This window comes from Heterodontus francisci, chromosome 19, assembly GCF_036365525.1.
Source record: "Heterodontus francisci isolate sHetFra1 chromosome 19, sHetFra1.hap1, whole genome shotgun sequence".
Classification (NCBI taxonomy): domain Eukaryota; kingdom Metazoa; phylum Chordata; class Chondrichthyes; order Heterodontiformes; family Heterodontidae; genus Heterodontus; species Heterodontus francisci.
Genome location: NC_090389.1, coordinates 82,937,954 through 83,010,042, shown reverse-complemented (window position 1 = coordinate 83,010,042; position 72,089 = coordinate 82,937,954). Strand labels below are relative to the sequence as shown.

The window sequence follows — 72,089 nt, the reverse complement described above, 5'->3', positions numbered from 1 at the left end:
CATTTCCATAATAGACATTGTCGTTGGGCATGGGATCTCAACATTCCTATTTGCATGGTGTATGCATGTGAACTTTAACCTTTCTGCATGTCTGTTGGTAAAATGATGAGACTAAAAGCCGAGTGTTTTTTGATCGTCGTGAACACTTTACTTCTTCAATGGTGGTGGATGCTTGTAAAGTAAATATAAGGGGGTGAAGTAGGTTCACCTGGATTGTGTGAGAGTGTGTGCAATGTTTTCTACGTAAACTGGTCCATGAGGCTAATGTGGTGCCATCATAAGCATACTTGTGACTAGTCAGCAATTGCTATTGGACAACACTGGCCCTAGAGGTACTGCCAATGGCTGCAATGTCCCAGTTGAGGGAGCGGAAACATTCACCAGGTGTCCGCCTCCTAATCACTGGCAAGTGTGAGTGTTCAGAGACCGGGTGAGGGCAGGATTTGGCTCAATGCAATGCCACCCACAGGTCAAATATTCTGCTGACAATCATTATCTTCTATAACAAGAGTATCCAGACTACAGGTCATGGACTACACAGGGCTCCCAAACCCTGACATTCCAACCACGCTTAGGAATTATCTGCAATTATTTCTTAGTCAGTGGTTAGTCCTGTTTGGATTTTATGGGCCGTCAGCTTTGAAAAGGGCTGTTTTTAGTACCATTGCCTTGTTGGTTGCTAAATCCTAAATCAGAATGTTGAGATCTGTTACAATGGGCAGCTTGAGATGCATGCCAAATAATCAGAATTTGGATTCAAACGCCATATATAGCATTTAAAATATTTTTTTTCAAAGTGCACCATTATGTAAATACAAGACGCTGGAGTGCTGTGTCCAGTTTTGGTTCCCCCAAATGCTGGGTGATATAGTGGCCTTGGGAAAGGTCCAAAGAAGAGCTACAAGAACGATTCCTAGCTTAGAGAACTGCAGCTACTCAGATAGGCTCAAGGTCCTGGGTATATTTACTTCAGAGCAGCATAGACTTGAAGGCGACCAGATTTGACCTGTCAAATTGTTAAAGGGTGGATGAGTCTCTGTTGATAGCTTATTCCACTCTGACAGATTGGGAAGGACCAGGGGACATGAATTTGAACTATGTAAGAGTAGGAATAGATTGGACGTTGGGCGGTTCTTTTCTTTTCCCAGGGAGTAGTGAGTCTCTGGAATATGCTACCAGCTGGTGTGGCGGCTGCTGACTCTCTCCAAGCCTTCAAGAGGGAGCTGAACCGGTTCCTGACTGAGGCAGAGATTGCATCATGTAGAAGGCAAGTGTATTTATAGATAACACTTAGTCCCTGTGATCTCTTGGACTGTGATCGCCTGAGGGGCCCTAGGTTTTTCTGTTTTTTGCCTCTTCAAGGAGATTATACATCTAAAGGGAGGAGTTGTGGTGTGGGATTTGAGGATTGAAAGGAGAGGTGGGTAGGGTTGGTCTAGTCATGGTGCTCTAGCCATCATGGTGTGTCATAGAGTCATAGAGTTATACAGCACAGAAACAGGCCCTTCGGCCCATTGTGTCTGTGCCAGCCATCAAGCACCTACCTATTCTAATCCCATATTCCTGCACTTGGCCCGTAGCCTTGTATGCTATGGCGTTTCAAGTACTCATCTAAATACTTCTTAAATGTTGTGAGGGTTCCTGCCTCTACGATCTCTTCAGGCAGTGCGTTCCAAATTCCAACCACCCTCTGGGTGAAAAATTGTTTCCTCAAATCCCCTCTAAACCTCCTGCACCTTACCTGGTTATTGAACCCTCCGCTAAGGGAAATAGTTTCTTCCTATCTATTCTATCAATGCCCCTCATAATTTTGTATACCTCAATCATGTCCCCTCTCAGCCTTCTCTGCTCCAAGGAAAACAATCCCAGCCTTTTCAGTCTCTCTTCATAGCTGAAATGCTCCAGCCCAGGCAACATCCTGGTGAATCTCCTCTGCACCCTCTCCAGTGCAATCACATCCTTCCTATAGTGTGGTGCCCACAACCGTACACAGTACTCCAGCTGTGGCCTAACTAGCGTTTTATACAGCTCCATCATATCCTCCCTGCTCTTATATTCTGTGCCTCGGCTGTTAAAGGCAAGTATCCCATATGCCTTCCTAACCACCTTACCTACCTGTGCTGCTGCCTTCAATGATTTATGGACAATACACCAAGGCTCCTCTGACACTCTGTACTTCCTAGGATCCTACCCTCCATTGTATATTCCCTTGCCTTGTTAGTCCTCCCAAAATGCATCACCTCACACTTCTCAGGATTAAATTCCATTTGCCACTGCTCCACCCATCTTACCAGCCCATCTATATCGTCCTGTAATCTAAGGCTTTCCTCCTCACTATTTACGACACCACCAATTTTTGTGTCATCTGCGAACTTACTGATCATACCTCCTATCCTCACGTCTAAATCATTAATGTACACTTCAAACAACAAGGGTCCCAGCACCGATCCCTGCGATACACCACTGGTCACAGGCTTCCACTCGCAAAAACAACCCTTGACCATCACCCTCTGCCTCCTACCACTAAGCCAATTTTGGATCCAATTTGCCAAATTGCCCTGGATCGCATGGGCTCTTACCTTCTTAACCAATCTCCCATGTGGGACCTTATCAAAAGCTTTACCGAGTCCATATAGACTACATCAACTGCTTTACCCTCATCTACACATTTTGTCACTGCCTCAAAAAATTCAATCAAGTTAGTCAGACACGATCTCTCCCTGACAAAGCCATGCTGACTATCCCTGATTAATTCCTGCCTCTCCAAGTGGAGATTAATCCTGTCCCTCAGAATTTTTTCCAATGTTTTCCCTACCACTAATGTTGGACTCACCGGCCTGTAGTTATCGGGTTTATCCCTGCTACCCATCTTAAATAATGGTACCACATTCGCTGTCCTCCAGTCCTCTGGTACCTCTCCTGTGGCCAGAGAGGATTTGAAAATTTGCGTCAGAGCCCCTGCTAATACCTCCCTTGCCTCACATAACAGCCTGGGATCCATCTCATCTGGGCCTGGGATTTATCCACTTTTAAGCCTGCTAAAACAACTAATACTGCCTCCCTTTCAATGCTAATATGTTCAAGTATATCACAATCCCCCTCCCTGATCTCTACACCTACATCGTCCTTCTCCATAGTGAACACAGATGAAAATCATCTAAAACCTCACCTCTGTCCTCCAGCTCCACACACAGATTGCCACTTCGGTCCCTAATGGGCCTTACTCTTTCCCTGGTTATCCTCTTGCCCTTAATACACTTATAAAATACCTTAGGATTTTCCTTTATCTTGCCCGCCAGTGTTTTTTCATGTTCCCTCGTCGCTCTCCTAATTACTTTTTTAAGTACCCCCCTACACTTTCTATACTCCTCTAGTGCCTCCACTGTTTTCAGCGCTCTGAATCTGCCATAAGACTCCTTTTTTTTCCTGATCCAATCCTCTATATCCCTTGACATCCAGGGTTCCCTGGACTTGTTGGTCCTACCCTTCACCTTAACGGGTACATGTTGGCTCTGAGCTCTCACAATTTCCTCTTTGACTGACTCCCAATGATCTGATGTCGACATTCCTACCAGTAGTTGCTCCCAGTCCACTTTGGCCAGATCCTGTTTTATCATCTTAAAATCGGCCTTCCCCCAATTCAGTACCTTTATTTTCGGTCCATCTTTGTCCTTTTTCATAACTACCTTAAATCTTACAGAGTTATGGTCACTATCCCCGAAATGTTCCCCCACTGACACTTCTACCACTTGTCCGCCTTCATTCCCTAGGATTAGGTCCAGTGCTGCCCCTTCTCTTGTTGGACTTTCTACATACTGGCTCAAAAGGCTCTCCTGTATGCATTTTAAGAATTCCGCCCCCTTTAAGCCTTTTGCACTAAGACTATCCCAGTTGATATTGGGGAAGTTGAAATCCCCTACTATTATTACCCTATTATTTTTACACCTCTCTGAGATTTACCTACATATCTGCTCCTCTATCTCTCCCTGACTGTTTGGCAGCCTGCAGTACACACCCAACCAAGTGATTGCCCCCTTTTTGTTTTTAGGTTCTACCCATATGGCCTCATTTGAGGAATCTTCTAAGATATCATCCCTCCTTACTGCAGTAATTGACTCCTTGATCAACAGTGCAATGCCACTTCCTCTTTTAACCCCTCCCCTGCCACGCCTGAAGATTCTATACCCTGGAATATTGAGCTGCCAGTCCTGCCCCTCCCTCAACCATGTCTCTGTGATAGCAATAATCTCATATTCCCATGTGCTAATCAATGGCCTCAATTCATCTGCCTTACTAGTAAGACTGCTTGCATTAAAATAGATGCAATCCAGCCTTGCATTTTCACTTATGCCTTAACAGGTCTATATTTGCTCTGCCTTCCAGATTGACTCATTTTCTCTTCTATATTTGACGGTGCATCACCCCCTACTGTAACTCCACTCTGTATCCCATCCCCCTGCCAAATTAGTTTAACCCCCCTCCCCCCAACAGCACTAGCAAACCTCCCAGCAAGGATGTTGGTCCCGTTCCAGTTCAGGTGCAACCCGTCAAACTTGGACAAGTGTCACCTTTGCCAGAAACAGACCCAGTGATCCAGGAAACTAAAGCCTTCCCTCCTGCACCACCTCCTCAGCCACGCATTCATCTGCTCTATCCTCCTATTTCTATACTCACTAGCACGTGGCACTGGGAGTAACCCAGGGATTACAAAATTTGAGGTTCTGCTTTATAATCTGCTACCTAGCTCCCTAAATTCTTGTTGCGGGACCTCATCCCTCTTTCTACCTACGTCGTTGGTACCAATGTGTACCACGACCTCTGACTGTTCACCTTCTCCCTTCAGAATGTCCTGCAGCCACTCCGAGAATCCTTGACCCAAGCACCAGGGAGGCAACATACCATCCTGGAATCTCATTTGAGGCCATAGAAACGCTTGTCTGTTCCCCTTACAATTGAATCCCTTATCAGTATGACCACCTCACTAAATGTGCTATCCATGGCGTCCTCAGCATCGCAGATGCTCCACAGTGAGTCCATCCGCAGCTCCAGCTGTGCAATCCGGTCAGCCAGTAGCTGCATCTGGACACACTTCCTGCACACATGGTCGCCAGGGACACTGGAAGTGTCCCTGATTTCCCACATAGCGCAGGAGGAGCATGTCATGGGTGCGAGCTCTCCCTCCATGACTTAGCCTTAGACTAAGCTCCTTAGTTACTCCCTTTAATTTAGAATACTAATTACGATAGGGACCTTATTCTACTCCAAACACTATCTACCTAAATTCCCTACCTTTACTTTTACTTCGGCTATTGAAAGTAGTAAAAAAGGGTAGAAATACTGACCTGTTCCCACTCACCAATCAGCTGCCTCCCCTTGCAACACATCACTGTCTGAACTGTGACGTCAGTCCTGAAACTCTCTCGCTGTCCCTTTAAGAGTCTGTGAGAGTATGCCTTGCTGGAACTCCCGCTCGCCGGTGCCTGTCTCCTCGCAGGTCCACTCGGTCTCGCCTGTGTGGGGCAGGCTTGATGGACCAGCTGGTCTTTTCCTGCCCTTCAATCTCGTATGCTCATGCATTCCCCTCCATTCTCCTCTCTTGCCTTCTGTAGGTGCTGGCACTCACTGGGATACAGCTCCACCATTGCTGGGGCCCTCTGAATCCCCACCAAAGGAATGAATCTAAACTATGGGTGACACAGCTGAGACCAGCCCTGCCCTGACTCAGTGTCCACAAACACACACATAGATTTTGTAACAGGGGCCACTGGATAGCAATTAAGAGAGAAGTCTGGTTGATGTTTTTCCTTTGCCCTGGGACAGATAAACCAAATGTGTCACTTTTGGATACAGTATATGAGTAATTTGAGACGTGGCATGTGGTGAATGTCGCTTGCTTCGGAGGAACAGGTGAGTTTGACGCATGGTTCCCCAAGCTCTCCACCACTGGGGGTTTTCCTCACCTTATGCCTGGGTCTGTTGTAGATAGCGATCAATTGCTGTGATTAGTCAACAACTCCATTATCATTGCATCATGCGACTATCAGGATGCTAGAATGGGAACTAGATGGAGCCTGGTTTTTATTTGCCTGGTAATTCCTATGTCCCTATGGAAGAAATGCAATGGTATTCCCACTAAGTGTTTCACGGTTCCTGATCATGATGGACGGGTTTGCAATTCCTATGCGTGTGTCAGCCCACACCACCCTGCCTCCAATCAGCTAACTCAGCTCAGACTCGGGGATAAAATAATGACCTTAAGTTGCTAACACACTCTGAGCTTTGTCACCGGGGAATTTGGTCGATTTACACCTTAAAGTTTAATTAACTGTTCAGTTTGTTCCATGCACTTACTTCAGAAACTACACTTAGCATTAGATTCGAGATCAACAACATTTCCAATTTCAGTGTCTCGTAAATAGTTGCTCTGAACCTGTGACATCTACAGTAAGGAATGAGGTCTGGAAACAATCACAGATGCAGTATCTCACAGGAAACATTCAATTTGATTTTGGCATAAACACGGTATTTTCTTTTGTTTACACAGAGCAGCTTTACCTCAGTTGGAACATTCAGTCAATTCTAGCTATTCTCAGAAATCTCAATTCCTGTTTACTGCATATTTCCAGCTCTCCCCCCAACTCCCCCACAAATTCCTATTCTCTTTTTGATCCAGATGAAGTGCTTTTGTTCTGGTTGCAATTTTGATGGGCACACGCTCCACGCTGGTTATTTTTAGACCCATGCAGATAATAATAGGCCTGTTAAAAATAGTGGATACTGTTGCATTGTTGGGTTTGTATTAGTAGCATTGTAGGGCCTGCTACAGAAAATCTTAGACTCTGGTAAAGGTTAACTAACAACTCTTTATTATTTATAGTTACTACATACACTCTCCGCAAGCCACCTAATCTAGCATCCTTCGTGCTGCTATACCTTCTTCTTCTCAAGTCTCTCATGTGACTGTTACATCATCAGTAGGATGGGTCTCTCTCAGTGTCTTCAGTATTAACCCTTTACATCATTATGCTACATCTACAATAGTGACATGAAGGCAGGTTCATGTTTGAAATCACTCACATTGACTGCAATGTTGACTTGAATCTAGACTGACAATTCAGCGCAATACTGAAGGAGAGCTGCACTATCTGAGGTGTCATCTTTCCAATGACATTAAACTGAGGTTACACCCCGTTTGATCTCTAAGGTGGACATAAAAGATCCCACGCCTCTATTTTGAAGAGCAGGGGGTTTCTCATCGGAGTCCTGGCCTATGCTTATACCTCAATTAATATCACTAAAAATATTATCTGGCTATTATTTCAAAGCTGCAGTGGCACCGTAAATTAGCTCCCATATTCCCCTGCACATCAGAAAAGTGCATCAATGGATTTGGGACATCCTGAGGGTGTGAAAGGCACTATAGAAATGCAAGTTCTTCCTTTATGTATCTTCTGAGATGTATAGCAACAGGGTCTATATTGAGAGCCTGATTTCTGTCTGTCTCTCAAGACTCCGTGGACTTTTGGTTGGTTTCCAATTCTGAGACAATGAAGTTGATTTCAGTGATCCTTGTACAAGTATTTTCAATTGTTTTGAGTTAACTCCTCCTCCTCCTCATCATCACTCAATCTGATCTAAACTCCACTGCTTCTGTTGGATGTTTCATTCGCTAGCACTGTAGCAGTACGTTGACCATTGAGAAAAGGATAGTGACCTCTATAGTTGGACAGATAGTGAGATGGGCTCTTCTTTTCCTTATAATAGAAAAAGAAAATTCTGGAAAACACTCAGGCAACATCTACGGAGAGAGAAACACAGCGAACGCTTCATATCCATGACCTTTAATCAAAACTCCTGTAAGTTGGAATTCATATGGAAAAAGTCGGAGCCAGAGACAGCTGCCGAGAAAAGAGATGTGGCTGTGTATTAATGGTCCATTATCCAGATGGTGGATATCTGATCAAACACAAGAAGGGAAACAGAAAGTAATGAAGGTGAACAAGGTAAAAGAGACAAATAGAACTTCTTCACAGTGGGCATTCCTGGAAGAGAAGTGGCAGTGAATTAAACACTAATTCAAAAGCAAAATACTGTGGATGCTGGAAATCAGAAATACAAACAGAGAATGCTGGAAATACTCAGCAGGTCTGGCAGCATCTGTGGCGAGAGAAACAGAGTTAACATTTCAGGCCGATGACCTTTCATCAGAACTTCGTTTTTTAATGCTTAATACCGAGATCACTTGAACTCAGGTGTATAGGAGCCCTTTGGGCTCAGTAAGGAATGGCACTTTACCTACGGTGTGCCTTTAGAAACATACAAAGGTTATCTGGTTCTGTATTGGCAGCTGCAGCTACATCTCCGCAAATTTGCTCCCTTTGCCTGCTCATGCAGCTTCCCTAGAAGATCTAATATGCGTAGTTAGGCCTGCATAAGGACAAGACTCAGTGGACAACAGAATGCATTTCTATAAAGTTACAAAGTATTTACAGGACAGTAACAGGCCATTCAGCCCATCAGGTCCATGCTGGGGTTTATGCTCCACATGAGATACAAGAAAGTAGATTGCATTTCTACTCTAAGGTCACCAAAAGCAACAACAGCAACCTGCCTTTATGGATAATGGATAATCTTTAATGGATAATCTTTATGAATATCTTTAATGATATTTTAGGACAGATGACCAAAAATGTGATCAAAGAGGAAGGTTAGGAAGATTTCAAGGATTGTCTTAAAGGAGGAGAGCACGGTAGAGAGGCAAAGAGGTTTGGGGAAGGAATTCCAGAGCTTTAGGCCCAGGCAGTCTAAAGAATGGCCACCAATGGTGGAGGACAGGAGGTCAGGGATGTGCAAGAGGCCACAACTGGAGGAGCACAGAGGGTTGTAGGAGGGTTGTAGGACTGGAGATTACAGAGATGGGATGGGAGAGGCCATGGAGGGATTTGAGTTCAAGGATGAGAATTTTTAACTCAAGACATTGATGGAGCAGGAGCCAGTGTAGGTCAGCAAGCACAGCAGTGATGTACAAATGGGACTCGGTGTGAGTTAGGATACGGGGAGCAGACTTTTGGATGAGCTCAAATTTAGGGAGGGTGAAAGATGGGATGCCGGCCGGGAGAGAGTTAGAATAGTCAGGTCTGGTGGTAATAAAGGCATGAATGAGGGTTTCAGCAGCAGATGGGCTGATGCGGGACAAAGTCAGAAGAGGTTACAGACAAAAGAGAGTTGTTAAAGTAATTTAGGGCATTTGCAGTGTCATAGTACAAGAAATGCAAACTTAAAATTGTCAAACCAAGAAGACCATTTGCATTCAGTAGTCTGACAGTTAAACCTCGCACTTTTAGATGTTTTCTTTAATATATTATGCTGTGTTTGCTTGCATTGGTGAGGGACCAAGGTTCAGACTCTAGGACAACACTGACATTCAGAAGAAAAAAATTGGATAAATTAACAGGTGGTGATCAAACACCAAACTTGGACTTTGGATTGTAAGGGAAGATAACTCTACTATTACACCAACAACTTGCATTTACATAGCACCTTTACAGGCGCTTCACAGGAACAGGACCCTCTCAAATTCACGGGCAAATTTTACAAATTTCACAGTCATAGCATTTTAAGAATCGTGAAGTTCACGATTTCACATATTTAAATCATAAACAACAAACCATGAAAATGATCTATGTAAAACAAAAAAAGGACAAAGGAGGTTTCCGGTTTCAAATGGCATTTATTGTATACTCAAAAACTATTGTAAAACGCTGACTATAAACTGGCCACATTCTTTACTCACTGAAGTCAGTAGTTGAATGTGAGTATGGAGCAACCTGCAACTGTCTCATTCTTCATTCCCTGTTTCTGCACTGTGAACTCCTGTCCGTGTTTAGACACAGCTCACTCCCCATGCTCAGTGTTTATTGGAATTATCAGACAACACCGTGCTAGCTTTGCAAGATAGGGGATTCTGCATTCCACAGAGTTCCAAAACTGCAGCACAAAGTACAATCTGCTTCTTTTGCAATGCTTTTATAATTAGAATCTCCAGTCTACAGTTCATCAAATCCACCATTAACAGGTGTATTTGTGCAGGATCAAAGATACGCACAGCTTTCAGGAACATCGCAGAAAGTTGCTGACACCTCTAAATTGCTTTTTCTTCACCACTTGACTCTTCCCCGCAGCAGTAATATTGTTTGAGCTTCTTTGCCATGCAAGAAAACACCTGTTGAGGCCAGGCATTTAATTCAGCATCTTCAGAGTATTATCCATTTGACTGTGCTTCAGCCCAGAAGAGTAAACCCTTTACTTTATTGTAAGCTTTGTCGATTGTGATGTGTCGAGATTCAAACCAAGTGATTAAATCTCTCAGTTGTGCTGCATTCTTGGCAACAAACTGAACCTCCTCATTAAGTCGAGCATTGTTTAGAAGGGTTACAATGCTGTTAAAACCTATGTTTTTGGTGTCAGGGAGAGCTCTTCTGAGAGGAAGTCTGAGTAGTATTTCAGGTGACCTGCATGATTCTGTACTGCCTGAAACCAAGAATTCAAATGTGTCGTTACTGGCGCTGGAGGAAAGGCGATGTTCTGTTCCCCAATTCCAGCCATTTCAGCCGCATTTACAATGTGTTGCCTGTATCAAAGCTTGCGGCGAGGGCAGTGTTTGAAGATCTTATTATTGTAACAGACCAGTTTGTCAACTTTACCAAACTCACATTTCCACAGCTCACTGATGTGCATTACATATAATATGGACAGTCTTAGACATTACACCTTGGAGCACAGATTTGAAAGATTTTGTCATGTACGTTCCATAGTCCCTAATGAAAGCAGTTTGTTGAAATCTGCACCATATTTTGAAACGTTTTTGATTATTGCTTGGAAAACTGTGGTGTAATTAATAGCTTTGAAGTGGATACAGTCTGTGAGTACTGTTGTTAGCTTTCCTGACTGTATCTCTTCAGCCTTACAGACATAAAATCAAACAAAACATGCAGCACATAGTTGTCTTGCTCATCGGTGGATTCATCACAAATAATTGCAAAAGACTCACATGCGTTAATCTGAGACTTCATCTCCTCACAATGTGTAGCAAAAACCTTCAGTACGTGGTCCTATCGTAGTTTATTTGCACTTGGCAGGCAATCACCATTTTGCACATTACGTTGAATGAATTCCCGCAGCTTTGGGCGATCAAGTTTTCCCAATGGTCGACACTTGCAAAAACATCCACAAGTTCCATTGTAACCAACTGACAATTTTTGGAGCTCCCTGTCGACTTCTTGAAATGAGATGAAATTGTTGCTTTTTTTTTTGCATGTTCATTTTCCAGCAGTGCAGTGTTGGATGCTCTCTTTCTGCTGCTTTCGGACTAGTGGTGCTGAACCGTTGCCCACTGTGTGATCCAATGAAACATTGCAGCTTGTCCAAAACAGTATTCCACCATCGGCATGCGGAATTTGGCTTCCAAATTCTTTCACTCGATGTGCTGCAGTAATGGTTGTGGCTGTTTTTGATTTGCTTATTCTGGCATTCTCACATGTCTGCTAACACTTGAGACTGTTTCTCCCAAAACTGCACCAGCGGCCAAACCTCATCTACCAAACAGCGAGCTGAGCCTTTTGTCAATCACTAAAACTTGCGATGTTTGTAACACGCCCAGCAATCAGCAAGGTGAGCCCTGTGTCAATGAATAAAACCAGCAAAGTTCGCAAAATGGCCGATTTCACGGCGGACCCTAGATTTCACGGTCCACGAAGCATATCTTATGGCTGTGAATTTGGTAGGGCCCTATACATAGAACACACACCACAGGAACAGGCCATTTGGCCCAATCAAATAAACTGAAAATATTGGTGGGAGCTTATTTTTGAAAACAAAACAAATTCCTGAAATGGGGTAAGGAATTCTCAACATGTCTGAAACTCCAAGCACTTAAAATAGGTGAACAATCGTTAACAGTTATAAAAGTCAGGCTCCAGTTTTGCAATGTCTCCTGAGGAGGCAAATTTTAGAAAGGGAAATGCTGTTCAAAATCGCTGACTCAACCACATAACTATTGAGGAATGCAGCTTTTTCCCAGGGTGGAAGAGTCAGTTACTAGGGGACATAGGTTTAAGGAGCGAGGGGCAAAGTTTAGAAGGGATGTGCGAGGCAAGTTTTTTTACACAGAGGGTGGTGAGTGCCTGGAATTTGCTGCCAGGGGAGGTGGTGGAAGCAGATACGATAGCGATGTCTAAGAGACATCTTGACAAATATATGAATAGGATGGGAATAGAGGGAAATGGGCCCCGGAAGTGCAGAAGGTGTTAGTTTAGGCAGGCATCAAGATCGGCGCAGGTTTGGAGGGCCGAATGGCCTGTTCCTGTGCTGTACTGTTCTTTGTTCTTTGTTCTTATGAAAATGACGCAACATAATTTTAATTCTAGGTTAATAATTGACGTGAATTTACAGCGCGTATGTGCTTAACAATTAAAGCTTATCAAAACCCTTCATGATTTTGAACACCACTATCAAATCTCCCGTTAACCTTCTCTGCTCCAAGGGGAACAATCTCAGCTTCTCCAGTCTCTCCACATAACTAAAGTCTTTCATCCCTGGTACCTTTCTAGTAAATCTCCTCTGCACCCTCTCCAAGGCCTTGATATCCTTCCTAAAATATGGTGTCCAGAATTCAACACAAGTTAAGCTGGAGCCTAACCAGTGTTTTATTACAGTTTAGCATAACTTCCTTGCTTTTGTACTCCAGGCCTCTATTTATAAAGCCAAGAATTCTGTATGAATCATCGGATAATGATCAAAGAGCAGGGACCCTGGCTGCTTTGTGTCCCCTCCAGAGCCTATGGGGACTGTAGTGCTCTGATTCCTATAATGAGTGAGATCAGCTAAACTCAGCAGAGATAGGAACCAAATCTCAGACCTTTATTCTGCAATGGATCAATATTATACCTCCTGGGCTATCAGGGGAGCTACCCTGACTGTTATTAATCTAAAATATTTTCAGCACAGTCATACATCATTGACTTGATTCCAATTCACAACAAACCACATGGAATTATTCGGAGATTCTTGACAAACTTTCCTCGTCCTGTAGCTATTTGACAGAATCTTAGATTCAGCCGGGTGTGCATTGGGAATAGGAACATAGGAACAGGTGTAGGCCATTCAGCCCTTCAAGCCTGTTCCTCCATTCAGTGAGACCATGGCTGATTGGTACCTTAACTCCTCCCACCTGCCTTGGTTCCATATCCCATTAGACCCTAGACTAGCAAAATGAAATCTTCCCAGGTGCCAAAATTTTCAGATCACAGAGATGATGAAAAAGGGAAAAGGGGTGACCCTCACTAATTAAACTATAGAAAGGGATGTTTTCATTGGCGTTGCTACTCTGTGAAGGAATCTGTGGCCATATTGTGGGTGCATTACAGACCAGTTCAGAGTTGAAAACAAGGGCGAGGTTCGTAGGCAATTTAGAAAGGTTTATAGTACTAACTTCAACTGTATGAGGGAATGTAACTATTGCTGAGGTCGACTGGGATCTGATTAAGAACATAGTTAAAATGGGAAATGGTTCGTCAGAAATATCCAGGATTGTGGGACTAAAAATTATACCAATGAATCTGGAGGTGATGAAAATTAGCACCCAGAGAAAAGTTTGGAGTTGGAACATGAAAATGGGATTAGAATAGATAGGTGTTTGATGGCTGGCACAGACACAATGGGCCGAAGGGGCTGTTTCTGTACCGTATAACTCTATGACTGTGCATAGACTTCCAATCCCACAGCTTCCATTTGCTTTTACTTTTGCCTTGCCTTTTTGCTATAGAGTGCACATTCCTACTGAAAACAATTAAACTGTAAAGCATTCTATTCTTGAATGCTCTCTGAGACCAGCCAGGATTAAACATTTCCATATTCAGTTAATTGAATGTCTATCAAGGAAGAACTAAATGCTAGACCTGATCCTTGGTAATGAAGCAGCCCAAGTGAGTGATAGGAGAACACATGGGAAACAGTGATCTAATTAATTTTATATGAAAATAGATAAAAGTATTGGGCTGGGAATTAACTAATTTCACCTTGACTGCGTGGCACTCCCTCAGGACTAGCCCTGAAGCATCATCCTAGATTTTGTGCTCAGGTCTCTGGAGCGACACATGGACCTACATCCTTCAGACTTGAGAGGGGAGAGTGAATCCCACTAACTCAGAGCTGCCCCTTTCTTCCTTTCCAGGGTGGGGACCACTTCCTCTAAGGTTCTTGGATGGAAGGAATACGGATTTCAATACATGTCAGTTGGCTACCCTCTGGATAAGGGGTTGAGAGACTGTTACACCACTCAAGGAGGATTCTGCACTAGCTCTTACAAGGAGCAATCCAGTTAGACCCACTCTGCTACTCTTTCCCCTTAGCCCTGCAATGTTTTCTCCTTCAATATTTATGCAATTCCCTCTTGAAAGATACTATAAGATATGTTTCCAACACCCTATCAGGCAGTGTATTCCAGGTCCTAACCACTCTTCCTTTACCAATCACATCAGATCTATGTCCTCTGGTCCCCTATCAGCCATTTGAAACGGTTTCTCTTTATTTACTTTTTTCTCTCTCTCTCTCTCCAGAATGATTCCACAGATGGGGGATTTTAGTTACAAGGATAGGTTGGAAAAGCTGGCACAAAGGAGATTGAGGGGAGATTTGACAGAGATGTACAAGATTATAACGGGCTTAGATAAGGTAGACACGGAAAAAATGTTACCCATTAAATGATGACACAAAGACTAGGGGACATAGTTTGAAGGTTTTGGGCAAAAGATTCAGGGGGGATGCGAGGAAGAATTTTTTTATCCAACGAGTGATATTGACCTGAAACTCGGTGTCCACGAGGGTGGTGGAAGCAGAGACAACCAATGATTTCAAAAGGAAATTGGATGGGCACTTGAAGGAAACAAACTTGCAGAGTTATGGGGATTGAGCTGGGTTGTGGGACTGACTGGATTCTTCCGCAGAGAGCTGGCACAGACTCGAGGGGCAGAATGGCCCCCTCCTAGACCGGTAAATGACTCGAAACCCCTTATGATTTTAAGCACCTCTATCAAATCTCCTCTTAGCCTTCTCTGCTCTAAGGAGAACAACCCTCAGCTTTTCTAGTCTATCCATGTAGCTCTAATCCCTCGTCCCTGAAACCATTTTAGTAAATCTCTTCTGTACCCTCTCCATAGGCAACATCTCTCTGTTAATTTTAAGAATTGTACAGGTTCATTCAATGGACACGTTTATTTTTAACAACTTCATACTGGCCCACCACAATTGCATAAATCAGTTGCTGCCTCTTTTGCACAGGCCTAATCTACTACAAGAGTCAGATCTTCCTCTCACTGTCATCAACTAAACATTAAAGTCTCAAAAGGAAAGGATTGGGAAAGAGAGGGACTTTTAAACTCAGTGATGAATATGCTTGACATCTGGGAAATCTTTCTGTCAAGGTGTTTTGACACAAATTTGTTAGAGTGGTAACGTCAAAATAGCCACTTCAAAACTTCCCAAACTGTGAAGTGCCTCCATTTTAAAATTTTCATCTGCATTTTCAAATCCCTCCATGTCCCTCCCTATCCACATAATCTCCTCCAGCCCTACAACCCTCCATGATCTCTCCACTCCTCTAATTCTGGTCTCTTGCGCATCCCTGATTTTAATCTCTCCGCCATTAGTGGCTGTGCCTTCAGCTGCCTGGGCCCGAGCTCTGGAATTCTCTCTCTAAACCTCTCTTTCCTCCTTTAAGATGCTCCCTTAAAACCTGACCAAATATCTCCTTATGTGGCTCAGTGCCAATTTTTTTTCTCCTGTGAAGCACCTTCGGGATGTTTTAGTACAATAAAGGTGCCACATAACACAAGTCGTTATTGTTGATAGCCCAAAAATCTTGTTTCATCAACAATGTTTACTCAAGTTAGAGGGCACATTCACTTTTCTAACTTAAGTGATGAATGCTGATGAGTAAAGTTGCTCAGTGACGCCTATAAGAGTCCATAATAATTTCAGACTTGTAATAAACTACGTCCTGGTTTAACAGGAACACACTTTTCCCCAGCCAAATTTTGCAATTTAATAATAAAGTTGAATGAGAAGGATGTGCCTTGTGCTATCAGATTTCAGCAGCTCAGGATTAGGGATGAGTTTGGGGAAGCAAAAAAGAGGAACAGAAATAGAAAACGTACTACGTCAAACCATTTTTCCCAATTGCCCATAGACAGAACATTTAAAGTGATAAGGATTCCATATACATTTTTTTTCAACACATTTCTGCACTTTATATTCCACTACCCAGCCAGTCTCACTTTTAGAGACAGGAATACATGTGATTTCAATGCAATATCAAGAACAGTATGAGTCACAGCTGGATAAGGATTAAGATGTGACATTTCCTGACTGCAGTAAACATGCTCCCTGGACTTTGCAATCAATCCACTGAAGTATGATTGGACGGGGAACATAAACGAGTCAGTTTCCTGGTAATAATGCATAGTAGAAATGTGTTGAAAAAAATGTATATGGAATCTTAATACCAAGGTGAGGAAGCCTTGTCTGCCAAGAGTGCATACTAGGAAATTGCAGGCAGTGTCTCCACGATTTCTCCATAGACAGGGTTGGCTAATGAGCCTACACCCTGGCAATACTCAGATAATTGGCCCTATTTTCCCTTCAATGGTTTATAGAATAAAAGACTTGCACTTATATAAGCATCAAAACACTTCACAATCAAGGATGTACTTTTGAAGTGCAATTGCTGTTGTAATGTTGCGAAATACAGCAGCTAATTTTGTGCACAGCAAGCTCCCATAAATGGAAATGAGATGCACGACCAGATTGTCTGTTATGGTGATGGTGGTTGAGGGATAAATGTTGTCCAGGACACTGTTATTAGAGCCTTGAAACTGGACAAGGCAACAAGCAACTGAGCACTCTAACTTGAAGAAAAGCACTGGATCAGAATACTTGAAAAGACTTGCATTTATACATCACCTCCACAAAACGTTTCAAAGCACATTATCAATATAAAGAATGGATTTGCATTTATATTGTGCCTTTTACAACCTCAGGACACCCCAAATGCCAATGAAACATAATCAGTTCTAATATAGGGAACAATTTGTACACTGCAAGGCCCCACAAACAGTAATGAGATAAAGACCAGATAATCTGGCTTAGTGATGTTGTTTGAGGAATAAGTATTTGCCAGGACACTGGGAAGACCTTCCCCCCAACCTATTTCAAAGAGCAAGGGAGTTCTCCAGTGCCATGGGATCTTTTATATCCACCTGAAAAGATAGACAGGACCCCAGTTTAACGACTCATCTAAAAGACAAACAGTGCAGCACCCCCTCAGAACTACACTTAAGCACACAATCTAGGCTGACACTTAAGTCTGTGGTGTGGGATTCAAACCCAAATAAGAGTGCTACAAGAGCCATAGCAGTTATTATTGAAGTACCATCACTTTTATAGTCAAATGTGACACATACTCCCACAAACAGCAAATAGATGAACTAAAAATATTGGCCAGTATACCAGAATTTTTTAAATAAGAGCAAAATACTGCAGATGTTTGAACTCAAATGAGAGCAGAAAGTGTCAGAAATACTCGACAGGTCTGGCAGCATCGGTGTAGAAACAGCCACGATATATTTTATGTTCCCCTGAATGGGTAGATGAGACCACAGCTCTAACAACACAGCACTTACTCAGTATTGCACTGAAGCATCAGCCTAGATTTTGTGCTCAAGTCCCATAGGCAGGACTTGAACCTTTTGATTCAGAGATGAGCCGAAGTGACACTGGAAAAAGTTAATGCAGAACATGATGCAACTTTTACAGGCCCTCTGGAGGTAAACAACCTAAAATTACATTTTCTGATTTACAGTCAGGCTTTGAGCTTGTTTGTGTACACCAGAACTGAAATATTGGGATTCTCTTTGCCTGGATCAGATTTGAATGTGAATTGCATTGCACAATTACACACCCTTTCTCAGCAACTTGTTTGCTGCCTCAAACACGACACATGCAATTATCCCACAAGGCTAGTTCAAGTGCTTCCAACACATTATCCTAGCCTTTGGTGAACACGGTACTTCATGAGGAAGAAAATGTTAGCTCACTTGCAGACTAATCGCAAAGAAATTCCATTTCTAATAGAGAGCATTGATACTGTCGTGGATATTACGACGAAGTGCACGTTTGTTATCTGAACCTTTGGACTATATTTTGCAGTTATAGTCTAATATTATCACAAGTGTATGCAAATATCTGCATTTCTGAAATGTACATTTAAAAAGTAGCACAGCCGGTGACATGGGTTCCAGTCTAGCCCAGATTGCGGAGCTGAATTTGGACAGTTGGAACTAATTTCCAATATTTCCTGCTCAAAATATTATCTAGAATTAAGAGTTTCAGAGAAGCCATAAGACATACCGGCAAACAAACTTGGTACTCTGGTACAAGTACAGGAGAGGTCCAAAGTTTTCCATTTTATCTTTATGAGCCACATAAGTATTGACAGAAAAAAAAGTCTGGAAATACTCAGCAGGTCTGACAGCATCTGTGGAGAGAAAGAATTAACTTTTCAGCTCTGAGGCCTGTATTCGTGACAACCTTGGCTCAGTGGTAGTACTCTCTCTTTACTGGTCAAAACACTGTGGATTCAAATCCCACTCTGGAGACTTGAGCGTAATATCTAGGTTGACACCCTGGACTGCAGCCCTGAGGGAGTGCTCCACTGTTGGAGGTGCCATCTTCTGGATGAGAAGTTAAACAAATGCCCTCTCAAGTGGACATAAAATATCCCATTAAACTATATTGAAGAGCAGGGGAGTTCTCTCCAGTGTCCTGGCAATATTTATCCCCCAAACAACATCACAAAAACAGATTATCTGATCATTAGCACATATTGTTGTTGGGGAGATCTGACAGTGTGCTAACTGGCTGCATGTTTTCTACATTACAACAGTGACTATACATCCAAAGTTCTTCATTGGAATGGAAGTGCTTTGGGAGATCCTGAGGTTGTAAAAGGCTATATAAATGCAATTTCTTTCCTTTTCCGCTGGAGCACAGAAGCATAAATCCCTGCCTAATGTTTAAATCCATATTCCCATTAATCTGGATTTATACTTTCAAAAGAGAAAAATGCAAAACTATAGAGCTGTTCAGATTTGTCATGGATATCTCACCAATCACTTGCACTAGTTAAGATGAATCAGTGGAACAGATTAGAGGAAGCTTCATTGCATATCTGGTTCACAATACAATGCATTCTGCAACCTAAAACAAAAATGATCTATTCCCTATTCAAATATTTTTCACATTTTAAACCTTGCTTTCAAACTCTTAGATAAAATACATTTTGTTTTGCATCCTACACAAACCCAGAAATGTTACAGGTTCAATCCACCTTAACCAACCTCAACCCAGGCAGCAAAGTTACAATTGGCTTGTGGCTCCATTCTTTGTGGTAGGGTGGGGGAAGGAAGGGAGCGTAAAGATTTTGTTTTAAAAAGTCCACTGGATTCCCAATTTGAATCACTGTCGATCCACCTCGATTGGAGTCAGAGATCAGGCCAGTACTATGAGCTCTCTTCAGCCTTTCATTAAATTGTTTACCAATAATGGTCAAGATGGCTGCATGGACCAGCTGCAGTCATGCACCCAACATGAATCATTGGTTATAAGAAAGGGAAGAAATTTGGGAAAATATATGCAGTGAAAACACGGGTAATTCACAAATCAGAATGCTACATTAAAAGCTTCTTTAATGAATCAGTTAACACACAAATTTAGGGAATCTTGTAATGGTATGCAACAATTCATGCAGTTTCAGGAGAGTAACGTCTCTCTACTGCTTTTACATATAGCTTGGGAAACCAATGTCCCCAAGCTGTATTACTGTAACCATCTGTCATAACAGAATTGCAGATTAGATGGGATAAATTTATTTGGGGTGGAGAGAAAAAAAAAAGTGAAGGGAAAGTTTTGTTGCAACCATAATCAGCAACTTGCCCATTTGACTTGCAGTTACAGCTAAACAGAATTGATCCATTCAATTTCAAACACGGACAGGGGCAGTGGAGGGAATGCAGAACGGGTCATTAAAACTATCTACAACTTGCACTTATGTAGCACCTTTAATGTAGTAAAGCATCCCATGGCAATTCAGAGTCATTTTTTGTCTGATTACATACCCAAACCAAAAGGAAATAATAGGACAGGTCACCAAAAGCTTGGTCAAAGAGGTGGGTTTTAAGCAGCTCCTTAAAACAGGAGTGTTAGAAAAAGGGAATGTCCAAAGGTTAGGGCCTACATAGCTTAAGGCACAGCAACCAAGGAACTGCCTCAGAAGGTGGTGGAGGCAGGGTCATTGAATAATTTTAAGGCTGGGGTAGATAAGATTCTTGTTGGGCAAGGGAATCAAACATCATCAGGGGTAGATGGGAGTGTGGAATTCGAGACACAAACAGATCAGCTATTATCTTACTGAATGGCGGAACTGGCTAGAGGGGCCGAATGGCCTACTTCTGCTCCTAATTTGTATGTTCGTATGAAAGCACAACAGGCTAGAGTTAGAGGAACAGATTCTCAAGAGCTGTAAGTGGCTTTTGAGATGGGGAGGGGCAAAGGCCATGGAGGGATTTGAACACCAGGTAGGTGGACAGGAGTCAATGTAGGTCAGCGAGCACATTGGGTGAAAGGTGAACAGGACTTGGTGCAAGTTAGCACATAAAAACAAGCAATGATTTTTTTCTTTTAAAAAGATGGAATTAAGTCTCAGAAACCATTGATAAAAGTCTCAAAAGCCAATGGAAGCAGTGAACTTGATTTAGTCATCACAGATAGCTTAAAGCTGCTTTGAAATTGGGTAGTGTCGGGTGCTGGATTGTTGGCTCATCTCCTGGCAACACCAACACCATCCTCCTCCACTCAAAGTAAACTCCAAAAAAAAAAACTGGGTCTTTCCTGACATCACTTTGGGTTTACCACTGGCTGCAGGACAGCCCCACACATCAAGAAACAAATAGCAGCATAAACCATGCCAGAAACAGCTGCATATACTTTAAAAAAATCTCAGCTCAAATAACAATACCAGCACCACTGGATGACGAGACACTGATCTCAGCACACCCAGCGGCTGAGAGACTGGCCTGGTGATGGAGGAAAAGCCTACGACTACACTTTTCTCACTCAGTTAAGCAAATAGGTGGGCAGCCTTCTTCTCATTGCTCAAAGTCAGTAAATGGGGCTTGTCGTCATGCCACCGAACAAGAGAAGCCAGCTATACATATAAAAACTAGGGCTCGTTAATGCAGCCAATTTCAGCAGAACACACTTTGAAAAATTTGTTTAAAAAAAAAACAAACAAAAGCATGAGAACCTCTTACCACAAAACAAGATTTTATTTAATGAACAGTTACGCACAGGAATACAGAAGTATTTGACATCTCAAATAATATGGAATGTTTGTGAAATATTTAAAATAAATAGATATCTGCAAGTGCCTTTTTTCCAGCACCAATGTAGGAAATGCCCATTTTGTTAGTCTCCTGTCGATGAATGTCTACCACCAGGTCCACGAATGTCAAGACCTTGAGATTGGTCAGTCAATAATCTGACTACAAATAAAACCCATTCACAACAGCATTACGCTTTTCTAGTTTATTCATTGTTGTCATCTCTTATTTCTTTAATAATAGTTATTAAATTTTGAAGTCCAAAGATATAGCCAGTGTCCTGCCCCTCGTGGACCACACTGTCTTCACCAAAATACTTGCAGGTTGTGTGAGCAAAGTCAATTACGCGGACATCAACCATACTGCCGCTGGAGTTTGAGTAAGCGTAGGCTCCTGCAGACTCATCAGCCGACTCTTCAGAAAGGTCTTCAGAATATTCGGAATCAGAATCCATAGCAGACTCTTTGCCGTCGTAAATGATAAGCAGAGAACTAGAGTAGAAACGATATGACTCCTGTTTCTCCAGTACGGATTTGAGTTCAGACAGTTTCTTAAGGACAGGTTCAAACAGGTCCCTGCGCAAGTATTTCCCATTATTTAAAAACTGGTAAAGTGCTTCTTTAAACCCTTGTACAGAAAGCTTCCTTCCGTGATACTTGTTCATGAACATGAGTTGGCCAGAGTCCACTTGATATACCTAGAGAGAAAATATTGACATTGATCAAAAATACAATTTTGCCATTTTTTATAAACTGGCCTATATTTGAAAGAAAAAGCTTCAGAATTCTGCATTCGTACAGCACGTAGCATTAGCAACTGCCAAAGAACAACTTAAATTCCAGCACCAAAACCCAGTTTTAAACACAGCCCAACTGACTGGATGTTATTATCCATCCTTTCAAATGTGGGCACAGCCAACTTGGTGCTTGCACCATATCACAAATGCATGCCAATCTCTCTGCAATTTTGTTCAATATAGTACAAATCCATTTCCAGCAGAATTAGCCATTATACCTTTGAATTATGAAAATAAAATGGCCAAAGGTAATCCTATAATCAGCAGGACAATGTCATTTGTGCGGGGAAAGTAGCGGATTTCTACCAGCCATCCCTCAGGTCTACAATTATTTTGTCAGTTAAACTACTGAAATATATTTTAGTTACATAAAAGTGGCAAAGGGAGTACTGAATATAAAGACCTCAGTGTTGTTCTGAATAGCTACTAGAATGTTGAACAATTAAAGTGGACTGCAAAGGGGTGCCATTTTTGTCAAGACCACCAACTTTGGCAATGTTTATACAAGTCCCTTCCAACAACTTTCCTTGCTTGCTTTAGTAATTAATGCCAAAGGCTAGCAGGAAAGTTTATGCACTCTAGTTCTTAATGACAGTGTGCAGATTTTAAATCTCTGCTTAATCAAACACATTTTGGTTAAGTTAAAAAATCTCAGGGCTTAAAACTACACTTTCAATACTGAAGTACATGGTTCATTAACTGCTGAGACACTCTAGAAACTTAGCAGTACTGTACAACTGAAGAAATTATAATGGGAATAAGGAAATGGCAGAGATGTTAAATATTTTGCATCAGTTTTCATAGTTGAAGACAGAAAAAACAATAGTGGAGAACCAAGAGTCTACTGACAGGGAGGAACTTAAAAGTAAATATTAGTAAAGATAAAGCACTGGAGACATTAAATGAGACTAAAAGCCAACAAATCCCGTGAACGTCATAGAGTCAGAGATACAGCACTGAAACAGGCCCTTCGGCCCACCGAGTCTGTGCCAACCATCAACCACCAATTTATACTAATCCTACATTAATCCCATATTCCCTACCACATCCCCACCGTCCCACATTAGGGGCAATTTACACTGGCCAATTTACCTATCAACCTGCAAGTCTTTGGCTGTGGGAGGAAACCGGAGCACCCGGCAGAAACCCACGTGGTCACAGGTCACTTGCAAGCTCCGCACAGGCAGTACCTAGAACCGAACCCGGGTCTCTGGAGCTGTGAGTGCTAACCACTGCGCCGCCCCAAGTAATGATTTAAATCCTAGGGTTCTAAAAAAGAGGTGGCAGCAGAAAGTAATGGATGCACTGGTTGTGATCTTCCAAGATTCCCTTGATTCTGGAATGGTCCCAGTGGATTGGAAGGTAGCAAATGTAGTAGTGCTATTCAAAAAAGACTGACATCAATTATCAGGAAGGCTTAGAGTAATACTAGCATAGAAACACAGGAAGAATAAACAGGTCATTTTCAGTTTGGCAGGCTGTTGCTAATGGATTGTCACATAGATCAGTATTGGGACCTCAGCTATTTACAATCTATATCAATGACTTAGATGAAAAGGACCAAGTGTGATGTATCCAAATTTGCTGATAGTACAAAAAGTTAGGTAGGAAAAAAAAGCTGAGGAGGACTCTAGACAGGTCAAGGTGGCTGGGCAAGGTGGCAGATGGCCTATAACGTCAGGAAATGTGAGGTTATTCAATTTGATAGGAAGAATAGGAAAAAAGGAGGATTTTTTTTTTAAATGGTGAGAAATCATTAAATGTTGGTGTTGAGGAAGTTGGGTGCTTTTGTACGTGAAACAGCACAAAGGTACAGCATAAATTAGGAAGGCAAATGGTATGTTGGTCTTTATTGGGAGGGGGTTGGAGTACAAGATTAAGTAAGTTTTGCTACAATTGTGTAGGGCTTTTGGTGAGACAACACCTGGAGTACTGTATACAGTTTTCATTTCCATACCCAAGGAAGGAGATACTTGCTTTAGAGACAGTGCAACAAAAGGTTCTCTAGATGGGCTGAGTGGGTTTGTGCTATGAGGAGATTGAGTAGAATAGGTCTATGCTCCGGAGTCAAGAAGAATGAGGGAATCTCACTGAAAAATATGGTTGCGAGGGTTTGACAGGGTGGATACTGAAAGGCTGTTTCCCCAGACTGGAGGATTTCGAATTATTAGAGGGACATAGTCTCAGGGTAAAGATTGAGATGAGAAGAAATTTCTTCACTTGGAGGGTTGTGAATCTTTGGAATTCTCTTCCCCATTGGGCTGTGGATGTGCAGTTGCTGAGTATAGACAAGGCTGAGATAGTCAGATTTTTGGACACTAAGTGAATCATGGGAATTGGGTGAGAAAGTGGAGTTGAGATCAAAGTTCTGCCACGATCGCACTGAATGGCAGAGCAGGATCAAGGGGCTGCATGGCCTACTCCTGCTCCAATTTCTTATGTTTCCTACTTTCAATCTGCTACACCCAATATAGTTGTTCCGTAAAAGACTGAACACAGCCTCCTCCATTTCCACCCACCAATGTTCCCTTTAAGCTGCGCGGCCATGCAGCAACCTGAAAGTTCCCACACAGGGCACGCACAAGTCAGTGCCCTGTGTGCACAGCGCTACAAAAAAAAAAATTAGCTGCGTACTACAAAAAAAAGTACACTGACCAAACCGCCCCCACTTAAAATACAGCCTCGATATAGCAGTAAACACACCTGCATCCCACAGACTCGAACACCAATCACAGCTGAAGTGCTCTGCTGACATTTACGGATTTGGTTAGCCTTCTTTTCCTCAGACGCATCGTCCCCATGCTGGCGTGTTCCCATTTTCAAGTCCAGAACACATGGGACTTCATACCGGCAGGTTAAATTCTCCAGTAAAATAAATTCTGACAGCAGCGTTAAGGCAACACATTTTCAGAACAAAAAGTTAGTTAAAGTCTGGTTTGGGCCTATGCGCAGTTTCCAACTATGATGCAGACTGACTAACAATTTGTAGCTTTAGCATGCTATTACTTCTGTAACTTCACTAAACATACAAAATGAAACCAAATAGGTAAAAAATTAAGCCAGTTTTACAGCAGTTTACCAAAACAAACAAACACTTATGTCTGCAATAAAACTCGATAACGAGAAATCTTATGGATAGGAAATATCATCTTTCCCTTCCAAATCTCTTCAGAAGCTACAGAAATGTCTCCCAACCTGCCGAAGACTAAGACAAAACAAGTCACGTTCAGTTTCCGACTAAGTACCAAAGTCAGTCTGGGTTCATTCTTAGTGGTTCACTCAGCACAAACCACACCCATGAAAAGGCAACAAGACCAAAAGACATGATAGCCTATATGCAGGACTTTCTTCTCCTCCTCCCCTTCACAAACATACCCCGCTCACTCCACCCTCAGAAATCATATCAAGCAAATCACCTGCACTGCTCCCAGCAAAAACAGTCATACCAAAAAAAAGCTCAACCGCATCCAGAGACTCTCCAACAAGCAGATATCAAAATGTACAAATCTTTATAAAATGTGAATGCACACTTGTACAAATCGCATGCAAATGCACACTTTGAAAATTCAACTAAAAAAAATAGGGGAGTGGGGGGGGGGGGGGGGGGGGAAAGAACATGAGCATTGTTCATAGGCTACAGTGGATGAAAGGATACTGTATTGGTTTCTGTGTTTGGCATTATCCTTCATACGCTTCAGCTGTTGCTGGTGGCACTTCATGCTCCAAGGATTATGCTTTACCTTCCCCGACTTCTTTTCGATACTATAAAACAACACTTCAGACTTCTTTGATTCAAATTCCTCATCTAGTTTATGGCTACAAAAACAGAATCAAGAGAGTTCAGCTGTTAAATTCAGTCTCTGTTTGGAGAATTATTACACATGACAAAATTTTTTTTTTTAAAGATCAGTTCGTAATCTGTACACCACAAACAAAGCAGATCTCCTAAATCTGCATTTCCCTATTTGGTTAAATACAAAACCATGTTCAAGTATTTAAAAAGCAAAAAAGTGTATTTTTCTTTTTATTAAAATAAATTGCAATGGGTTACAGTATTGAAGTGACAGGTTGAAAAAAGTCAGAAGCTTCCATTTAACAAAAATGAGGAATGGTGAACGAAAGTTCCCATCCAAGCCTCACACCATTCTGACTTGGAACTATATCGCTGCTCCTTCACTGTCACTGGGTCAAAATCCTGGAACTCCCTAACAGCACTGTTGGTGTACCTACACCCCAAGGACTGCAGTGGTTCAAGAAGGCAGCTCACCACCACCTTCAAGGGCAATAAACGCTGACCTAGCTGACGAATAAAAAAAAATACTGAACTGTTCACTTCAAAAATTGCTCCCCAGATGATTTTTTTTTGGGGAAGAACTGGGACTCAGCTTCTTCCTATAGCAATTTTTGCCGAAACACAGCTACTTAACAGAAGTTTCAGCAAGGGATGCCATTAATTCCCTATTATTTAATGGAGTAGTAGTATCAAAAATTGAAGGCCGATAGGTTCTGCCTGTTTAACCCTTAAACTAATGAGATATAAAGAAAAGACAAAGTATTCTACTGTGGTGTAGATACATTAAGAGTAAGAGATTAAGTCCAACCAGTTATAGGTATTTGGGACAAACGAGTCCCATCCCAAATAGTTTAAAAAACACTGTTTAGTTATATGATGATGCATTTTTAAATTCTATGGAATTTAAATAAATCAACTGCTTCACTTCTGAAACCAACCTTTTCATTTTCTCTTCTTTCCTGTTTTGCCTGACCCGTTCTTTGCCGTAGTTGTCATTTTCTAGTAACACAGGTTTCTTATTACTCCATTTTATTAGCTTATTTTTAGGTTCACATTCGGAGTTATCTACATTTTCTAAATCAGCTTGGTCCCCTGATAATGGGTAGGCAATTAAGCACAGATTTCCTTCTTCATCTTCCTCAAAACTTACAGAAACGACTCCTATAAGAAGAACAGAAAAGGCACCAATTGTCAGATAGGCAGAAAGCAGACATAAAAACCTTAGCAACTAAATTAGTCACTTGATTAACAGAGTAACAGCGACAACAAAAACAGCCTGTTTGCTTACCCAAGCCTTCAGTTTTTATGCAGTTGTGCCGGCTTTCAACCTAACAAATCAAAAAAAAACTAGACAAATTCCAATTTATACAAAACAACCCACCCCAAACACTGCACATACATCAGCATATAATAAAATAGGAGTCAATAAAACAAGTGAGACAAATAGACTTGAGGAAGTTGTTTATTGGAACTGAAGTTATTTTTTGTGCAATTTATTGAGAAAATGTATGCAATAGAGCAACATGGAAAATACCATTTCATCCAAATCTTGGAGGGCAATGCACCATAGTTCTCCAATTATGAAACAGAGCATAGCAATGCAATTCATAAAGCCAAATGGTAAAGAGGCTGATGCAGAATAGTGAATACAAAGCTTGCTGCAACATTCTGACACAGTGAAATACAGAATCCTGTAAAGCTTTGTTAAACTCAGGTAAACTGCAATTATGAGACAGACAAGCCAGCACATAATCCCCCATAAGCTCTACATACAAACAATTACAAGGTTAACTCAAGAAGTATTACATTCCAATTTTTGCCAATTATGTAAAAATAAACACCAATTCATATTTCCATTTACTGTTCTGCAATTCATTGTAAATGTAGTGCATTCCACCAACCCCCTGCCCCACAGTCAATGACCTGTGCTTGCTGCTTTGCAAGTTCATTGAAGAGGTCTGTAAGTAAATCTGAGGCCAGTCTTTGGTTTGGCTCAATGTGTTTACAAAGAATTTGGTTCAGCTGTTGGTTGACTGCTGCTTCAATCCTAACTTCGTCTTTTTTTTTTGAACAATCCAACAGCAGTCTGAATGGGTCTTTTGTCATCCTGCACGACTGCCAGACAGAGCATTCTGGATGAAGGAACCCGTAGTTCAGATTCGTGCACTGAGCAGCTGGCCATGGAGTAAACATCAAGAATGGATCTAACCAGGGGATGGCGGAACCCAGGTTGTCCTTCAGACAGGCAGGGTTACCTAAGGGAAGCTAGGTTAAGGCCTAGGGCTTTATCCTGGAAAAAAAACATGAGGGGACAAAGAGGAGCTGTAAGCCCCACCTTCCCCAAAGCACAAGACAACACATCCCTAAAAAAATTCTAAATTTACATCAAGCACATGTGTTACATATTAACCTAAATTAGTTCTATTCTAAAACTTCATTTTACAGAATTCTCTTATCTAAAAAAATATTCATTGCAACAAAAGATTAAAAGCTATGTCTTTCTGAAAATACACAACTTAATATTTCACATTAAAGCATTCCAATGAATGTTATATGATTGGCATAAATTACTGTAAAGAAAAACTATACTGCATAACCCAGTACTAAAGTTAACCTATTCATTTTACATTATTTCATTGCTTCAAGTACTGATAGAAACTAAATCTGTGAACATATTTCCTCTACAGTTTGTGCACATTACTTTCTTCCCTCTTAAATTAAAACTGCGAGATTGTAATGTCCAGATGTTGTCACTTACTGTACTAGGAACTTCCCCAACTACAGCCTACAACAGAACTGGCTGACTCACACAACCTGGTGGAGCTAGTTGTTCCAGTCGATCCCGTTCCCTCTAGGTGAAGGGCGGCAGGCTCTGAATGCTGCTTTTCCAGCTCTTACCTCAACTTTAAAAAGCCTGCTAAAGCCTACTGAAATCGTTAGAGAGAGAAAAGCTCCAGCGGTTTCATTTATACTTCAATTTAATAAAAACATACAATTTTGCACACTGGCAAGTCTTTAGAAACTGCATTTATTTAAAATCTACTTCATGTTCAAGGTCAAAACCTGAAGAAAAAAAACTTTACAAATACTTAACATTTTATCCACCTTGGATGAACTTACCTCCATCAGCAGACCCACTAAAGCATAGTAGAATACAGGCTACTCAAGCGTCACGCAACTACACTGCGATCTAGTTGGCAACCACCTGTCAGATCACGGCTTTCATCTGATAAATTTGAAACAAAAACAAGAGACAAATATTCTTCTCCCCACCCTCCCAAGATAACCCAACACCAATCAGACTTTGTACAAGAGCAAAAAAGGAAAAAAAAACTAAAACACAGAACATTAATACATTTCCAGACTAGAAATGGGTTTTTGTACTTACCTTTATACTGTGGTGTAAACCGGCACATCTCTGGAGGCAGTGTTTCATAAAACTGGTGTTCCCGTTGAATGAGGGGTTTACAAATGGTCTTGTCATTAAAGCGGAGGACACATGAATGCCCTCCGACCTGATGAACAAATGGCTCTAGGAGGACTCCCTTTGCATAGTTCTCCACTTCCATTGCTCCTAGTGCTGGGCTCATCCTTAAAGCACATTAGACAAAACAAGTACAGCAGGCTGTATGAAGACGACGGCTACAACCAAGCTGGAGTTTCTTTTTCCTTGGCTGGTCAATATGCTACCAGGACCCTGCAACAACAATGAAATTCCCAGGGTTTAGGTTCTTTCAACAATATAGCCAATATAATCTCCTCTCAAAGTATGTCAGGCAAACATTCCAGTAAACAATCTCTTTGGTAAAAAGAGACAACTAAACTGAAACACTGGGAAGAGCAGTAAAATACTGAACTGTGAGATCACACACACAAAAATAACTGATCCAATTATATTCCTCCTACGTCATAAAGTGTGACCAATTGACAGCCACTTACTTTCAATGGGAAGGCAATGGCAGTGAGCCAAAAAAAGGGAATGAGGGTGGGAAGAGCTACAGAACAGCGCTGCCCTCAGCTGGTTTCCGTCCACTTCACAGCATTTCCTTATCATGAAAGGATCAAAGTGCAACATAAATGCACTGAAACAATGCACATAGATCAAAGCTATCCTTAAAAAAGCCAATAGCCTCAAGTCTTTTTATCAAGTTTAGTAAAAGATTAAAACATAGTTAAACGAAAAGACTACGAATACACTGATGCTTTCTCAAACATAGAAGCTTTAAGGAGAGATCAGCGAGCATAGATATTTAACACCAGTAATGCAGAGGGAACCTTGGAAATTAATTTTTTATGTCCATCGTCTCCCAGATGAGACTGACAAACATGGTTCTAATGGGACTGGAAAAGTTAGTTGAAACGGAATTGAAATCTACTCTTCTAGCCAGGAACCTGGTATTTCAGAGCTATAGCTACCACTTTCTGTTAGTTTGATACAAAAGACAATAATAACTGCAGAATTTCATTAATTACAGAATAAAAACAATGATGCGAAATGAAGAAAAAATGCCTTGTTATTCAGATTTTAACTGCTCTGATTATACAATTATTGGGAATTATTTTCAAATATCAGATTTTAATGACTTTATAACTAGCTGTACAAGTCAAGATGCCATAGCATGTCTCATTGTTTTTTGCAAAACTGCAACCAGCAATGTGTATTCTCACATTTGCTTCCAGTAAAATTACTGTAGCAAAAAGTTTAAACACAACAAAAATCAATTTCTAGGCATTCCACAAGCCAAGAAGAAATAATCCTCATCCAGAAAGACAAGTTAGAAAAAAAAGTACAAAATCTCAGGATAAAAGTACGGGTTCTACAACCAAAAATTCAGCTGTGTGGTTTAGTTACACATCTGTCTCCAATAGGTTCGCTCGTAAATGATCTACTTACAGCTGTGGATTTCTTGGGGGTGGGGTGGGGGAGCAAAGGGCAAAGAGTTATCACTCCACTTAGCAGTAAAGGATAAAAGACAATAAACTTTAGAATTTGGATTCAGTACAAGTCCAAGACAAAGGATTTCATAACTAGAATTTACAGGCACAAACAAGTAGTGCCATCTGCTGAGTGACAAGCTAATGAATCTCACTGGTGAATACTAATTAGGTGAAAACTAAAGGCCACTGCCATCTAGAAACACACCCTCGCAGCAAAAACAAGTCAGATTACACCCACGCCTCAGCGATGTAACTAACACAACCACAATCTGAACAAGATTAATGGGTACAAGGATAACCAAATGGCAGACAGAACACAATGGCCCCTGTGCTGCTGAATATATGCAGTGCAGCCAGTCAGAACGGATTGAGGGTTGCAAGAATGCTACATATTATTGAACTTTTGTTTCAATTAATTTGCACAGTATCAGAAATATTTCACAAGTTTTACATTCTTGGGAGGTTTTAGCTGTGGTTGGTTGCTTAACCTCTTTGAAATACAGAATCTACTAAACTCATTCCAACAGTGGACTGTGATTTAGTAGCCTTTTCATGACCCAGCAGTTTTACTGAAGACTCAAGACTAAAATATCAGATGGTATCCAGTTTGCTGCATGCCTGGACACCAGTGGACGCATATCACATCTCCACATTAAAGTCGTACAGTAACTTATGCCAATCCAACTTCAGCCCCACCCTAACTTGTCAAATAATCTAATTATTTACATGAACATTATCTCAAGTTTTCTCACTAATCGCAATCCTGCATTGACAGATTTCACTTAATACATAGGTAATTCATCACCAGGAACATTTTCCTTTAATGTTTTATACATTGTCTTTTAAGAGCTGATCTCATTGAAACCTACAAAATACTTAAAAAGGAATAGACAGTGCAGATGCAGTTAAGATGTTTCCCCTGGTGAGGAAGTCTAGAACCAGGCAACAATATTTCAAAATAAGGGGGAAGCCACTTAGGACAAAGATGAGGAGAAATTTCTTTACTCAGAGGGTTGTGAATCTTTGGAATTCTCTATCCCAGAAGGCTGTAGCTCAGTCATTTGAGTATGTTTAAAGCAGAGATTGGCAGATTTCTAAATACCAATGACATAAAGGGATATAGGGATAGTGTAGGAAAAAGGCATTGAAGTGGATAATCAGCCATGATTGTATTGAATGGCAGAGTAGGCTCGATGGGCTGAATTGCCTTCTCCTGCTATGTTCATACATCCAACCTTTTGCACAGTATTGCATGATGCTGACAAATGCAGCAAAGCATGCTTTCCACAATTGTTAATGTAGAGGACCACTAAATTAGTTGTCACCGACCCCTTTCTTCGAGCCAACTTTCCTTCTGAAAAGTTATTGCAGTTCGTTGACAGTGTAATGAACTCTGGTTGCCCTCTCGTACTTTGTCTAAGTCGACAATCTTCATACACAAGGGATCTAAGCAACCAACCTGACTGTTTTTGTCCTTCCTATTCTAATCCTACCTCATGTCACCTTAAAGCACAGATTGTGAATCAAAAACAGGCAGTGCCCATTTTCTTCATAACACTAGCATTATGCTACTATTGAAAGATAAAAGCCATTTACTCGGGTGAAGAATGAGGATAGTTATGCAGCATTAATAAATTTAACAGAATATGAAAAAGTGCATAATATATTGTTTGAAAAAATATACAATTTGTACAAGGAATTATGGCACGTTGTAAGGATATGCGTGAATACATGCAAACCCACAAAACCCATGTTTGTGTAGCCAAATTATCCAGAATTCAAAGCCAATATTAAAACTGCTTTCAACGAATGTCAAATGTGGTTGCAGTTCATGGCTTTAGGATGGAACATAACATTTCATAAGGTGAACAATTTTACAAATTATGATACTTAAAATGCTGTTTGAGTTCGTTTGAAACAACCTTGTGGTATGAGTGCACAAGGCTCTGGCAAATACAGCCAATTTACTAGTGCCACCTTGGTCACAAAACTGCTCTTTCCTTCTATACCCTCCTCTGATGTACTGGTGATGCCCAACTTGAAAAAAAAATGTTTAAAGCATTAAATGTGATAGCTTACCAACAGGGAAAACAAGAAACTTACAACCACCACTATTATTTCTCCTTCACACATCTTCTACTGGCTGCCATGATCAGTTACCAGCTAATGAAAGTGTTTCCCGACACTAGTTCTGAATATGCCTTACACCAGGTCCATCCTCCATTTTCCAGTAATGCAATGATGGTTTTATCTGCAACTGCGCTCTGAATATTTCCCATTTAGTAGGGTGGAAATTCTGATCTGCGATACATTGAATGTACTTGCACGGCATTTTTCGCGTGCACTATCACAAAGATGTTAACCCAAATGAAAATGTGTGTCAGCCATAGTGTTTCCATTAAGTCTCCAGTATGACAACTGGAAGCCACAAATTTCCAGACAAACAGCAAATGGAATCTTAAAATGATGTATTCTGCTATTGGCAAGAGATTAGGGAATGACTCAAGGTCACAAAGAAACATTTTAATACGAACATACCAATGGAGGAGCAAGAGTAGGCCACTTGGCTCATCAAGCCTGCTCCACCATGCAGTAAGTTCATGGCTGAACTGATTGCTCCACATTTCCACCTATCCCTGATTACCTTTCCCCCTTGCTCATCAAGTATCTATCTACCTCTGCCTTAAAAATATGCAAAGACTCTGCTTCCACCACCTTTTGAGGAAGAGAATTCCAAAGACTCACGACCCTCAAGAGGAAAAAATGCACCACACACTATACCATTGAAACCATGAATGGACTTGTATGAATGTTTTGCTATTTCTTGAGTGTATTTGGCTGCTGGGGAGTAAAATATGAAGTTATTTAACAGCCTCATTGTCTAACTATTCAGATTTTAATTTGCACTAGCAAATAAAGTAATTCTTTATCCCGTGGTAGTGACAAATTCTGTGATGCAAGTTTAAAAATTAGCCACAAACCTCCTTAGCACAAAACCTAATCATTAGTTGCTGCTATCAGCTAACTTTAACATATTACGGTATACCTCAGATACAAAATCTGGCATAAGAGCAAGTCAAAAGCTCGATCAGAAAAAGTGAACAGTCTGAAAAGGGAAAAAAATACACAATGCATAAACTATATGGAAGGAAAGCAAGGGTAAAAATAATTCGAAACAAAATAAAATGCTTAGCAATCCAGTAAAGAGACTTTTTGGTGTAGGAGACTATATAATAGGGGAGACAAACCAATACAGTAATTGTAGATGTGAAAATACAATTTCACACGTAATCAACCAAGAAGTGATTTCATTCCTGCAAGCAGACGATAATCACAGAAGGATTATAGAAATGCTTTCAAAAGTGCACATGTTGTGCTAAATGTTCAGTTAAGCACAAAGTCTAAATAGGCCCTGGTAATATGTACTGCTATTCCAAACTTTGGGTTTTTTTTTTGGTAGGGAGGGGATGACAGAACAGGGGCCCAGACATTAGTTGGGATGGGAGAATTCTTAACTTGTTTGGAAAAACTGCAATAGATTTAACATAATGGGTTTCTAAAATAGCTATAAATGGGTTTGAGTATTTAACAGAACATTCATTTATTCTATATATTTATTAAAAGCCAAAGGACAGCTTGTGATAAAACTTTGCGATTTGAATTTTACTAGCCGACTATCAGCAAAACAAATTTAAGCCAATCTCACATTTTATATTTCTTTGGATCTATAATTCAGCATTACCTTCAAAACGGAAGATACAAAGAACAGGATGCTGATGTAAAAGTCGACCAGCAACTAAATCAAACTATTTTAAACTGTCAAGTACAAGAGGAAATTTGAAATGTAAACAAGCTTTTGGGAGCTGAGAGCGCAATGTTTATCACCTGCTCACCATCTGTCAGCTTTATCCACGCAATGACAGGAGGTTCCTTTCATATGTATACTGAATTGCGTACTATTTTTACATTACACATGCCATCTAAGAAATGGTTGGGCATTGCTGGCTGTCTGTTAACAGTCAAACTAAAGCCTTAGGCAAACCACCTAAGAGAAGTTAAGTGTGCATATAACTTGGTCTATGCAGAAGAGGTATAAGTATTACCAGCTTTTTCATAAGCTACTGCTCTACCCTACAAATAAATCATCCTGCAGAATGTTAAACCAGTTTCCAGTATAAGAAAATTCAGCCAGTGGGAAAATTTGAATAGCAAAGCTCAAAGTAAACAGGGGAAAAAAATGTAATGAAAAGCAAGCCCCAACTTGTTTAGATTATATTTTGCCAGACATTAAAACAGGCCAACGAACAAAAGTTGAACACACAATTGTATCTTTTGAACGGATTACAAATTAATGCAATAATTCAATTTTAAGGTAACTTGCAAGTTAAAGTGCTGCATATCATTTGTAAAGCAACATTTTCCAGTAAATACATTTTCCTGTCAGCTGAGCATGCAACTATCATAAACTTGAAAAGCACATCTTTCATGTAGCAATATTATAAAAGTAAAACTATTTTTATACTAAAATAACAGTAAGTTGATAGAACTGGGAACACAACTTATATATGTTTGCAATGGAACACAAGGTATTCTGCCGACCCTGCCTTAAATTTAGCTTTTATCGTCTTATCAGCCATTTAAATTCCTGGTATGTTGCTGTCAACTTGCATTGGAGACAGTTCAGAGAAGGTTCACTAGATTGATTCCTGGGATGAAGGGGCTGTCTTATGAGGTAAGGTTGAGCAGCTTGGGCCTATAGTCATTGGAGTTTAGAAGAATGAGGGGGTGATCGTTTTGAAACAAGATTCGGAGGGGGCTTCAGATGCTGAGAGGATGTTTCCCCTTGTGGGGGAACCTAGAGCTAGGGGGTCACAGTTTCAGAATAAGGGGGTCGTCCATTTAAAGACGAAAATGAGGCATTTCTTCTTTCAAAGGGTTGCTAATGTTTGGAATTCTCTAACGCAGAGAGCAGTGGAGGCTGTGTCATTGAATATATTAAAGGCTGAGTTTGACAGATTTTTGATCTGCAAGGGAGTCTAGGGTTATCCAGGGTGGGGGGGGGCAGACAGGCAGGAAAGTGAGTTGAGGCCATAATCATATCAGTCATGATCTTGTTGAATGGAGCAGGTTTGAGGGGCCGAATGGCCACCTCCTGCTCCTAATTATGTTCTTCTAATATCTTGCCCCTTCTTCCAAATCACCTATCATTTACACTTGTGCATAATGCAGACAGGAATACTTTTGCTCAGCTGCAGAAAATATACTTTCCATCATTTGCAAATAATAATAATGGCTGTTTCATGTAGTCGGACAGCCTACGACACTTTCACACAATTTTTACATGGGTGGCTTATGACTCATTAAATATCATCCATCATAAATTTAATTGAAGACTAGCTTTTTTAAAAAACTAAAAAAAATTCAACTAACTGCAAAAGTGTAATTCAACATCTGTTCATGGAAAAAGATCCAACTTCATTCGTATACAATGATTGTAACAGCAAAATAAAGTTCCCTTTGAGATGCTGACAAACCTACAGTCTTTCCCATATTTTGCTCTTATACCAAAAATACCACCAAATACATACAGCAATGTCAGCTTTCTAATAATTTTGAAGGAAACAAAATGCTACAATCTAGAGTGTTAAAAATAGAAGTACAGAAGTTCAGCCACCCAGAAAAACCCTCAACAGGATTAACATCCTGATCAACTGGCCTTGTACATTTAAATATATTGGCAAATACATGATCTTGCAGGAATGCTAGTGCTATTAAAAATGAACAAGGGATATATAGCATAAAATTAAACAAGATAAAGTTTCTTAATATTCATCATCTAAAATAACCTGATAGAGGTCCTCAATCATTTGCACCACTGCAGTGAAACAACTGTTTTTAAGAAATTCTTATCAGGAACGGACCCAGAAGAAAACAGCAATGGGTTACATCCCATTTTCTTGCTTCAGACAAATTACTGAGCTTTGCTCACAGTTTTGACTGCATTTCCTTTTATTGAATTATCATTCCAGCAGCCTTTCTACATTGGTGCACACAAATTACAAACATAAAATACCCATAGATGTAGGGCACCTACAGATTAGAAACCATCATGAAGGCAGAATTCCCATCCTCTTCCAACTCAAACATCTGATATTAGAAACACCAAGCCAAACAATGTCGGAGAGGGGATGCAACTGATCTTCAATAGTAGAAGCACTAGAACGTGATCAATCAGGAAGCCTACTGACAAAAAAGATAATTTGAAAACTTATTTCCTCCAATTTTTCTTCTACCTATACTGTCAAAGATGCCACCATTCTCTAATACTTACCCTGACATTAACGTGGAAACCTGTTAAGTAATCAGAACGAACATGGAGAGAACCACATCCAAAGCCAGTTGCTCTTTCACACAACTTCCATAAGAGTTGATCCATGCTTGATTTCTTCCTAAACCCTTATGTGGATCACAGAGGCATGCAAGCTAATTGAAGCCAATCACCACCTTGGCCAAGGTCAAGTTACACAGCAAAGACCAACCATTAGTGTTCCCCTGTCTGATGTCTAATTTGTCTAATTGCTACAGTAACAAGGGAAACTGGTCTGCTGTACTGCGGATAGAATTGTATTGCTCATTCTGATGCCAAACTCTGACAGCATATGAACTATTTGGTAGACTTGTTTTGACTGTTCAATAACCCTTGCAAAGATTTTACATTATCCAAGAGTGCTAACGAGAACTGCAGAGACTGATGCACCAAGTCACTTTAGCCTCAAACTGCAGAATTTGCAAAACAAAACCGAAGTAGATTACTTGAGATATAGAAGCTGATCCGTGTAGAGCATCCTAAAATAGAAAGGCCTCGTATTGTTCTCCATCCACTAAAATATTTAAATAAAAGCAAAATACTGCAGATGCTGGAAATCTGAAATAAAAACAAGAAATCTTGTAAATATTCAGCAGGTCTGGCAGCATCTATGGAGGGAGAAGCAGAGTTAATGTTTCAGGTCAGTGACTCTTCATCAGAACTGGCAACGGTTAGAAATGTAATAGGTTTTAAGCAAATAAAGTGGGGGTGGTTTAAGATATAACCAAGGAGAAAGTGCTGATAGGACAGGGTCACAGAAAATATTTCCTTTAGCAAAAAAAAATTCATTAAAAAAAAAGATATTTCAGATTGCTCCAATTCACCCAGGCCAAAGAAACTAGATTCTCAGGTACATGCTTAATAAACAGTAGAAGTCAAATGTTGATAAAACCATAGGCTGAATTCTGGGATTAACTATAAACCTGAGCTTTGAAAGTGGTGCAGTCCAACATCTAACTTCTCCACTGGCTGCCAGTACATCCATTGCCCATGTACAGAAACCAAGACGCGAGAATGTAGTTTCCTGCTTTGTTGGATGTCAGTCTGCACAATATTGGAAAAAACTGCCAACAGTTGATATTATGCAATACTTTCAAGCTTAGAACTTAGCTTTATAATAGACAAAAAAACAATTTTTTGGCAATAGTGAAGAATCTACTTAAGCAGAGGAGAGAGAGCACAACTGTAACATTACACATCAATCCTGCCCAAAATTAACTGGAAATTAAAAAGTTTATTAAATCGCATAAGGAATAGACACGAGTTTCTAAAATATAACCAGTTATTTTCTACATCCTGTAGCAGTTAGATAAACAAATGCAGCTGGAAAAAGCTGCAAGCACTTAGCCTGTGCCAATTTACACTTGCATAACAGTAGGTATTGTGCTATTCCCATTGAAAGTGCTTTAACAGTTCAGAGAAAAAGCACCCTCTGGGGTTAAGCAAATTTTACCGATTAAAACCCCATAATTAGGTGTACAAAGTTACCAAATGTTTTTTGAAAGCTGGAGATCATATTAGACAAATATATTGTCACTGCAAGTGCCACAAGTGTTTTCAGTTCCACCTCTATGAAAGTCCTTCTTTGGTCTGAAAATCAATGTCATTACAGCACAGGAGGCCATAGGAATTAGGAGCAGGAGTTGCCACTCAGCCCCTCAAGCCTGCTCTGCCATTCAATATTATAGCTGATCGGAGTGTAATCTCACCTCCACATTCCTGCCTACCCCTGATAACCTTTTGCCCTCTTGCTCATCAAGAATCTATCTATCTATCTCTGCCTTAAAAATATTTAAAGACATTCTTCCTCAGTGGAAGCAGAGTTCCAAAGACTCACGACCCTCAGAGAAAAAAATTTCGCATCTGTCTTAAATGTATGAACCCTTATTTTTAAATAGTGACCCCTAGTTCTAGATTCTCCCACAAGGGGAAAGATCCTTTCCACGTCCACCCTATCAAGACCCCTCAGGATCTTTTATGTTTCAATCAAGTCACCTCTTACTCTTCTAAACCCCAGTAGATTCAAGCCTAGCCGATCCAACCTTTGCTCATATGAGGACCCGCTCAGTCCAGGTATTAGTCTAGTAAACCTTCGGCCCATGCCAGCTCTCTACTGAGTAATCCAATCGGTCCCATCCCCCCGGCTCTATTCCCATAGCCCTGCAAGTTTATCTCCCTCAGGTGCCCATCCAATTTCGTTTTGAAAATCAATCATCCTGCTTCCACCTTGCTCATAGGCAGCGAGCTCCAGGTCATTACCACTCAAAGTTGTTCCTCACATCCCCCTTAGATCTTTTGCCCAAAACCTTAAATCTGTGTCTCCTAGTCCTTGCACCAGTTAATAGGAACAGCTTTTCTTTGTCTACCTTATCTAAACCGGTCATAATTTTGTACACCTCCATCAAATCTCCCCTCCATCTCCTTTCCGCCAACAACCTCACCTTCTCCAACCTAACCTTGTAGCTAAAATCCCTCACCCTGGAACTGGACATACATGTAGTCTATTTAACATTTACAACGAAGAGGAAGGTAATTTTTTTTTTTTTGAGAGTCTCGAGAGGCCATGGAGTACACTCAGTGACTGGAGCAAAGGCTATGTCAACATTTTAATAGGTTAGCTAGGTGATTGAAGAAAAAGGAATAAAAAGAATCGGGAACAGAGCAGACACATGGAATTAGAACTACTGATAGAGCAGAAACTGTAACATGCATGGATTTTGTAATTTCTGTTTAAGTCATAAAACATAACTGCTGAAAAATCCAGTATATAATTGATTTTGTAATTCAATATTCGAACAACTTAATGATAAAATAAAAATGCCTTTCTAAAACCTCAACTGGAGCAGTCTCAAATTCTGGGCATCACACTTTAGGAAGGATGCAAATTAGAAAGCATTAGAGAGGGTGCAGAAAAGATTTACAAGAATGGCTCCAGTGATGAGGAATTTCAGTTATGTGGATAGACTGGAGATAGAAAGATTTTAAGAGATATGTTCAAAATCATGAGGGGTCTGGACAGAGTAGATAGGGAGAAACTCTTCCTGCTGGAGAGAGGTCAAGAACCAGAGGACTTAAAAGGTGATTGGCAAAAGAAGCAACAGCAAATGATTCTGATCTGGAATGCACTGCCTATAAAGCACGATACAGGAAGGTTCAATCATAGCTTTCAAAAGAGAAATGGATAATTGAAGAGAAAAAATTTGCAGGGCCATGGGGAAAAGGCAGGGGAGTGAGACTAGGCGAGTTGTTCTTGCAGAGAGCCGGCACAGGCTTCTGTGCTATAACCATTCTAGGATTCTATGAAAATGCCTTCAATTTGATACTGATAAAAATTCAAATAGTCCAAGTTAAATCCAAAGCTCAGCTGATATTTGCTTCATTTTAATTAACTGCTTTAAAAATTGCTGATGAGTACACAAAGAGATGACAATTAAAGGTAGAAAAGAGAAAATAAAACAAAACAAGCACCCCAGAGTTACACTTGGATAACAAATGAAGTCTTGTCACAGCAGTAGTTAAGGGCAGGCAGGTGAATGGAGTCATTATCCTCCCCACTGCGCACTGGCACACCACTGCCGCTAAAGGTAACAAAATATTGATGCAAGATTGCTACAAATCAAATACATTAGAATCCAAATACAGGCGACACTTCAGGACTTTAATTTTTTTTTTCAAATTAGATATGAACTTTCAAGGGGCAGATACCAATTATGGTCTAGGAAAAAGAATTGTTATTGAGTGCCTGCATAAATAATTCTATAAATTGCTGAAAAATGCAGTTGGTATTATACCTATAAAAGCCAGAGGTCTATGAATGAAAGCAAGTGGCTAGGTGACAAGTATAATCAATATAACCTGATTGATAAGTAAATCTTTGATAGTCTAAGATTTACTGTGTTGGATTAAAAAAAGATCGCAACCTTCAAGCTCAAATAAAATCAGTTGGATAAGTATGACAAGATATCAAATTTCAGTGAATTAAGAGTGTTTTACAAATTTTGATCTTAAGCTCCTAACTGAGGAATGGTTTGTATTATAAATTCGCTAGCAATCTCTCCACAGAACACACTGTTTTGCTTAAAACCAGAGACTAAATGACTTTGGAAACAGCATATTATTTTGCAATATTTATATTTAAAGATTTCATGTCAGTTGCAGAAAATATTGCAAGGAATAATTCGAACTGAACATCTATGGTTAACATTGTGTGAAAAACCACTGATTACAAGCTTCTGAAGACAGCACTACAAGACAAATTATGCATAACCACTGCTCAGTAAGGGACCATCTTCAAAAGACAGAACTGCAACAAGACTACACCATATGGGTGGCACCACAATATAAACTTATAATCTAACAAAAAGGATGATGAACAGCATGACAGAACTGAATATTTTACACTCTTCAATGCTTAAAAGGGACAGTTACTTGGCTAGGAACAAGTGCCAAAAGTACAAAGAAAGACAATTCAGACATCTTAATAATTGGGACCAGCTCTGTTGCTCACCATACACAGCCTTTCAGTAGCTAAAATTACTTTAAATCCCAAATACCATTAAAATGGTTCTGTACAGTATGTAAAATTCAACAGTAGGCTTTTTGGGAAAACATAACTGAAAATTACTTTTCAACTGACTTCCTGCAATCAAGCACATTAACCATTTAATCTTGTAAATAGTATCCTGGCATAAATGGAGCCTTGCGCTTGGTGATTAATGCCTCCTGTACATTTCCAGTTTCCAAAAGAAATAAACTACCCATTTACACTTAAAAATACAATGGCGTTTTGTGCTCAACAGTATCATCAGAAGGTGGGGAATGTAGAAGTTATTCCTCCAAATTTCTCATGAGAAGGTCGAGGGGAGATTTGATAGGTGTTCAAAATAATGAGCGGTCTGGACAGGGTAGACAGGGAAAAATGGTTCCCATTGATGGAAGGATTGAGAACAAGAGGGCACGGATTTAAGGAAATTGGTAAAAGAAGCAACGGTAACATGAGGAAAAATGTTTTCATGCAGCGAGTGGTCAGGATCTAGAATACACTACTTGAAAGTGTGGTGGAGACAGGTTCAATCGAGGCATTCAAGAGGGAATGGGATTGTTATTTGAAAAGGAAGAATGTGCAGGGCTACAGGGAGGTGGTGGTGGGAGAGTGGCACTAGGTAAATTGCTCAGAGCCAGTGCAGACACGACGGACTGAATGGCTTCCATCTGTGCTGTACCAATTGTGAAATAACTTCAATGCTGAAAATATTCTCCATCTCAAATATAGTTAACTGGCACAAAATGAAACTAATTGCCTTCATCTACTCTGGATTGATGCCAGTCAAAAAACACCCATAATCCTCTTCTATAAAAGGTCAGCAAACACTGCCAAAATTCTATCTATGGCAGGACTTGTACAGAATCATTCACACTTGACATCTAATGGGAACTATGACTCGCCAAGCAAAAAGCATACTGTAAACAGGGCAAAAAAGCATGTACATTTTATAGTCCAAAACAAAGTGTGCCATACATAACTATATTGTTTTTAATTTCAGTCTGTTAACAACTTTACTGAACAAGTTCCAATTATTTTAAAAGTTTAATGGAATAAGGCCCTGTCTGATCTTCAGGGCAAGGTACAGGCATTAAAAAGCATCCCAAGGAATTGACTAAGAACCCCAGGATGAACCAAGGCATTATGCATTTCTAAAAGGCCACACAGGAATTAGACAATCTAAACTATATTAGTAAAGTTGAAGGAAGGTACAGGCAGCTGCTGAGGGTAAACTCACTTTCATTTCTCAACACATTAATATACATTCCATTCAGTCTTAACAGCTTATGGAGTTAAGATCTACAAACACAACAGGAGAAAATCTGAAGGCAACAGTTGCTTCACATTGGACTGCAATCTTTAAAAGACATATGGGCAACACTTTAAATGCAAATGTACACCACCACTGCTTATTGCAGCCAGCAGACTGTGAGAATTCAAGTGCAATTTGAATTTTATTTTAGTTGCTCATGCACAAAAATCCACTATAACAGTCAATTCAGAACATGTTCATTGCACTGGATTATCTCTGCCCACCTAGTGTCAGGACACCAGTTTACTGTCCCCATTAAATGGCAACAGTGTCATTTCATGCCTAAACACAGATTAGAACTTCAGTAAACACTAGTTCACATGAAGAAGGGGAAAAGGTTCTCATCTTCTCTGGAAAACAGCACTGGATTTCGCTATGCTGCGGGCTGGATAATGCAAGGGAGAATTTAAAAAGTTTTCAAGTGGAATGTGCAACCAATGGACTATAAAATTTGACATTTAAAATACACGTGAACTGTAAAAATAAAACTTAATGCGCCTCTTAACTTTCTTTAAAAGGAGGTTTTTCAATTCAAATTTGTAAAATGAAACACGACAAATATCTGACAAAAGTTGTCACTGGTCTGCGAACAAAAATTGTTTTTTTGCATTCAACTGCTGAAGCAAGACACTGAATTCAGTATAATTTACACATGATGCCACACCAGTTTGGCACACTGAGACAGATGTGGGGAGAAATATTTGTGTCGTTTCCCCCCCCCCACCCCCCAATTACAATGGCTGAAAATCTGGTCAAAAAGGTACTGTTGCAGTTTTGCTTTTTTTTTTATAAAAGCCATATTTGTTTCATGTGGTCTTAATGACAACTCAGATGCAGAGAACCACTAAGTTGAACAAGCAATAGCATCCTAGAAATATGGCAGCCTTTTAGGCATATGTGATTTGAGCTTCATAATAATCATACATCCACAAAATGATGAGATTCTGAACTGGTCCATGTCAGATACAAATGCATGGGATAGATCAAGGTTAAGTCACAGCATTCTCTGTTCCAAGTGTCAAACGTATCAACTTAGCAGAACTGGATGTCAGTTTGCTCTACTAAAATGGAGAATTATTGTAACTTCCACGCCCACACGCACGCATGAGGTATTGATTTATAAAAAGTGTGAAGAAATAAAACCTTCATGCATGAAAGCACACACTGAACAGATAGAGAGTATGAATTGGTGATGCAACAAATTAAGTAGCACACTGGTTGAGCCACACTCACTGACTGACTGCAATGTTCTAGTGAACCAGCACAATTTCTGATCCTTAAGTGGCATTCTTAGCTACTCAAGCATTAAAAAATAGAATTCCAGAATTTTAAAAAATCTGAAAATTGATATTAGAAACATGGATTTCAATGAGATTGGAAAAGTTGTGATGACAGATCGAATCTAATATTAGAGCATCCACGCTAATTCAGACTTCATTCATGTGTGACATCAAGCATAGCATCCAATGTCTGAGCATAGAACTTTGCAGCTATTCCATTCAACAGTATCTATACATAGTATCTTGTGCCAAGTTGGACACCTATTCTTCACATTTAGAGGCTCAATTCTATTTATGACGCACTAGAACATTCGCCTCAAAAAAGTCCTCAAACTTGCCTACTCTTAAAAGCATATTTCCCAGTCTCCTCCCCATTACCAGAGGATTTCAGTGCATTACTACATAGTTACCAAAATCATTCCATTTATAAACTGAACTTCAGGAAAAGTTTTTTTTGTGTACTGTAAAAGGTAGCTTACATTTGAGTTGTGATGAAAGACTAAGTCTATCATTCTGACCATTTCATTTTCTACATCATTGCAGTCCTTAAAATTAACCACAGTTGCAATTAAAGCTTTATTGTTCTTACTTAAAACCCAATGAAGCATTTACAATATAGACTTGGCAGTGCTAGTCAGCAACTGTTATCAAGTAGTTGGATTAGAAACTGATATAATTTGTAAATCACTACGTTATCTGATGAATGCGTGCACAATTGCCTAATCATTTTAACACTGTCTGCATTAAACATGCTGGTCATTTATCTTTGCACATTACAGTCCAGGGCCATGTTCAACTCATAAATCATATTTCAATGTCATTAGTTGCTTGGTGAGTGACTCTATAATAAAACAAGATCCAGCATAGCCATCAGTTGTGCAATTCTGGAACATTCTCTATCCCTTCATGCTTTCACTTGCGGTTACTTTTCTTTTTATTTCATCAGATGCGAGCATCACTGGCAAGGCCAGCATTTAATGCCTATCCCCAATTGCGCTCGAGAATATGGTGGTGTATTTATAATCAGTGGAGATTTAATAATGGTTTTAATGTCAGTTATTGTAATGCAGCATAATAAGCTGAACCTGCTGCTTCCTCTATGATTTGAATGAGTCTTGCAATGCTATGGAGGCAATTTAAAAACTTTTGTATAAGGTGCAACCAGAGTCTGGTACCTGACTTAAAAAAAAAACTGTATCTTTAGATACTTTACAGTCTTTTATGTTTCTAGGTTAAGCAAGATAAGGACACGAAGACATGTATTTCCTTATGTATACAAAATAATCTAAAAGGCTAAAGGTGACCAAAGTAATCGTCACTGGGAATTCATGTCACAGGTTTAAGCTCTTTAGAGTTTCTACTGGAAGCAAGAATCACCACATATAAAAATTAGTGCCTAATCAATAAATTCTCTTCAGAGTATTAAAGTAGTTTTATTAGTATATTACAATATGCATCGCCATCATTTCTCACTATAAGTTGCCAAAGTTCTCAAGAATTTAGCTCAAAGATCACTGGAATAGAACACAAGATGTAACAAATAACCTTTGTAGCCTTGGCTTCAGTGTGGCCTTGAGACTTTCAACCAAGTCACTCAAGGCACATTCAAAAGTTTGTCTACATAATTTATGAAATTAGAAAGATTTAAACATTTCATAAAATATATATATTGCATTTATTTCTCTGGATCAATTCTAGTGTAGTATAGAAGCAGAAACATGTTCACAGCAAGCAGTTTAGGCAATAATACACCCATAACTAAATATGAAACTGCAAGTAAAAATGCAAGTTCCACTTTCTTCTTTTTAGGCAAATTTGGGTTATCTCCTTGCTGCTGAGTTTTGTTTTGCAATAGCTAGGATTTAAAGTAGATATGTTTTTTTAAAAAAAAGATTTTTCTGAGCTTGTAACAGATTAATGGTACGTTTGGTAAACATACATCAATCCAGTTTCAAGGAAAAGTTTCAGTTGCAAATTAATACCATAAATTGTGAAATGTTTGCATCATGAATTACAGTCTATCAAGCTACTAGTTTTTTCACAAACAACTTAGTCATCAAAACCATCAGAACTGGCACCAGAAACCATATAAGCAAATCCCATTTTACAGAAGGCAGCTGAAAGAACCGAAACAAATGGCAGTCATACTCAGAAATTAGCTGGACAATTGACACGTGCTGTCTAAAGAATGGGATTCAGATCAGCTGCAGTATATTCAATGTGACTATACGTTACTATGAAACACTGAATACCTGTGCACATTGGTTGTATTCAAGAATTAATGTACCCAACATTCATGTAGTCAGATTAAATTACTTTCCCATTTCATTTATTTTGGATATGTAATCTTCAGACAATCAAAGTGAAGAAGGGTATCACTAGGCTAACACCAAAGGATTATTTCATTCAAGTTTTCTTTTAAATAATCAAGACCATCAGTCTGGATATTAAACTGCAAGTCTCAGATTCGAGGCTGAGAGATTTTCTTAGCACTGATACATGTATCGTTAACAGTAGATAAACACATAATTGAGCCAAGCCCAATACCACTATGCTGACCTGATCATACAAAATGATGAAGAGGGAAAGGCAGCATTGAAAAAATCTCATGCATATTCCATAGCATTTTTCTTTCCACACATTCTCCTAGGTGAGGTTTACGCATTCACGAGGGGAAGAATCTCCAGTAGCTCTGGTGTTTCAATGCTACAAAGTTAGGATAAATCAAACAGCAACCAATAAAATATGTAATTTAATAGAACATTGGTTCACAGGATTAAATGTGGCCTGCGTTAACCAAAAATGAATAAAGAAGGTGTACTTTAAAAAGCTCCCTTATTCCTCGTTTCCTTCACTGACCTCTAAATCCTGATCCACCGTGTTATCTAGTAATTGAAGTTCTTGTTGTGCAGCACACACTGCATGCTGTTAACCTACTAATTTTAATTGGGTGGGGATGGGGGTGGGGGGAAAGAGAGAAGAGACAAACTTACAGTTTTCCTGAACTTAAGCACTCAATTTAGATTCAGCTACCAGTTGAAATTTTATGAGATCCAATTGCCCAAAAAGTGCAAGATTTTACTACAAATATGAAAATAAAGGAAGCTATTTTAACACGCAAGTTATTAAATATAGAATATAGCTAAAATTTAAAACAGCCACAAGTGGGAAATTCAAAAATTTCCATGAGGTAACCATTAAGTTCCACACAGATGCCAGCTGCAACTGATGCAGACGGAGCAATAAAAAAAACATTTTTTTTCCTTACTTGTTACTGTATTGTACCCACAAGTCCATTTTGAACAAAAATGCCACTAACATTTTACCAAAGAACCATGTAAGTAGTTTGGGACTTGAGCTGTATGGTCAGGAAATGTAATATTATCTAGCTACCACTTTCAATTTAGGCAAAAAAGTTCCAAGACTCTTCAGAGGCATAATCAGACACAAACAGATGCCGAATCAAAAAAGGGGATTTTAGGAGGGGTGGCCAAAAGATTGGTTACAGATGGATATAAAGGAGGAGAGACTGAGTTGTTTATGACAGATGAAGATATGGATGCCGATGGAGCGGATACACAAAAGGCAAGAGTTAGAGACACGGAGAGTTTTTTTTTTGGCTGGGGGGAGGTGGTGGCAGAGGATGTTATGATCTGAAGTTAGAGATCAGATGGGGCAGGGACATAAACGCATTTGAAACAGAGAATGAGAATTTCAAAATTCAAGGCATTGGGATGGCCAGAAGCCAATGCAGATTATTAATGACAGGACGATAGGTAAGCAGGACAAGATATGGGTAGTACAGTTTTGCATGAGCTAAATTTTCGACCATGGAGAATGGAAGTCCAGCCACATCACTAGAATGTTGGGGTGATAAAGGCATGGATGAGGAGGGAAATCAGTGGTAGTCTGCAGTGGAAAACAGAATAATGGCTTCAGTCTTTGAAATTTTAACTGGAGGAAACTGCAGCTCATTGTCACAAGCAGTCTGACAACACAGACTTATGGAGGGATTGAGTGAGGTGGCACGGCTGGATATTCCAACATATGTTTGGAAACTGATGCCAAATCGGTGGATGATGTTGCCTAAAACAACATATAGATGAGGAAGCACAGGGGGCCCAAAAATGGATTGAGAAAACTCCAGAGGCACAGGGACAGTAACAGAAGCCATTGCTGGTGATGCTCTGGCTATGCTGGAATAGGTAAGATTGGAGCCAAGAGAGGACAACCCCAATGAGCTAGACAATGGAGGAAAAGGCACTGAAGGTGGATGGTGTGCTTAACTATATCAAAGGCTGTAGAGCTACCTTGTGAAATGTCTGAAAACTAGTGATCTACAAAGCACATAGGGATAACTGACCAGTCTTTTAGAGTGACTGGATATCAGTCAATACACAACATTGCCCGGCCTAATATTTTATAGAAGACTACCAACAATCCATTAGTTAAATAATTTGCATCTAACTAGAACCCCATTTTTCAGTCAACTCTGGCACAGTGCAAGTATAGTTCTAGGTATAGTTTGGGGGAATGCAACTTATTTCAGTCCTTAACAAACTTTTCTGTTCTTTTATAATTTTGGTTATGGCTAACATTAAGCAAATATTGCAACATCACACCAAATTGGACTTGACAAAGATACACTAATCTCCCATAGATTAAAGTGTCAGCTTGGATCAATGGTAGCAATCTCACCTCTGAATTAAAGGTCAAGGGTTAAGCCCCATTTGAGGACCACAGTGCATAAACTAAGATGGTATTTCAGCGTAGCCCTGAGGAAATGTTGTATTGTCAGAGATGCTGTATTTTGGATGAAATATTAAATTGAGGACCCTGCCACTTCCTCAGGAAGATGTAAAAGATCCCAAGAAACCAAAGAAGAGGTGACTCTAGGTAATTCCCCAAATGTCCTGGCTAATATCTTTGTCAACCAACATAATCAACACAGATTAAATGTGAAATACTCTTTTATATTTGCATCTTCTGTCTTCAGTGTATGTTCAGAGCCAATCAATTACTCTAAGTAACCATTATCTTAGCAAACACAGCAGTTAATCTGTATGTAGAAGACTCCCATAAACAGAACGATACACTAAATAATCTGGGCTCTTTTTGGTGCTGCTGGTTGAAGCAAGAATTGTGCTCTTCATTAAACACTGCCACTGGACCTTTATCAGGGCTTCTATTTATTGTGTTGACATGAAGTGTGCTGTGGGGCTTGTAACCCACAACATTTTGATTAAGAGCCAAGCAACATTTCAAACAAAGTCACAATCACTCTACAATTGAGGAACATAGGTAAACCTGGTCTCCATAAGCAGGAAATATAATTTATCAGAGTTGAGAGAGTCTGAGAGAAATTGATGAACAGAAGCAGGCAGAAGATAAGGGAAGCAAAAGTAAGTTTATTTAGAGATACAGCACTGAAACAGGCCCTTCGGCCCACCGAGTCTGTGCTAACCAACAACCACCCATTTATACTAACCTTACATTAACCCCATATTCCCTACCACATCCCCACCATTCTCCTACCTATACTAGGGGCAATTTACAATGTCCAATTTACCTATCAACCTGCAAGTCTTTGGCTGTGGGAGGAAACCAGAGCACCCGGCAGAAACCCACACAGTCACAGGGAGAACTTGCAAACGCCGCACAGACAGTACCCAGAACTGAACCCGGGTCGCTGGAGCTGTGAGGCTGCGGTGCTAACCATTCTTCATGCTAGGCAGTGACTCTCACCCAAGCAAAAAAACTCAAGACTTTGCTGAAATCCCAGTGATGATCTTACAAGTTACGTTGACAGGTCATCACCATACTTGTTATTGTGCACAAGCACCAGCAATGGTCACATGAATATTTTACACATCACCATATTTCAAATTGTCCCCTACCCTGAGGAGATCAGGATTGAGGACAACTGACCGAATATGCACCATGCAGAAACAAAGTAAGCTCTAGTGTGTTTTATCACCGATAAAATGGGAATTTAAGAATGTTTCAAAAAAGGACCAGCACAAAATAATTTGGTTGCTGACCGTGGACCCACGCAGGACACCAAGCACATGCGCAGCAGACGGTGAATTTGGAAACTCGCTCAGCAAGCAATTCCAACACTGGGTGAATAATGGGAACCAGTTACTGTAATGAAGCTTCCATCACAAACAAGACCCCTGTAAGAGAGTTGCATTATCGATTAGTCAAAGCAACAAAATAAATAAATTTAAAATTAAAAGGTATTGCTCTCCAAATTGGGTAGGCTGACTGTCATATTTAATCACACCTAAGATAATGATAAATTGAGTAATTTAGATTCTAAACTAACCCTGCGTTTACTGCTATAGATTTAAATACATTCCATCCTAATAAAAGGTTTAAAGCAAACACTTGTTTTCTCATTCTATTGGATGAATTGCAGAACCTAGTTCTACATTAGAACATACATTTGACAAGACACTAAATTTCAATCATTCTTTAAATGGCCAAGAAAAAGGGACAAATGTCAAAAGCTTTATTTTCCAAACAGATATCATACATATTTGACAAATTTACATGAAATTGTGGATAAAACATTTCCAGCGAATATAAATTGGCAAAATGGTCCATTTAAATCCAATTTATTGGATTCTGATAATTACATGCTAGTCATTCCTAATTAAATTAATTAATTAAAAAAAGCCATAACTGAGAAACAAAAACAGTGGATTAAAAAAAAACAAAAATACACCACACAACAGCGATCTTAGGGGAAAACCTCAGATCATTTAAACCAAGGGCACGGTCACACAAGCACATGAGACTTGAATTAATTATTAATTCAAATAAACAAACAGGAATCAGTCAATTCAATTTAACTGAAGAATTAAGAGGAAACATTTATATGGAAATGGTAGCGCTCTTGTCCCAAGTCACTAAGCAACCAGAGGAGCCTCGCCTCAAAGATACTACAGGAAATAATGAATAAACCCTCCGTTATTTAGGATTTATACTTACCCGAAGCGTTTATAATTAGTTATTGGGTGGGTGTGTGTGGTGTTTAAAAATGCTGCCTGCTTACCTGCAATAATATTTTATTTCTTCCTCTCTGCTTCTTCTTTGTTCTCTGACGTTATAAAATGGCGGCGGTCTTCCCGCTGACAACAGCCCCGTGGCCTCGATCCGGCCCAGGGGGTGGGGCCAACCGCCCTTTAGCCCCGCCTTCCCTTTTCCCCGATTGGCTTCCTGCGAGCGCGGGGGGCGGTACCCACCTTGCCCCGGCTGCCTCGCCTCAGCAACAGCGCTCCTATTGGTCAGGGGACCCTTGATAGCCATTGGTTGCTCCGGGAAAGCGTCGACGTCATTGTTGTCAACGTTTCATTTGAACGGCGGGGGATTTTTTTCCTCCCCTCCCCCACTCCCCCAAGAATAGAGCTTGTTGTTCAGATTGCACCTAAGAATAGAGCGTTATTCAGATTGCACCTAAGCTTCTAATTTGCCACATCCTCTTTAAATTAATATAATTTCTCATTTTTAATGATGTTTCCCCCCACACAACCTTTTCATATTTCATGTTTTATGCATAATTTAAACCTCACCGCCTCTCTACTCAACAACAACTTGCATTTATATAGTGCCTTTAACATCCCAAGGCACTTCAGCAGCGGCATAATAAAGCAAAATTAGACACCAAGTCACATTGGGGCAGATGGCTACAAGCTTAGTCAATGACAGAGGTTTTAGGGAGTGTCTTAAAGGTGGAGAGGTTTAGGGAGGGAATTCCAGAGGTTTGGGCCTTTGCAACTGAAGGCACAGCTGGCAATCATGGAGCAATTAAATGGGGGATGTGAAAGAGGCCAGAAATCGATGCTTCTTTAAGATGCTGCTTTAAACCTAACCCTGCCCGAATATCTCCTTAAGTTGACTCGGTAGCGAATTGTGTTTGATTATGCTCCCGAAAAGTGCTTTGGAATGCTTTACTGCATTAAAGGAGCTGGATTTGTTTCTAGGCTGCTCACTGCCAATTATCAATTAGAACACAGCATTTTGATCAGAGAACCACAATACTAGACATTGGTCAGCACAGGACACAAGATTTTACCTCTTGGGATGAACCTAAGTTTCAAAGAAAAATGAAATTGTACTATAATCTAGAGATAGTTTGGGCGAGTAGAAATTATTTGACAAGCAATGCAACTTTGAGATCTCTTTGAGTTAAGGGGTATTATCGTATCACATGTCAAAATGGGTCCTTATTTAAGATCACTATAGTGCACGTGATATAAAAATTTTAAACAGATGCATAACAATCGTTATTCAGTAGAAATATATTTTAATGCAGATAAGTGTGATTCCATGCATTTTGATCGGAGGAATAAGAAGGCCTTGTTCTTGGAAATTAATAATTTAAATGGGATAGAGGCGCATAGGGTCTAGGGGTACAGCTACACAAATTATTAAACGTAGTGGGTCAGGTTAACAAAGCCATATTATGAAGGGGTTTGATAGAGTAGCTGTTGAGAAGACGTTTCCACTTGTATGGAAGTCCAAACCTAAGAACAATAAGGACTTCATGAGAAATTTCTTTATTGAGTGAGTGGTTAGAATGTGGAATTTGCTACCAAATGGAATGGTTGAGACAAAAAGCATAAATGCATTGAAGGGGAAATTTGTTAAGCACATGAGGGAGAAAGGAATAGAAGAATATGTTGATAGGTTCAGATGAAGTAAAGTGGGAGGTGGTTTGTTGGAGCATACACAGCGGCATAGACCCATACGGTCAAATAGCCTTTTTCTGTGCTGTAAAATTCAGTGTAATTCTATATAAATGCTGTTGCAGACCTGTCAATATTGCTCATTGAGGTTATAACCTATTTACACATCACTTGTGGAAATAACCATAGCTCCATGTGTTTGAATAGGTTTGCAATCTGTCTCAATCTTTGTGATTGTTAATCTCACTCCTAACATTTTTCTAGCCCTAAATAAACTGATGCTATCTTACTGAAGGAAGTCATGGAATTATCACACGTGTGATAACATATCAACTGACAGCACTTCTCCTTTCCAATTGCTGCCCTATGTGTTCAACCTGTTGTTAATATTTTGCTAAGATAGATGCTTCAGCTCACAATGCAAAGACCTCATCTAGCGAGCTGCAATCCAAACTTAAATGGAGCCCCAGCACAATTTGTAGTTCAGTTTCCGACAACAAATTGTATTTATATAGTGCCTTTAACATAGTAAAACATCCGAAGGTGCTTTACAGGAGTGTTATCAAACAAAACTTGACAATTAGCCACATAAGAAGGATATTAGGGCAGATGACCAAAAGTTTGGTCAATGAGGTCGGCTTTAAGGAGTGTCTTAAAAGAGAAAAGAGAGGAAGAGAGGCAGAGGGATTTAAGAGAGGAAATTCCAGAGCTTAGGGCCTTGACAGCTGAAGGCACGGCCTCCAATGATTGAGCGATTAAAATTTGGGATGCTCAAGAGACCAGAATTTGAGAAGCACAGATATCTCAGAGGGTCACAGGGCTGGAGGAGATTACAGGGACTTATGGAAGGAATTTGAAAACAATGAGAATTTTAAATGTAAGGGATTTCTGAAACGGGAGCCAATGTAGGTCAGCGAGCACAGGGTGATGCGTGAATGGGATTTGGTGCTAGTTAGGACACAGACAGCAGAGTTTTAGATGGCCTCTAATTTACGGAGAGTGGAATTTGGGAGGCTGGCCAGGAATGCCTTGGAATAGAATCAAGTCCAGAGGTAATAAGGGCATGGATGAGTGTTTTAGCAGCAAATGAGCTGAGGCAGAAGCAGAGTTGAGTGATGTTGCAGAGGTGGAAATAGGCAGTCTTCGTGAAGTTGCAGATATGTGGTTGGGAGCTCATCTTAGAGTCAAATATGACTCAAAGGTTGCAAACAGTCTGATCAAGCCTCAGAGATTTCCAGGGAGAGGGTGACCAGGGCACAGAGTTTTTGGTGGGCACTTAAGGGAATGGCTTTTGTCTTCCAAATATTTAGTTGGAGGAAACTTCTGCTCATTTGGTATTGAATGTCGGACGAGCAGTTTGCCAATTTAGAGACAGCAGAGGAGTTGAGAGAGGTGGTAGTGAAGTGAAGCTGGGTGTCATAGAATCAGAATCATAGAAGGTTTAAGGCACAGAAAGAGGCCAGTTGGCCCATCGTGTCTGTGCCGGCCAAAAAACAATCCACCTATTCTAATCCCACCTTCCAGCATTTGGTCCTTAGCCCTGCAGATTATGGCACCTGAGGTACATATCCAGACCCCTTTTGAATGAGTTGAGGGTTTCTGCCTCAACTACCCTTTCGAGCAGTGAGTTCCAGACCATCACCACCCTCTGGGTCAAAAAGCTTTTCCTCATCTCCCCTCTAATTTTTCTACCAATCACTTTAAATCTATGCCCCCTCGTCACTGACCTCTCTGCTAAGGTGAATAGACCCTTCACCTCCACTCTATCCAGGCCTCTCAAAATTTTGTACATTTCAATCAGATCTCTCCTCAGCCTTCTCTGTCCCAAGGAGAACAATCCCAGCCTATCCAATCTTTCCTCATAGCTGCATTTTTCCAGTCCTGGCAACATCCTCGTAAATCTCCTCTGTACGCTCTCTAGTGTAATTACATCCTTTCTGTAAATGAGGTGACCAGAACTGCACACAGTACTCAAGTTGTGGCCGAACCAATGAGTCATCAGCATACATATGAAAACTGATGCTGTGTTTTTGGATGATGTCGCCAAGGGGCAGCATGTAGATGAGAAATAGGAGGGGGCTAAGGATAGATCCTTGCAAGACATCGGAGCTAACAATGCCGGTGTGGGAAGAGAAGCCCAATGACGATTCACTGGCTATGACTAGATAGATAAGAATGGAACCAGGTGAGTGCAGTCCCATCCAGCTGGGCAACAGTAGAGAGGCGTTGTAGGAGTATGGTGTGGTCAACCCTGTCAAAAGCTGCAGTCAGGTTGAGGAGGACAAGGAGGGATAGTTTACATTATAATGACTACTCTTCAAAAGTACCTCATTGGCTGCAAAGCACTTTGGGGTATCCTGAAATGCTCTATATAAATGCAAGTTCTTTCTTTTACTAAGTTCTAGCTGCCTTTCTTCAACCACATTCCCAGGCCATGGCAATCCTTTCTGATTTGCCAGATTTTCCATGCTTCTCTCCCACTCTGCTATTCTGTCGTAACCATTTACATTTTAACTTGCAGGAGTTTTTTGAAGAGGTAACAGAGAGGGTTGATGAGGGCAATGCTGTTGACGTGGTGTACATGGACTTCCAAAAGGCATTTGATACAATGCCACACAACAGACGTGTGAGCAAAGTTATAGCTCATGGAATAACAGTAGCAACATGGAAACAGAATTGGCTGAGTGACAGAAAACAGAGTAATGATTAATGGATGTTTTTCGGGCTGGAGGAAGGTTTGTAGTGGAGTTTCCCAGGGGGTCAGTGTTGGGACCATTGCTTTTCCTGATATATATTAATGGCCTAGACCTTGGTGTACAGGGCACAATTTCAAAGTTTGTGGATGATACGAAACTTGGAAATATTGTGAACTGTGAGGAGGACTGTGTCGAACGTCAAAAGACATAGACAAGTTGGTGGAATGGGCAGACAGGTGGCAGATGAAGTTCAATATGGAGAAATGTGAAGTGATTCATTTTGACAGGAAGAACATGGAGCGACAACATAGAATAAAGGGTACAATTCTAAAGGGGATGCAGGAGCAGAGGGATCTGGGTGTGTATGTGCGTAAGTCATTGAAGATGGCAGGACAGGTTGAGAGAGCAGTTAATAAAGCATGCAGTATCCTGGGCTTTATTAATAGAAGCAGAGAGTACAAGAGCAAGAAAGTTATGTTGAACTTGTATAAGACATTAGTTCGGCCTCAGCTGGAGTATTGCCTCCAGTTCTGGGCGCCGCATTTTAGGAAAGATGTGAAGGCATTGGAGAGAGTATAGAAAAGATTCATGAGAATGGTTCCAGGGATGAGGAACTTCAGTTATGAAGATAGATTGGAGAAGTCAGGACTGTTTTCCTTGGAGAAGAGAAGGCTGAGAGGTGATTTGATAGAGGCATTCAAAATCATGAGGGGTCTGGACAGAGTAGATAGAGAGAAACTGTTCCCACTCATCAAAGGATCAAGAACGAGAGGGCACAGATTTAAAGTAATTGGTAAAAGAAGCAAAAGCAACACAAGGAAATCTTTTTCACGTTGAACCTGGTTAAGGTCTGGAATTTTTTTATTTATTTCCAAAATATACTTTATTCATAAAAATCTGTAAAAATTACATTGCCAAACAGTTTCAAACAGCACCAAAAAATACAAACATTGCAAGGGAGATCAGCTTCCTTCAATACAATCATGAGTTGCCTCATAACCCTTCCATTTCATTTGTCATGCCATTAACATTTTTACATTTTACAGCAAATGAAAAATTTCCCGATACAGTTCGAGGGGTTTCCCATGGATCCAGCCCCTACGATCAGCTTGGTGGGGGGACCTTACACTGTGGTCTTTCCCCATTGAGCCTTTGCTGCGGCTGCCCCAAGTTTTAGTGCGTCCCTCAGCACGTAGTCCTGGACCTTGGAATGTGCCAGTCTGCAACATTCGGTGGTGGACAACTATTTGCGCTGGAAGATCAGCAAGTTTCGTGCAGACCAAAGGGCGTCTTTCACCAAATTGATAGTCCTCCAACAGCAGTTGATGTTTGTCTCGGTGTGCGTCCGTGGGAACAGCCCGAAGAGCACAGACTCCTGTGTTACAGAGCTGCTTGGGAAAAACCTCGACAAAAACCACTGCATCTCTTTCCACACCTGCTTTGCAAAGACACATTCCAGGAGGAGGTGGGCAACCGTCTCTTCCCCACCACAGCCACCGCGGGGGCATTGCGCGGAGAGGGTGAGACTTCGGGCGTGCAGGAAGGATCTGACGGGGAGGGCCCTTCTCACCACCAGCCAAGCTACATCTTGGTGCTTGTTTGAAAGTTCTGGTAATGAGGCATTCCGCCAAATGACTTTGTCGGTCTGCTCGGGGAACCGTCCGACAGGATCCACCGTCTCCTTTTCCCGTAGGGCCTTGAGGACATTCCGTGCAGACCACTGCCTGATGGATCGGTGGTCAAAAGTGTTTTCCCGCAGAAACTGCTCCACGAAGGATAGGTGGTACGGCACGGTCCAATTGGATGGAGCATTCCGCGGCAATGTGACCAGGCCCATCCTTCACAACACCGGGGACAGATAGAACCTCAGCACGTAGTGACACTTGGTGTTTGCGTACTGGGGGTCTACGCACAGCTTGGTGCAGCCGCACACGAAGGTGGTCATCAGGATGAGGGCCACGTTGGGTACATTTTTCCCGCCCTTATCCAGAGATTTGAACATCATGTCCCTCCGGACCCGGTCCATTTTAGATCCCCAGATGAAGCGGAAAATGGCTCGGGTGACGGCCACAGCGCAGGAGTGGGGTATGGGCCAGACCTGCGCCACGTACAGCAACAACGTGAGCGCCTCGCACCTGATGACCAGGTTCTTCCCACAATGAAGAGAGATCGCTGCCCCCACATGCTCAACTTTTGTTGTACCTTGGCTACTCGCTCCTCCCAGGTTTTGGTGCACGCCCCGGCCCTTCCAAACCATATCCCCAGCACCTTCAGGTAGTCTGACCTGATGGTGAAGGGGACAAAGGAGCAGAAGACGGCGATGTCATCCATGTACAGGGAGGTTTTAACCTGAGTGCCTCCACTGCCTGGGATTGTCACCCCTCTTATGCTCGCATCCTTCCTAATAGACTCAGCAAAGGGTTCAATACAGCAAACAAACAAGACCGGGGAGAGAGGACAGCCCTGTCTGACTCCAGATTGGATCGGGAAACTTTCCGATTCCCACCCATTGATTGAGACTGCGCTACTGATGTTTGCGTACAGCAGTTGGACCCAATTGCAGATTCCCTCCCCAAACCCCATTTTGGAAAGCACGTCCATCATGTAGGTGTGCGATATCCAGTCAAAAGCGTTCTCCTGGTCCAGGCTGATGAGGCAGGTGTCCACCCTCCTGTCCCGCACGTAGGCGATCGTATCCCTGAGTAGCGCGAGACTATCAGAGATCTTCCTGCCAGGTACAGTACAGGTCTGATCGGGGTGAATCACCAACTCCAGAGCAGATTTGACTCGACTGGACAGAATCTTGTAGTCAGCATTAAGCAGTGAGATGGGCCGCCAATTTCTGATTTCTGCCCTCTCCCCCTTCCGCTTGTAGATGAGGGTGACTATGCCTTTCCTCATGGATTCTGACATGCTGCCGGCCAGGAGCATACTGTTGTATACTTCCAGCAGGTCTGGGCCGACCCAGTCCCACAGGGCCGAGTACAACTCGACCGGTAAGCCGTCGCTTCCGGGAGTTTTACTCGTCTCGAAGGACTCGACGGCCTTTGTCAGCTCGTGCAGAGTTAGCGGCTTGTCCAGTCTCTCCCTCCTGCTGTCATCTAAGACCTCTGTGATAGATGACAGGAAGGACTGGGAGGCTCTGCTGTCTGTGGGCTTCGCGTTAAGGTCTGGAATGCACTGCCTGAGAGTGTGGTGGAGGCAGGTTCAACTGAAGCTTTCAAAAGGGAATTAGACTGTTATATGAAAAGGAGGAATGTGCAGGATTACGGAGAGAAGGCCGGGGGAATGGCACTCAGTGAATTACTCATTCGGAGAGCTGATTTGGATGCAATGGGTCTAGTGGCCTCTTACGCTATAACAATTTTGTGATTCTATGACCTTTGGACTCATCTTTTGTTCCTTTACTTGTTTCCATTATCACCACTTTTTGCCTTGCACCATCATCCCTTTTGTCATTTAATCACTCTTTGCCATCCAGCCTACCAACGACCTTCCTGCAGTTGACTCGTTCTGCATGGAGGTAGCTTTCACTGCTGCAGATGTATAGGAGCAGGAAGTGAGAGTGCTCTTAACTGAGCCAAGCTCGTCCTTTTGCATGTCCAGCTATTAGCGAAGTGAAAAACAAGGGGTTGTGGGAGCACGGCATTGCCTAACGATAATCAGTCATAGATTTGTATTGTCTCCAAAGGCCTGTTCTCCTGAACCCGACAGTAGTGTTGCTGAGGAGGGTTCCTGAAAGGAATGAAGGGATAAAGTTCAGAAAAATAAAGGAAAACATAAATAAGTTATAAACAAATATTTGGCTATGATTCTGGACACTTCCCTAATGCTTTATCCATGATGGATTATTTCTGAAGTAAACATTTGTTTGGCTTGCCCTAACAATGTGACTAATTCCATGATGCACATATATGAGAGGTGGTATTTTTTCTGTTAAATGTTAAATGTCAATATTTTATACTAGTTACCGTCATTTATTCTTTCTTAGCATAACATGCCTTGAGATTACTTTTACACTAATTAAAAACAGAAGAGTTTTAACAATATTTTCTACTGCTACACTAGCTGAACAACATCCACATGAACTGGTCAATTACCACATGGCTATGTCAGAGTATCAGAAGCCCTTGATCAAGGTTAGTCCCAAAGGGAAAAGTTTATATTCTCTCAACTGTTAAAAATATCTGTGTAGGCTTTTTTATAATCACATTGTCTTTGGCTTTGATATAAACTGTGTTATGTAACCCATATGTGAAACCAGCCTGAACATAATAAAACTGTTTTTATATTGACACTGTTGGAATTTGGATTCTGGAAGAAGTACGCTGCCAAACCAGATCGACAAGTACACCCTAAGATTTAGTAATGTCAACACCAGAGCCAGTTCATGGAATCTGTTGTACATGTTTGAGGCTTGTTTTCGGAGTGTCATGCAGCTGCCAAGGATGAGGTATTATTAGTTTCACCACATGGATATTAAATTTCAAATTGTTGCTGGGAAGAAGAGAAGGCCTGAAACAGGGACTGCTAGACCTTGGCTGGAAAAAAATATATTTGCATATTAACAAACAGTGCTTGGAAAGGACAAAGGGCCATTCCCTGACATACAATACACAGAGCCATGACATGGTCAGACCAGTTAGTCACATGACTAACCTGCTAGGCAACCTGGGACTTTCTGAATTGTACAGTTTGAACTGAGAGTCTGCAGAAAGCTGTTTGCTCCTGGATTGAAAAGACCTCTCCTGGCTGGCTCTCCTTCTCTTTCTCACAGAACTGAACCCACTGAAGACACATGAACTCCAAAAGAGAAAAGTCTCCTACAGCGAACGAGGTTTAAGAAGAATACTGGGCCCCAACGAAAAGCAAGATCTACCTACAATCAAGGACTCTACGGTGAGCTTGAAGCACAGTAATAAAAAACCCTCTTCAGAGATTTCCTGAAACCTTTCCACTCTATTTTTCTTCTGCTCTTTCTGTCCCTATCTGTATGTGTGTATCGCGTATGCATGCTAGTGTGGGCACGTCATGTATCCGTAGGGTTTAACCAAATTAGAGTTTAAGTTTAAGTTAAATAAATTTCACTTTTCTTGAAACCTGAGAAAACCTATTGTGCTGGTTTCTTTGCCTTACAATTGGAAAGCGGTGAAAATGGATTCACCAAGGGGGAGCTAAAAACGTGGTGTGTTTAAAAAAAAACCCTGTTACAGTAAGACCAGGTGAAGGCTGAAAGGGAACCCTAGACCTCTTTCTCACCTGGTCGTAACAGGAGGTAGGGTGTGAGTATTTGACCATAAATTGTTTCCGACCCATACAGTTGTTTCCAACTCCATATCCCCTCCAACACCAAAATTGCCTATTTCACTTCAATAATATCACTGTCTTCGCCCTACCTCAGCCCCTCTGCTGCTTTTGTTACCTCCAGACTTGACTATTCCAATGCTCTCCTGGCTGGCATCTCATTCCACCGTCTGTAAACCTCAGTTCACCCAAAGTTCTGACACCCGTATCTTAACTCGCACCAAGTCCTCATCACTATTCATCCCTGTGCTCATGCTCATGTTTAGATTCCCTGGTGTCACACCTCCCTATCTCTGTAACCTCCCACAGTCTTCTGAGAACTCTGTTTCTCTCCAATTCCGTCCCCTAGTGCAGTCTCATTGCCTTCACCTTACTGTTGGCAGCCATGCATTTAGCTGTCCTGTCCTAATTTCCGGAATTCCCTCCCCAGACCTCTCCACCTCTCTCTCTTCCTTTAAGATGCTCCTTAAAACCTATCTCTTTAACCAAGATTTTTGATCACCTGTCCTAATATCTACTAAGGTGGCTTTGTGTCAAATTTTGTTTGATGACACTCCTGTAAAGCACCTTGGAACTTTTTACTACAGTAAAAGCACTATATAAATGCAAGTTGTTGTTATTTTTGTTGGGTCACACTGTTCCAGCTTCACACTCACTGCAGTATAAGCATAGTCCAGTTTTTAACATCAGCAAGACAGCTAATGAAGAGCAGTGGGCAGAGATCAGAGCGTGGGATTTTAAATGTTTGCTTGTTTCAGGATGTGAGGAATGTTGGGTTTTTACGACTACCTGGTATTGGGTTATAAGTCACCAGATTTATTGAATTCAGTTTCACAACTTGCTCTGGCAGGATTTGAACTTGCATCCCCAGGGATACTGGTCCAGCACCGTGAACACTAGGCCCACACGTACATGCCTGGGCATAGACCTCCATCTCTGTTACAGGAGAGCTACATTGGAAACCATGACAACTTGGGCCTAATTACACTGCATTTCCCCTGTTCTTCTTTGAAATAGTGCCATGAGATCTTTAACAAGCACCGGAGAGAGAACAGCTGGGGCCTCAGTTTAACATCTCATCCAAAAAATGCCACCTCTGACTGTGCAGCATTCACTCAGTATGGCACTGGCAATTTTGGACCAGTAGCATGTTGTGGTATTAACTTGGTTTGGATTCTAGCACTTGTACCTCAATTAAGGGACTCACGTTAGGCTGCCACTCCAGTACGGCATTATTGGAGGTGCTGCATTGTCAGAGTTGCTGCCCCTTCAAATGGAATGTTAAACTGAAGTCCTGTCTGCCTACTCAGGAGGTCATTAATGCTGTGATGAATTGGTATTCTGAAAGGGTGAGATGTAACAGACTGAAGAACCTTCTTCATCCCAACACATCTTTTGTCTGGTATAGACGCAACTGCAGGCCATTGACGTAAAATGGAACAACAAGTGTAATGTGAAGAGATGATTAACTAGATCATTCACAAATTCCTGGTTGTTGACAGTGTTATTGTGCTCATTTCAGATTACCTTGTGTACAAGAAACAATCTGTTCCAATCTTTAAGTTCACCTTAACATTTGTACAAAGAGCATCAAGCAGAAAACACCTGGGGGTAGTCACTGGCTCATCCATCCAGCAATTATACAATTATGGTAGTTAATTGTAGCAAAATGTCCTATTATTTATCATACCTGTAAGATAATTATCCTGGTATATCCTCATCTGTCCTCATTTACATAATCAACATTTAATGTCTGGGGTGGAGCTACAGCTCAGCTTGGTATGTAAACTCTATTTGTGTGAGTATTCTGCTGAAATGACAATTTAAATTGGAAGCAAACTCTTACCTTCACAAGCCAAGGCTTCTTCAACAGCATCTCCCCAACGTGTGACCACTTTTTTTTTATTTCCAAAATATACTTTATTCATAAAAATCTGCAAAAATTACATTGCCAAACAGTTTCAAACAGCACCAAAAAATACAAACATTGCAAGGGAGATCAGTTTCCTTCAATACAATCATGAGTTTCTTCACAACCCTTCCATTTCACAATTGTCATGCCAAAAACCGTTTTACATTTACAGCAAATGAAAATATTAACGATACAGTTCGAGGGGTTTCCCATGGATCCAGCCCCTCAGTTCAGCTTGGTGGGGGCACCTTACACTGTGGTCTTTCCCCATTGAGCCTTTGCTGCGGCTGCCCCAAGCTTTAGTGCGTCCCTCAGCACGTAGTCCTGGACCTTGGAATGTGCCAGTCTGCAACATTCGGTTGTAGACAACTCTTTGCGCTGGAAGACCAGCAGGTTTCGGGCAGACCAAAGGGCGTCTTTCACCGAATTGATAGTCCTCCAGCAGCAGTTGATGTTTGTCTCAGTGTGCGTCCCTGGGAACAGCCCGTAGAGCACAGACTCCTGTGTTACAGAGCTGCTTGGGATGAACCTCGACAAAAACCATTGCATCTCTTTCCACACCTGCTTTGTGAAGACACATTCCAGGAGGAGGTGGGCGACCGTCTCTTCCCCACCACAGCAACCACGGGGGCATTGTGCGGAGGGGGCAAGACTTCGGGTGTGCATGAAGGATCTGACGGGGAGGGCCCTTCTCACCACCAGCCAAGCTACGTCTTGGTGCTTGTTTGAAAGTTCTGGTGATGAGGCATTCCGCCAAATGACTTTGACGGTCTTCTCGGGGAACCATCCGACAGGATCCACCGTCTCCTTTTCCCGTAGGGCCTTGAGGACATTCCGTGCAGACCACTGCCTGATGGACCGGTGGTCAAAGGTGTTTTCCCGCAGAAACTGCTCCATGAAGGATAGGTGGTACGGCACGGTCCAACTGCATGGCGCGTTTCGCGGCAATGTGACCAGTCCCATCCTTCACAACACCGGGGACAGATAGAACCTCAGCACGTAGTGACACTTGGAGTTTGCGTACTGGAGGTCTACACACAGCTTGATGCAGCCGCACACAAAGGTGGTCATCAGGATGAGGGCCACGTTGGATACATTTTTCCCGCCCTTGTCCAGAGATTTGAACATCGTGTCCCTCCAGACCCGGTCCATCTTAGATCCCCAGATGAAGCAGAAAGTGGATCGGGTGACCGCCACAGCGCAGGAGTGGGGTATGGGCCAGACCTGCGCCACATAGAGCAACAACGTGAGCGCCTCGCACCTGATGACCAGGTTCTTACCCACAATGGAGAGAGATCACTGCCCCCACATGCCCAACTTTTGTCGTACCTTGGCCACTCGCTCCTCCCAGGTTTTGGTGCACGCCCCGGCCCTTCCAAACCATATCCCCAGCACTTTCAGGTAATCTGACCTGACGGTGAAGGGGACAAAGGATCCGTCAGCCTAGTTCCCAAAGAACATGGCCTCGCTCTTGCCGTGGTTAACTTTGGCTCCCGAGGCCAGTTCGAACTGGTCGCAGATGCTCATCAGTCTGCGCACAGACAGCGGATCCGAACAGAAGACGGCGACGTCATCCATGTACAGGGAGGTTTTAACCTGAGTGCCTCCGCTGCCTGGGATTGTCACCCCTCTTATGCTCGCATCCTTCCTAATAGACTCAGCAAAGGGTTCAATACAGCAAACAAACAAGACCGGGGAGAGAGGACAGCCCTGTCTGACTCCAGATTTGATCGGGAAACTTTCCGATTCCCATCCGTTGATTGAGACTGCGCTACTGATGTTTGTGTAGAGCAGTTGGATCCAATTGCAGATTCCCTCCCCAAACCCCATTTTGGAAAGCACGTCTATCATGTAGGTGTGCGATATCCTGTCAAAAGCCTTCTCCTAGTCCAGGCTGATGAGGCAGGTGTCCACCCTCCTGTCCCGTACGTAGGCGATCGTATCCCTGAGTAGTGCGAGACTATCAGAGATCTTCCTGCCGGGTACAGTACAGGTCTGATCGGGGTGAATCACCAACTCCAGAGCAGATTTGACTCGACTGGCTATGACTTTGGACAGAATCTTGTAGTCAACATTAAGCAGTGAAATGGGCCGCCAATTTCTGATTTTTGCCCTCTCCCCCTTCTGCTTGTAAATGAGGGTGATGATGCCTTTCCTCATGGATTCTGACATGCTGCCGGCCAGGAACATACTCTCGTATACTTCCAGCAGGTCCGGGCCGACCCAGTCCCACAGGGCCGAGTACAACTCGACCGGTAAGCCGTCGCTCCCGGGAGTTTTACTCGTCTCGAAGGACTCGATGGCCTTTGTCAGCTCGTCCAGAGTTAGCGGCTTGTCCAATCTCTCCCTCCTGCTGTCATCTAAGACCTCTGTGATAGATGACAGGAAGGACTGGGAGGCTCTGCTGTCTGTGGGCTTCGCATCATACAGCCCAGCATAAAAGGATTTGCTGATCCTTATTATGTCGGACTGCGAAGACGTTACCGAGCCATCTTCTTCCTTCAGCCTGCTGATAACAGAGCAGTGTACCTTTTGGAAGAAGTAACGCGAGCACGTCTCACCCTGCTCGATGGAGCGGACTCTGGACCGGAATATGATCTTGGAGGCCTCCTTGGCAAAGAGCGAGGCCTGCTGACTCTTCACCTCTTGGAGGTCCTCTTTGACCTCGACCCCCATTGACTGCAACCGGAGTAGATTTTGCATAATTTTCTGGAGTCGGGACATTTCCCTCTGTCTCTCTCTCACCCTCTGAACACCTTTGTGGATGAAGAACCTCTTGTTGTTCTCCTTGATCGCTTCCCACCAGTGAACTGGAGACTCAAAGAGGGGTTTCACGGTCCTCCAACCTTTGTAATCCCTTTTGAGTTCCTCAATGCTCTCTGGGGGTCAGCAGTGTAGCATTGAGCTTCCACGTCCCTCTGCCAACCCGCTGGTCGTCCTGTTAGTGGCAGTCGGCCAGTAAGAGGCAGTGGTCGGAGAAGAACACCGGCTTGACGTCGGTGGATCCGACCGTGACAGCACGGGACACAAACAGGAAGTCAATCCTGGAACGGGCAGATCCGTCTGATCTTGACCATGTGTATCTACGCTGCGCTCCATCTGCAGGTTTGCTGAAGACGTCGTGCAGTTTGGCATCTTTAACTGTTTCTATTAGGAATCTGGACGTAGCGTCCAGTTTGCTGTCGTCACTGCCGGATCGTCCAGGCGCATCGATGATGCAGTTGAAGTCACCGTCTAGGATGACCGGCCTGGACGTCGCCAGCAGCAGTGGGAGCTGCTGGAAGACGGTCAGCCGCTCGCTGCGTTGTACCGGGGCGTACACGTTGATCAACCGGAGCGGAGCGTTGTTGTACATCACGTCTGCTACGAGGAGGCGACCGCCCACCACCTCCTTAACTTCGGAGATGGTGAAGTTACCTCCCCGCAGCAGAATACCCAGGCCGGAGGAACGGCAGTCATTACCCCCCGACCAGATCGATGGCCCGTGGGACCACCATCGCGACCACTGCCTGTAGGTGCTGAGGTGTGGTATTCCACACTCCTGCAGAAACAGTAGGTCAGCTTTGACCTTGGCGAGGTAATCCAAGGTTGAAACACATCGCGTAGTAGATTTAATGCTACGCACATTAATAGAAGCAATTCTTACACCCATTTTTTAAAAAGTTATTTGTTGCTTCCCATACCATTTGTCCTTGCTAGTCCCAGTCCTTCGGGATGTTCCTGCATACCCATCGTGTGCGCAAGCAGTTTCATGTTGGTTGGGCTCAGAAACCCCTCCTGCTTTTTCATGCAGTGTTTGTTCCGCTCGGGTGACATTGGGGGGGTCTTGTAGGCAGAGAGGATTGGGTTGTCCTCAGCTGCTTCCATCTGTTCCTCCTTGAAATCATCACTGCTCCCGGCTTCCCGGAGCTCAGGTGCGCCAGACGTGTCTTTGCGTGTGACCACTACCATCTACCATCTACAAGAACAAGGGCAGCAGGTGCATTGGAACACTATCACCTCCAAGTCACACACCGAGTCACTTGAAAATATACCGCCTTTCCGTCATTGTGGCTGGGTCAAAATCCTGGAACTCCCTACATGATGGCACTGTGGAAGTGCCTTTACCATACAGCCTGGAGCTGTTCAAGAAGAAGGCTCACCACCCAACAGCAATTAAAAATGGGCAATAAATGAGGACCTTGCTAGTGACACCTATATTCCAAGAATGAGTAAAAATAAAAATGAATGAAGGTATAGGAGCTGGAATAGGCCTCTGTTTTGAATATACCCAGACTGAGCATCCACAGCTCTCTGGGGTAGAGAATTCCAAAGAATCGCAAGCCTTTGAGTGAAGAAATTTTTCTGCATCTCCATCCTAAATGATTGACCCGTTATTCTGAGACTGTGACCCTGTGTTCTAGACTCCGCAGCTAGAGGAAACATTTTCTCAGCATTTACCCTGTCAAGCCCCTTAAGAATTTTATATGTTTCAATTAGATCACCTCTCATTCTTTGAAACTCTGGGAATATAGGCCTAGTCTAATAGGCCTAACAAATTGTTGGAGCTGTGGGCTGACAAGTCCCTGGATCCTGATGGACTTCATCCTAGGGTCTTAAAAGAAGTGGCTAGTGAGATAGTTGATGCATTAGTTTTAATTTTCCAAAATTCCCTGGATTCGGGGAAGGTTCCTTTCGATTGGAAAATAGTGAATGCAACTCCTTTATTCAAAAAGGGAGGGAGACAGAAAACAGGAAACTACAGGCCAGTGAGCTTTAACATCTGTCTTGGGAAAATGTTAGAAGCTATTATTAAAGACGTTATAGCAGGGCATTTAGAAAAATTCAAGGTAATCAGGCAGGGTCAACATGGTTTTGTGAAAGTGAAATCATGTTTAACTAATTTATTGGAGATCTTTGAGGGAGTTACATGTGCTTTGGATAAAGGGGAACCGGTGGATGTATTGTACTTAGATTTCCAGAAGGCATCTGATAAGGTGCCACATCAAAGGTAATTGCAGAAAATAAAAGCTCATGGTGTAGGGGTAACATATTGGCATGGACAGAAGATTGATTAGCTAACAGGAAACAGACAGTAGGCATAAATGGGTCATTTTCTGGTTGGCAAGATGTAACAAGTGGTGTGCCACAGGGATCTGTCCTGGGGCCTCAACTTTTTACAATTTATATAAATGACTTGGATGAAGGTACCGAAGGTATGGACATTAAATTTGCTGATGACACAAAGGTAGGTAGGAAAGTAAGTTGTGAAGAGGACATAAGGAGGCTACAAAGGGATTTAGATAGGTTAAGTGAGTGGGCAAAGATTTGGCAAATGGAGTTAATGTGGGAAAATGTGAAATTGTCCATTTTGGCAGGAAGAATGAAAAAGAAGCATATTATCTAAATGGTGAGAGATTGCAGAGCTCTGTGATGCAGAGGGATCTGGGTGTCCGAGAGAATGAACCACAAAAGGTTAGTATGCAGTTCAGCAAGTAATTAGGAAAGCTAATAGAATGTTATTGTTTATTGTGAGGGGAATTGAAGACAAAAGTAGGGAGGTTATGCTTCAGCTATACAGGGCGTTGGTGAGACCACATCTGGAGTACTGTGTACAGTACTGGTCTCCTTATTTAAGGAAGGATGTAAATGCGTTAGAAGCAGTTCAGAGAAGGTTTACTAGACTAATACCTGGAATGGGCGGGTTGTTGTATGAGGAAAGGTTGGACAGAATAGGCTTGTATACACTGGGAGTTTAGAAGAGTAAGAAATGGCTTGATTGAAACATAAAAGATCCTGAGGGGTCTTGACAGGGTGGATGTGGAAAGGATGTTCCCCCATGTGGGAAAATCTAGAACTAGGGATTTCTATTTAAAAATAAGGGGTTGCCCATTTAAGACAGAGGTGAGGAGCAATTGTTTCTCTCAGAGGGTCGTGAGCCTCTGGGACTCTCTTCCTCAAAAGGCAGCGGAAGCAGAGTCTTTAGCTATTTTTAAGGCAGAGGTAGATAGATTCTTGATAAACAAGGAGGTGAACGGTTATCGGGGATAGGCGGGAATGTGGAGTTAAGGTTGCAATTGGATCAGCCATGATCTTATTGAATGGCAGAGCAGGCTTGAGGGGCCGAATGGCCTACGTCTGCTCCTAATTCGTATGTTCATATGTTTGAATGTATCTTCTCCCCAGTTAATTCAAGCTGGGACTCTTCTTTATGACCACAACTCCATGTATGAACATCTTCAATTTGGTTTCTGCTCCTGGCACAGCACTGATCATCCATAAGCAAAGTCATAAATTACATTCTATGACTGTAACTAATTCTAAAACACAATCGAAGGTGGAAGAAAGCTAACTTCAGTGGGTTGAGAGGGGATCTAGCCAGGGTAAAATGGAACCAAAGATTGACAGGAAAACTATAAAGAAACAATGGGTGATCTTGAGGGAGGAGATGTTTCAGGTACAGGTTAGGTACATTCCAACAAGGGCGAAAGGTAAGGGAACCAAAGCCGGGGCTCCTTGGATGATGAGGGAGATAGAGAATATGATGAAACAAAAAACGAGGATGTATGATGCATAGCAGATTAATTCTTCAAACAAGAACCAGGCCAAATACAATAAGTTGAGAGGGGAAATGAAGAGGAAAATAAAACTGGCAACGAGAGAATATGAGAATAGAATAGCAGTCAACATAAAAGGGAACCCAAAAATCTTCTACTGGCATGTAAATAGTAAGCGGTAGTAAGAAGCGGGGTGAGGCCTATTGGGGACAAAAAGGGTGATATATGCTTAGAGGTGCAGGACAAGGCTAGAATGCTTAATGAGTACTTTGTATTGGTGTTTACTAAGGAAGAGGATGCTGACAAAATATTGGTAGAAGCGGAGATGGTAGAAGTAATTGATGTGGTGAAAATTGATAGGGAAAATGTACTAGAAAGGCTGGCTGTGCATATTGCGGCTTGCATTCCAGATTGCTAAAGAAAGTGGGAGTGGAGATAGTGGAGGGGTTTGCCATAATCTTCCAATTTTACCTGGTTATGGGGGAGGTGCCAGAGGATTGGAGAGTGGCACATAACATGCTTATTCAAGAAACGGAGTAGGATACTCCTCATCCTGGCCAGTCGGTTTAACAACAGTTGTGGGTAAGGTTTTGGAAACAATAATCAGGGAAATGATCAACAGGCACTTTGAGAGGTTCGAATTAATTAAGGATAGCCAGCACAGATTTTTGGTGAAGTAACAAAGAAGGTTGAAGGGAAAGCAATGGATGTTGTCTATATGAATTTTAAGAAAGCATTTGACAAAGTACCACATAAAAGGCTGGTAAACAAAATTGAGGCTCATGGAATAGGAGGGCCAGTGTCAACTTGGATAAAAATTGGCTTAAGGACAGAAAACAGTGAGTCATGGTAAATTGTTGTTTTTCAGATTGGAGGATAGTAGACAGTGGTGTTCCCCAAAGTTCAGTGCTAGAACCACTGATTTTTTATATAACTTGGATATTGGAAAACAGCGTAAAATTTCAAAATTTGCCAATGATACCATACTTGGTGGTACGGCAGACAGTGAAGTTGAAACTGATTGACTACAACATAGGCTAACAGAATAAGCAAACAAGTAGCAGATGGAATTTAATGCAAAGAAGCATGAGGTGATGTATTTTGGCAGAAAGAACAGGGAGAGACAATAGAGACTAAATAGCAAAGTTCTAAAAAGTGTACAGGGACTGAAGGACCTGGGTGTTCATGTGCATAGATCTTTGAAGGTGGCAGGACATACTGAGAGAATAGTTAGCAAAGCATATGGGATCTTGGGCTTCATTAATAGAGGTATCGAATACAAAAGCAGGAAAGTAATAATGCTCTGTTTTTTTATTAATTTGTGGGATGTGGGCATCACTGATTATGCCAGAATTTAGTGTCCATCCTTAATTGCCACCTTCCTGAACCGCTGCAGTCTATGTGGGGTAGGTTAGTGCTGTTAGGAAGGGAGTTCCAGGTTTTTGACCCAGCGACAGTGAAGGAACAGTGATATAGTTCCAAGTCAGGATGGTGTGTGGCTTGGAGGGGAAATTGCAGGTGGTGGTGTTCCCACGTATCTGCTGCCCTTGTCCTTCTAGGTGGTACAAGTCACAAGTTTGGAAGGTGTTGTCGAAGGAGCCTTGCTACGCTGCTGCAGTGCATCTTGTAGATGGTACACACTGCTGCCACTGTGCGTCGGTGGTGGAATGAGTGAATGTTTGTCGATGGGGTGTCAATCAAGCGGGCTACTTTGTCCTGGATGGTGTCGAGCTTCTTGAGTCTTGTTGGACTCTCCAGGCAAGTGGAGAGTATTCCATCACACTCCTGACTTGTGCCTTGTAGATGGTGGACAAGCTTTGAGGAGTCAGGAGGTGAGTTACTTGCCACAGGATTCCTAGCCTCTGACCTGCTCTTGTAGCCATGGTATTTATATGGCTACCCCAGTTCAGTTTCTGGTCAATGGTAACCCCCAGGATGTTGATAGTGGGGGATTCAGTGATCTTAATGTTAAAGGGAGATGGTTAGATTCTCTCTTGCTTGAGATAGTCATTGCCTGGCACTTGTGTGGCGTGAATGTTTCAGCCACAACCAGAGTATTGCATCCAGTTCTGGTCACAACACTTTAGGAAAGATGTGGGGGTCCTTGAGAAGGTGCAGAGGAGATTTGCCAGAATAATTCCACGGATGAGGCGTTTTAGCTACAAGGTGACGTTGGAGAAGCTGGTGGTGTTCTCCTTGGAGCAAAGGAGATCGAAGGGAGATTTGATAGAGGTGTACAAGGTTATTGCAGGTTTAGATAAGGTGGACAAAGAGAAGCTGTTTCATTAGTTGATTGTATAAGGACAAGAGGACACAAATTTAAAGTTTTGGGTAAGAAAGGCAAGGGGGATGTGAGGAAGAACTTTTTTATGCAGTGAGTGGCAATGATCTGGAACTCGCTGCCTACGAGGTTGGTGGAGGCGGAGAT

At 41.6% G+C, this 72,089-nt stretch overlaps 1 protein-coding gene across 5 annotated transcripts; it reads right to left on the bottom strand.

Moving 5' to 3' along the window:
* Positions 1 to 21,418: 21,418 nt before the first annotated feature.
* Positions 21,419 to 51,689, bottom strand: ip6k2b (inositol hexakisphosphate kinase 2b). Of its 5 annotated transcripts, XM_068052120.1 has the most exons (7): positions 51,581 to 51,667; positions 50,562 to 50,696; positions 29,469 to 29,777; positions 27,019 to 27,241; positions 25,943 to 26,103; positions 24,991 to 25,166; positions 21,419 to 22,188 (listed from the first exon to the last, which is right to left on the bottom strand). In XM_068052120.1, exons 3-7 carry the CDS (start codon positions 29,668 to 29,670, stop codon positions 21,697 to 21,699), a joined length of 1,254 nt encoding a protein of 417 aa, XP_067908221.1. In that variant the 5' UTR covers positions 29,671 to 29,777; positions 50,562 to 50,696; positions 51,581 to 51,667; the 3' UTR covers positions 21,419 to 21,696. The 5 variants fall into 5 exon arrangements, with proteins under 5 accessions (XP_067908221.1, XP_067908219.1, XP_067908222.1 ...); XM_068052118.1 differs by lacking the exon at positions 50,562 to 50,696 and having other exon boundaries at positions 51,581 to 51,689; XM_068052121.1 differs by lacking the exons at positions 50,562 to 50,696; positions 51,581 to 51,667 and adding an exon at positions 47,080 to 47,187.
* Between the last annotated feature and the right edge of the window lie 20,400 nt (positions 51,690 to 72,089).

Coding starts and splice junctions, on each gene's coding strand:
- ip6k2b (XM_068052118.1), bottom strand. CDS start 29,670: ATGAGCCCAGCACTAGGAGCAATGGAAGTGGAGAACTATGCAAAGGGA. Junction 27,242..29,468: donor GTTTACACCACAGTATAAAG/GTAAGTACAAAA, acceptor TTCTTCTTATAG/GAGTCGTTTCTGTAAGTTTT. Junction 22,189..24,990: donor TTCGAGTCTGTGGGATGCAG/GTGTGTTTACTG, acceptor TTTTCTCTCTAG/GTATATCAAGTGGACTCTGG.